The following is a 72,089-nucleotide window of genomic DNA, read 5'->3' on the forward strand; positions in this document are numbered from 1 at the left end:
GGGGTGGCCCAACCAAAATTTGAAGGTGGCTTTATGCGAAATTTGGGTGGGGGTCAACTTAGATTTGGGGGTGAGACAAATGAGACTGGGGGTGTGCTTAAGCATGCTTTCACAACTCTAGTGCAGTTACTGCATGTTTTTTTTTAAAGCGAAAGCTTTACTTGCCGCGAACTTGGGATTTCACCGTGGCGGTGCTCTGAGGATGCACATGACGTCACAACGCGCGCTTCGCCGCGGACGTTTCTCTCTCTCTCTCACTCGGTCCCTAATCACTAGTGCGCATGCGCCGCTAGTAGCACCGAGCCATAAGTGTTCCGCCGCTGCTCAGCGCCGCGCCTTTCGGGCGCCGACGTTTGGGATGACGTCACACCGCATTCCTCGTCGTTGCGCTCGCCTCCGCTCGCTTCGCCAGCTGCGTCGCATGTCTGATAACATTTCGGAGGATTGAAAAGGAGAGCTCGCGTGCGCCGCAACCACAATTTAGGCGGCAGTATGGACGGCGACAATTCTGATACGCAAGAGGAGGCCTGGAATCGACATCAGAAGGACATGAAGAGGAAACGAATCGCCCAGGAAACAGACGAACAACACGCCAAATGACTGGCTAAACGAAGCAACATAGCTAGAATACCATAGTAACCTGGACCTGCAATCAAGGTTAACCAAGGCTAACCATGCTATATGCCTTAGCTTTCGCTACGTATATCCTGGCATAGCCCAGCTAAGCCACTGCCAATTTTTGCTGGTCCTACTGTGCCATTTAGTAGCACTGCCGAGAAGACCGTGCGTGGCCTCCGACACGAGATGCGTAGCTCCCTGGTGCGTGCGAACGAAGAATCGATCCCTTACTTGCCACACACTGTGGCACAGACTCAGTGACCCAAGTTGACAACAGGCTCATTAAAGAGCGGCACACGTCCAGCGCATCCATGGCGCAGCTGGCAAGGACGCCAGCGTGAAAGTCGTGTTCATCAAGAAAGCGGTACACACACCGCACAGCGTGCAAAAGCCTCGGGTTACTGTTAATGGGAACCTTTGTGTCCTGGTTTCCGTAGCGCTCAGCATCGCAGAAATTTAGGAGAAATTTTCCAGTGGCACTTACCTAGTTACCCTAGTTGGCGTCAAATGCTTTCGTTGAAGAACAGCACACACGTACTGGCTAATACCCAATGACCCTTGTTCGCATCAAAGAGGTTCGTTGGAGACCAGCACAGACCGAGTGGCACATAACCAGTACTCCAAGTCGGCGCCAGAGTGTTTTGTTGAACAAAGGTAACCATCAAGTCCTGCGCCTACAGTGATCCACATCGCCGTGAAAGGTGTTCGTTGAAGAGCGGCACGTATGTGCAAACGTTACATACTCAGGAACCCATGTTGGTCTGATGAGAGGTTTAAATGCCTGAATTTTCAGCGAAGCAGTCCTACGCACCTTCCCATTCGACGCAGGTAAGCGGGAAAATGGTACATACAAGCATACACAGATACATAGATACACATATACATCGATAAATACAAACGTACATGCATAGATAGACAGACAGCCCACGAGAAAGTACTTGAAGTTCTCTAATAACGCCGAAGCATTAGTATAAACATACATATATATGTATATATATTGTGAGGCGAGGTTTAGGCTGCGAGTCCCTTCTTTATTATCTCTCTCTCGAGAGCCCCACCACCAGGCCCCAAAACGGTGATGATGAGTATGTACAGGTGAGAATATGAAGCCTATGAATAATGCACACACTAATTTCCCCGCACGCGCAAGCGGCCAGCCAGGCCGCGACTTAGCCAGGAGGAGAACGCCGAACGAATCGTTTTAGGCGCGAAACGTGAACGATCTCCGAACCACGACAACGATGGTCGGAAGAAACGTCTACGGGAGTATCGCGATAGTTCACGGGGGATGTTTGTTCGTTAATAATATAGGGTCAAAGAAAGCGGGATTGAAACTTCTCGCACAAACCGGATGTACGAATGGGCGTCCAAAGGAGCACTTCCTCTCCAAGACGAAAGGAGACGTCGCGACGAGAGATGTCGTAACGTTGCTTGCGATCGAGCTGACTGACTTCTGTGTTGAAGCGAGCACGTTGACGGCATTCCTGAAGTCTCGAGACGAACTGTTCGGATATACTGGCCGAGGTGTTAGTTGGGGCATTGAAGAAAGTGGCGTCGATGGTGAATGTCGGTGAACGGCCGTAAACTAGGCAGAAAGGTGAGTATCCCGTAGTTCGTTGGATAGCGGTGTTGTGAGCAAAAGTCACGAAAGGTAAAAGTTTGTCCCAATTGTCGTGGTTTGACCCGATATACATTGATATCATATCTATTAGTGTGCGATGAATTCGCTCGGTTAAGCCATTTGTTTGTGAGTGATATGCGGATGTTGTCTTATGAACTGTGCCGCAAGCTCCGAGTACTTCTGCTAGCATTGTTGACATGAAATTCTTGCCGCGGTCGCTTAACAGTACACGAGGTGCACCATGGCGCAGCACAATGGCATCTAGAAAGAAGGTGGCAACGTCGGAGGCCGAACTAGAGCGTAGAGGAGCGGTCTCTGCGTAACGTGTGAGCTGGTCAGCAGCTGTCACGACCCATCGATGACCCGCTGGCGTTATGGGCAGAGGGCCGACTAGGTCTATCCCAACGATGGCAAACGGTGTCTCGGGACATGGAATGGGCTGTAAAAGCTCAGCAGGAGGCGAAGTTGGTCGTTTCTGCCGTTGACACTGCACGCAAGAAGCGACGTACTTGGCCACAAAGGTAGACATGCCTGGCCAAAAAAAAAAAAAACGGCTCCTAACGCGGTGGTATGTTTTGTGGAATCCCAAATGGCCAGCAGATGGGTCGTAGTGCAAGGCTTCAAGGGCTTGTGTGCGCATCGAACATGGAAGAATAGGTACCCAGCGGTGTCCGTCGGAGTTGTATATGTAGCGGTACAGCACATCGTTGTCAAGCTTAAATAGTCGCAGTTGTCGACGTAATCTGGCATTTGGTGCAGATGTAGTTCCGTACACGCGTTGGATGATGCTGTCGCAGTAGGGGTGAGAACGTTGACACGAGCCGAGGTGAGTGACGCGATTGGAAGGTAACGTGTCAGTAACTCATAGAGGTAATAACGGTAATAACGGGAGTGACGACTTAGTCTCATCATCAAGTGGCGAGCAATGGGGAGGTGTACTCGAAGCTAATAGTGGCAGCGGACAGCGAGAGAGAGCGTCGGCATTTTGATGCTTTTTCCCAGACTTGTAGACAATGTCAAAATCATACTCTTGTAAGCGTACCACCCAACGACCAAGTCGTTCGGACAAATTTTTGATTGACGACAACCAGCATAAGGCGTGGTGGCCGGTTATGACCGTGAAATGGCGTCCGTAAAGATATGGTCGAAATTTTTGGATCACCCAAACTACTGCGAGACATTCCTGTTCTGTGATCTAGTAATTCTTTTCGGCAGGTGTTAGTGCGCGACTGGCATAGGCAACAACTCTCTCTCGTGAGGTGGTATCACGCTGTAAAAGTACAGCACCGATCCCATGGCCACTAGCGTCGGTGTGCAAGCAAGTTGGTGCGTTCTCATCGAAGTGACAGAGGACAGGGTCGGTGGTTAATGCCTGCTTGAGGGCTTGAATAGAAAGTTCGCATTCATCTGTCCAAGGGAAAGCAGTGCCCGACGTGAGCAACTTGTGTAGCAGCGACGCCACGGCCGCAAAATGACTGATGAAGCGGCGGAGGTAGGATGCCAGGCCCAAGAAACTTCTTAATTGCTTTTGATTTTCAGGGCGAGTGAAACGAAGCACGGCAGCAACCTTTCCGGGATCTGGTCGAACGCCATCTTTGCTGATAAGATGGCCCAACACTTTGATGTTATTTGTGGCAAAATGGCATTTCTTTGTGTTGAGTTGGAGTCCAGCGTTGGAAATGCATGTGAAAACTTCGTCCAAGCGCTCAAGGTGCTGAGGAAAAGTTGTAGAAAAAATAACGATGTCATCTAAATAGCACAGATAGGTCTTTCACTTAAGGCCACGTAACACTGTGTCGATCATGCGTTCAATTGTTGCAGGGGCATTACATAAACCGAATGGCATGACGTTGAACTCGTAAAGTTCGTCTGGTGTTGCAAAGGCTGTCTTGTCCTTGTCCGCTTCGTGCATGGGGATTTTCCAGTATACGGATCGGAGGTCTAGACTAGAGAAATATTCTGCACCCTGGAGGGAGTCAATGGCATCGTCAATTCTTGGCATCGGATATACGTCTTTGCGCGTGATCTTATTAAGGGCTCGATAATCGACGCAGAATCGTACAGAGCCGCCTTTCTTGCGAATCAGCACGACAGGACACGACCAAGAACTGGAGGATGGCCGAATGATGTCTCTTTTGAGCGTGTCATCAACGTTATCCGCTATGATTTTCCGTTCTGCGGAAGACACGCGATACGGGCGGCGGCGTACAACCGAACTGCCTTCGGTTTCGATGCGATGTACTGTGACGGAAGTGCGCCCCAGAAGCTTGGAGTGGACGTCAAATAAGGCTCTGTGTTTGTGCAGGAGTGCCAGAAGGTTTTCTTTCTGCGCAGCGGTCAAATAGGGATTTATCGCGGCCGTTAAAGCAGCAGCAGCAGTGTGATAATCAGTTGTGGTAGACAAAGGCGGTGATTCGGTGTGAAGCGGTACCAGCGAAAGAGGTTCGGTGTCAGTAAAGCATGTCACAGTAGAGCCCTGAAAGAGCACAACTGGCGAAGAAGTAGGGTTATGAACAGCGACTAACGCTCTACCGTCCTGAAACCGTACTAGGCTAGGAGTAGGGCTATAAGCCCACCAGAAATGCAGTACAGTGAAACCTCGTTATAACGAACAGTTAAAAAATCGGAAATTAGTTCGCTATATCCATAATTCGTAATATAAAATTTAGTAAAAAATACATGCAAGAGGAGCAAAATTCAGTCAGAGAAGGCACAGCAACTCGAACGATGCTTACTTGGGTCGCGTTAATTTATTTACGCACAAAGAACTGCGTTATCGCGGCCTGCTTCTTGGTGTTGATCGCATTCCGTATCACGCCCTGTTACACAGTTTGCAAACACTCAGCAAGGGCAAACCTACTGCCCTCAATAGCACTGCAGTGGGGGCGCAGTAAAACCAACGCAGCAAGTGCTTCTTGTGAAGTCGGAATGTTCTCATCGTCTACAGGGTCAGCCTGAGCTTCGTCTGCGGGATGTTCAGAGACTTCCGCAGCGATTTCGGCGTCCGTCAGTACAGCCGTGGTCGCTGAGATGTCGTCGCCACCTACGAAGTCTTCTACAGTCATTGTTGCGGGCATGTCAGCAACAAAACGCGAAAAATCGTTCCAGGCCTCAACACTAAAACGCAAAAGCAACATTCCATCACGCCGCTGCCGCCGCTGCTGAAGCGGCGCTGTCAGCGGTTGTGAGATGCGGACGATTTCTTTGGCTGTCAACTCTCGATGACGACGTGGCATCTCTGGTGCTGTCAGCGCCTGCGAGGTAGTCCTGAACGTTTGCTGCGCCGCACAACACACTTGCAGTGCAACGAAGCCTGCCGCCTGCTATTAAAGTGAGGTAGGGCTTGGCGTCGCGAAATTCGTTATATCCGTTTTATGCCAAACCGCGTTCGCTATAGGAAGCTAAAAATACATGTGTTTGACAAAAATATTTCGGAAGAGTTCGATATATTCAATAATTCGTTATATGCGTGTTCGTTATATCGAGGTTTGACTGTAACCGCTCGGTGCAAGGAACACATCACCATTAATAATAGTGTCGGAAGTCAGCGTCAGAATACGCTCATTGCCCGCGGGAATGAAACAGTCGGTAGACGTGACAAAACGCAGGCTATGAGCATTGACAGGGGACGAAGATTCAGTGTCCGTCATATGAATAGTTCGCTGACAGCAAGAGATGAAAGCTGAGGCGGAGGACAGGAAGTCCCATCCCAAAATCATCGCGTAAGTGCAAGAAGATAGCACGACGAACTGAATGTGGTGGAGGATGCCATCAATGAAAACGCGTGCAGTGCAAGCACTGGAGGGCTGAACAAGAACTGCATTAGCACAACGAAGGGGAGGGCCATTATACGGTGTCTTCACTTTTCGCAATCGAGAACACAAGTCAGCACTAATAACGGAAAGCAATGCACCTGTGTCAACCAAGGCTTCGATTCGGACACCTTCAACACACACCAAAAGTACATTTGACGGGCGCTCCGGAGGAGTTTCACGTTGTCCAAAAGATGCAGCTTTCCCTCCTGAAGCTGCACCATTTAGTTTTCCGGGCGGTGATCGGAAGACGAAGTAGCCGGTCGTAGAGGGGAAGAAGAGCGCCGCATCGGTGATGGAGAGCGACGACGCGGGAAACGCAATGAACCGGCAGTGTTGAAGTCCTGTGGAGATGAGGAATGTCGTGGATAATAATGGTAGTCAGAACGCCGACGTCGTGGTACAGGGCCAGAAAACTGATCCCTTTCAAAGCCGTCATAGCAACGTCTTTCATCTTGCTGACGGCGTCGGCAAAACCTGGAAATGTGGCCACGGATGCCGCAGTAGTAACAAACCGGTCGAGGTGGGCTCCATGCGTTATAAGACGGAACAGGCGATGGTCTTGCAGTGATAGGATTCAGGGACATGTGCGGTGCAGTTGCCTGTTGTGGTGGCTGCTGGGAGGGTGGCGCTATAGAGGCAACCTGAGCGTACGTTGGCGTATGGATAGGGTGCGGGCTCGTGATTTGCTGTCAGGTCACGGCAGCTAACTCTGCCCTCACGATATGGCGTAGGCCGCCACCAGGGGGCGTCAGATGGACCTCAGGAGGGTTTGACGAAGCTTGGGTGTGCAGTTCCTCACGGATGATGGAGCGAATCAAAGCACGTAGCTCGCTGTCATTGGACGCCTTGAAATCAGATGTGTCAGGGTGTAAGCGGAGCATATGAAGGTCATCGAGGCGCTGACACGTACTGATGATGTCGGCGACGGTAGTGGGATTCAGCACTACAAGAGCATTGAATGCCGCAGTCCCAATACCCTTGAGCAGGTGGCGTACACGGTCACGCTCTGCCATCGAGGTGTTCACGCGGCGGCAGAGGGCGAGGACGTCCTCTATGTACGAAGTGTAGGACTCGCCTGAGTGCTGTACACGCTCAGCAAGCTTCTTCTTAGCGATATCGGAGCGGACAGACGAGTTCGCGAAAATCTGGCGTAGATGGTGTTTAAAGATGCTCCAGTTCACCAAATCGAGCTCATGATTGGAAAACCAAGTTTTCGCAACTCCGGTTAGGTAGAAGGCGACGTGAGCAAGTTTTGCTGATTCGTTCCAGTGGTTAAAGTCACTCACGCGCTCGTATAGCTCCAACCAGTCTTCAACGTCGTCGCCTGGAAGCCCAGCAAATACCGGTGGATCCTTCTGAGGGGTGGTGATTGGATCTGGGGTGACTGGGGTGGATCCTTCTGAGGGGTGGATGTCGTGGTACTGGTCTGCTGATCTTGCGAAATGGTTGAGTGCAGTTGGTATAGGCGGCGACCCGAGCGGAGCTCCAGGGATGTAGCGTAGGTGAAGCTGGAGAGAGACCGGGAGTGAGAGGGCGAAGGAACCGGACAGCACACTCCACCACTTGTGAGACGAGGTTTAGGCAGCGAGTCCCTGCTTTATTCTCTCTCTCGAGAGCCCCACCACCAGGCCCCAAAACGGTGATGATGAGTATGTACAGGTGAGAATATGAAGCGTATGAATAATGCTCACTATATATATATATATATATATATATATATATATATATATATATATATATATATATATATATATATATATATATATATATATATATATATATATATATATATATATATATATATATATATATATATATATATAGCCCCCGGAAAGTGCATGAAGTGCCCTAACAGCGCGAGCATATTAACAGAACTATCTACCACTTATATCCGAGCCACTCTAGAAGACGCGGCGTCCGAATATGACAACCTCATTGAATGTGTGTGATTTCCTATCAAGTTTAGTGACGCTCCGTGTCCGGTGAAATCTAGCAACAGATTCCTTTTGGTTGTTCCGTGCCACGTGAATGTGTAACTGTGACCTATGTACGATTGTTTTTCCGCATGCAAGCTACTGCTCTGCCGTGAAGATGAATAGAATCCCGGACCCGATGTTGAAAGCGCAATTCTACAGGGTATCGTTGAAAAAAATGCGCAGCTTGCTGTCTTGAGTACTGCACTAACGATCCTTACTACCTAAGTCATGCAGCTGGGTGACATCTTGCAGGCGACGAGGTTGTCAACAACGAAGATTGAAGGTCTCACCTCTAGTTTTATCAATCTTATATAATCTACTCATGAAAATTTCAAGAGGCCTGTTGATCTTGAAGACCGTAGCCACCGTTCGAACTGAATCGTTTACGGCCTGCTGGAAGGCAGCAATGAAAGTGACATTCAAGAAAACATGGAAGTGACATTGAAGAAAAGATAGGTAATGATTTGTTTTTGTTTTTGTAAATTTAACAAACTTAACCTGACACGTAGATCTGTTACTAGTATTCACCTGCTTGGCCGGAGCGGGGTAAACCGTCCGGTAATTTTGCATCTACAAGACTCTAGTCAAAAGCAACTTATAATCAAGAATGCCTAAAACTAAAAGGCTGGCGCGTTTTATTAGATAATAATTTTTAGCTATGCTCGCTCTGCAACATATACCTGTTGTGGGAGAATGTTAGAATGGAGAAAGCAAACGAGAAGCGTATCTCCCTTTTAAATCATAGGCTTCGTATTGACCATGATGCCTGTAAGTTTGACGACTATTAAAACACATGCAAGTGGTAATTGATTCAACACGTGCCTTTTCTAGTAGTGATTGACAAATGTATTGTTCTGTCCAAAAGTATCTGTGTATTCCGAATGCAAATGCAAGAATGATCGTCAACAAGGCATTAGAACTTGAACCCTTCTTTGTTGCATCATGCTGCGCATAGAGACATAAATAGACAACAAAATTTTCGAACCCTTTATAGTTCCCCCTTATCACATATACAGGAGAGACATACCTGCTCGAGGTAGCGGTGTCGTTGTAATTGTTAAATATTATTTATCTATTGCTGGTATAGATTAAGTACAAGACAACATGATCTATTGCCTTAAGATCAAACACTGTTGTTATCATACTTCATACACACATCACATTGTCATACTGATGTTTACTGCATACAGACGCACAGATTCGTCACCTGACTTCATGATTAAACGCCCTCGTTTGGGCGGCGTGTTGAACCCGGACAGCGTTGGCCCGCATGGGAAGAAAATAAAGACGGCACCTGGTGGTGGCATGCAAAACCACGACTCGTGGTTCTTTTCTGGCGTCGATTCGGGTCAGCTGTCTTTCTCCTTCGCTCCTGAAGCATAAGCCTACAAGTGGTGACCTAGGACAAACACCATGACTGATCCACCCGAACCCTCCCCGGAACTGGACTCACGTCTGAGGACGTCTGATCGCTACAGCTTCGCCTTCCACCCTTCTGGCCCGAGAACCGGCAAGTCTGGTTTCATTACATCGATTCACTTCAGAAACGACGCGCCCCTCTACCCCGTCGCGTCAGTCGTTCCTCCTGATGTTGCCAGCGAGCTCTCGGACGTTCTCTTCGCCCCTACGGGTGCTACACCATATCAGCACCTCAAGACCAAGGTGCTGGAAAGATTCATGCCGTCGGAATGCATCCACCTACAGCAGATCCTTATCGGGGAGGACCTTGGAGACTGGCGCCCTTTCCAGCTTCTCGGGGAGCACGATGTCCCCACCCAGTCAGCGTTGCTTCGAGCGTTTCCCCCAACGCCTTTCCCAGCATCTCCGCCTCGTCCTCGCGGTGGCCGGTGACACGTCCCTTTCGACCGCATGCGCAGTTCACCGATCAACTTCATGTGGTGACCTCCCCACCCGTCACTGCTATCTTGCAACTTACACACCCGGCCATTTCACGCCTTGAGGCCCACATCGATGAGCTCGCCGCCTCAATCACCGCACTCGAGAGCCCCTCACAGGAGAACCTTTCGCCTCGTCTCGGTCACCGCGCTCCTCCGCGCACACCTCAAGCTGGGAGCCCCAGGTCTCCGCCTTTCTGCTGGTACCACCGGCGTTTCCGACCCCGAGCCACGAAGGGCACACCTCCCTATTTGTGGCCGGGAAATGCCCGCCAAGATCACTGATAGGGGCGTGGGGTCTCGCTTGTCGTCCAAGCCGCCTTTTTATGGTAACCGGTAAGTCCTCCAGCGCCCTGTTTCTCATAGACACGGGCGCGGAAATCAGCGTGGTTCCCCCGACTAAGGCTGATCATTCGAGGTCATCAGGGCAATTTCTCGTCTATGGTGACGTAAGGAGTCCGATCTCTCACACTCGAGCTCGGCCTTCGCCGCACTGTTCGATTGGACTTCGTCATACCAGACGTGGTTCACCCGATCTTCAGCTCGGACTTCCTGTCATACTTCGACTTGGACGTCAGCGTGCGGTGTCGTCACCTCACAGACAGTCTGACTCCTCTCTCCATCTCTTGGGTTCTGTCCGGTCTTGCTCCCATGGGCATCCGCATGCTGATGCTTTCCTCTCCATTCGAAAAAATCTTGGCAGATTTTCCAGAGTTAACAAAGCCAACCAACCTCACTCAGCCGCCTAAACATACGGTGACACAACACATCGTCACACACCAGCAGCCGCTTGACCACACCGCCTGTTTGAGGACCGTCTAGCTATCGTCAAACGGGAATTCGACCACATGCTGCAGCTGGGCTTTATACGCCCATTGTGCAGCACGTGGGCTTCTCCGCTGCTGTACCCAAGCGTGATCCCAGGGACTGGCGACCATGTGGAGGCTATCGAGTGTTGAACGCCAAGAATGTCCATGACAGCGATCAGCTGCCTCTCATCCAAGACTTTACATCGCGCCTCGACGGTTGCGCCATGTTTAGCAAAGTGGACCTGGTTAAAGTGTACCACCAAATTCCCATCGAAACCACCGACATACCCAAGACCGCCATCACGACGCCCTTTCGTTTGTTTGAGCATGTGTGGATGCCTTGTGTACTCCGTAATGCTGATCAAACCTTCCAGAGGTTCATCGCTGAGGTTATGCGGGGCCTCCCTACTGTGTTCGTGTACCTTGATGATGTCCTCATCACCATCCCTATGCCTAAAGATCATTAGCACCATCTACTTGTTTGTTTCAATGTCTACAGCACTACGGCCTGATTGTGAACGCCTCCACGTGTGTTTTCATCTCATCTCGAGTTTTTGGGCCATCACATATCATCAGAGGGTATGCGCCCTCTCCCGTCCGACGTCAAAGTCATCTAGGATTACCCCCAGCCTAGAATGCCGCGCCAGTTATGCCAATTCCCGGGGCTTGTGAATTTTTCCAGGTGTTTTATATGGCACTGTGCAGATGTTCTTTTTCCACTGGCAGACCTGCTTCACTGAACCTCCGGCCCATCTTCTGCCATTTTTTGGTTATCAGAAGCCCAGGCTGCCCTTACTGCTGCCAAGCAAGCAGTGGCTATCGCCGCATTTCTTATCCATCCACGCAGCACCAACTCATTGAAGTACGTGTCACACGAGCTCCGCCATCTGGCTCATATTTCGTAACTTACAACCGACACCCGGCACGTGAAAGGTGCCGGCAACACCACCACTGATGCCCTTTCTCGTATAGCTGCACTTGACTCTCCGTCTCCAATCGTCGACTCGGCCTCATTCTCTTCTGCATAGCAGAATGACAGAGAGTGCGTCCTATTCGGGCTTGTCCCCTATCCATGTTCGCCTGAGCCCTTGTGGTGCGATGTCTCAGCAGACCTTCCCCCCTCATTTGTTCCGGCTTCACTGCGTGGCACCATTTTCCACTCTTACAAGACATACGTCACCCAGGTATTCGGGCTACTTGGCGCTTTCTCACCTAGCGATATGTCTGGCCAGGAATTAACGCTGATGTGCGTGTTTGCACGCGCACGTGTCTGCCCTGCCAGACGACAAAGGTCTCCCGTCATACCAAGAGGCCTCCCCAAGCCTTTCTTCCACCCGGCTGTCGTTTTGACCATGTTCATCTATATATCGTGGGCCCTCTACATGTGTCTCAATGTTATCGTTACCTACTCACCATGGTCTACCGTTTCACACGCTGGCCGGAGGCTGTTCCCATTCATGGCATCAACGCTGAGACTGTTTCCCGCGCTTTCATTTCTGCGTGAATATCTCGATTTCGTTCTTTTTGCACCGTGACAAGAGACCATGGACGCCAGATTGAATCCTCCCTGTTTTCTCTCTCTCTCTCTCTCTCTCTCTCTCCCTGTTAGCTTGCCTTAATCGTTTTCTCGGCACCAGACATCGCCGTACCATTGCGCATCACCCATGGGCCAACGACATGGTGGAACGCATTCACCGACAACTGAAGGCCGCCCTGACTACCCTCCTTAATTGCGCCACCTGAGTGCACGCCTTGCCCCTTGTGCTCCTGAATTCACGGGCCGTCCTCCAGGTAAACCTACAGTGCTCACCAGCAGAGCTAGTGTATGGTATTCCTCTGCGTCTCTCTGGTGACGTTTTTACATCAACGCAGCTGCCAGTCCAGCCACAAGCATTCCTACAACGCCTCCTGCACAATGTTAAAGATTTCAGGCCCACTCCACCCGGTCCTTCCCCCCATACCACGATCTTCGTGCACCCTGACCTGGCCACTTCAGCACAAGTTTTCGTGCCCGGTGACGCTGTCCAGTCACCGCTAACCTCGGCCTTCGACGGACCATTCCGCGTCCTCCACCGCACACTGAAAACAGTCACCCTAACTAAATAACGGCCGTGAACAGAGAGTCAGCTTAGACCGCCTTACACCGGCTTGCGTGGAGGTGACGATAGCAAGCCTCGCACCGCCGCCTGACCTCGTGCTAGAGTGCGATTGCCAGCTCTTAGTCCGGTTTCGACTTCCACTATCGGGGGGGGGGGGGGGCGGGTGGAGTGGCATAGCGCCCTCTCTTGGGGGGCGCCTAGAACTCGAGTAGTGCACGCCCGCATGAAAAGAAATTGAAGACTGCACCTGGTCGTGCCAAGCGAAGTCACGGCTCGCGGTACTTTGCCGGCGTCGACTCGGCAGCTGTCTTTCTTCTTCGTCCCCGAGGCATAAGCCTACAGACCATATAACACTGGCAGGCGAATTTAACGGCACCTATGTCAACTGACCACGCTTATTGCCACCTTCTCCTTCAGAAACCAATTTCTTTGACATAATGGCGGCTTGTGATCACCCACAGACAATTAAGACCCCTATGTTAGTTCAGGGAACATCATCGTCCGTTATTGATCTAGTTTTCCGCAGTGATCAGTCTTCAACATGCGCATTACAAAAGAAAATGATTTGTCAGACCATAAGGTTGCTCTTTTTATATGTCTCCTTGGCTGTTTAGGTGCTACAGTAAACAAGAAAGGAATAACAATCAAAACCTTATTGAAGAATAACGATGATTTTATCCTTGATTTCCCTGAACCATCTCTGCGAAATTTGAAATTTGAAATGCGAAATTTGAACGCTGCTCTATGCGTGTTTTCCTCGCGCGATATGTTCAGGCATCGCACCGATCGCCGCACCGACTGGCAGAACCGCGACGCGCGGCGACATATATAGAACTGCCACACAGTTGCCGCTTCCCGGCAACTGAAGCTTAAGCAACCATAATATTTACCGGGAAACGCTTGCGGTGATCGCTGTGCACGGAGGCGAGCTTTCTGGATGTTGTTCTTTTTGCCCCGCATGGCCCGTGCTGCCTCTGCCGCGGTGATGATGATCATGATTTGTTGACATCCCATTTGAAATAGGGCGAGGGCAAATCGTTACGTAGCCTGCTTGAGTTACTCAAGTATGCTATCCATGCTTTTTCTAAACATTCTTGTACACATATCTTTATTCTTCGCTATCTACATTGTACCGCTGCCTTTGCCTCAATGCATCTGACGAAAGCCTTAAGCGGCTCATGGGTAAAAAAGCGCTTGTCCCGCGTTATTCAAAAGTTGACTGTCCGGCGTCATTCCACCAAAATTCAGTGGCACCAAATTTGATGGTTCCACCCATGACTATTGGCTGGGCTCGAATCTACGACCTATAGTGGGAGTCGAATCCATTACCACTGGTGGGAGACATTTCCTCGATCTTTGGTACGACCAAAATTCTGTGGCGCCATAAATAATGGTACCACCACTGATGGTCGAACCCACGACCTTTGGTGTCAATTAAGGCGAAACTAATTAGGCCATAATAATTAAGATATAGTTAAAAGACTTCAACCCACGACCATTGGTGTTAAGGCCCAGCAAATTTAGGTAAATAATTAAGACAATCGAACCCACGACCTTTAAAATTTGACCGATTTACCGCCTAGTGAGCCATATAATGTTTTCGCATTAAAACAAGAGAAAACAATACGTAGTAACAACGCGTTCGAATGAAATCTCAAGTAATTTAATAAATGTCTGGTGAGCGCGCAGGCTTTCGACTTCATCTTCTTTAGCAGAGGCTAAAGTGACTGTCAACCTTTTTTTTTCCACAAATACTCTAAACGCCTCTTGCTTATATCGATTGCTGACCGGTTGATACTTCCGTCTACTTTGAATCCATGCGCTTCTGGAAGTTGTACGTTACGTTCTGGTCTCGCTGGGCGAATCCTTTCTTATTCCATCAGGACGCGCTGAGTGGTCTCCAGATTTATGCCACAGCATACGCATGCCTCGTCGAGTTCTTAATATTTCCTCAGGTATGTTTCTGCCCTCAGGCAACCGAATCCAGCCTCAAACAGCAAGGAACTTCCCTGTATTTTGTAGTACAGGTCTGCCCTTCTAATTTCGTCTCATTTTTGTAAATCTCCCGGGTCCTTTTTGTTTCCATTCTTTGCATCCAATTTGCTGTGTCTGTTTCTCTCACTTTCTTTTTGATATTTGTCAATAGCCAGTTTCAGTTAGCCTGAACTTGGTTGCCAACTTTCTTGGCCTCTTCCTGCATTTTTCGTACACGCTTTTCAAGTACAGATACTTGTGCACTCTAGCTGCCCATCTATTTTCATCCATGTTCCTGAGTCTTTCTTAAGAATAATTTCGCTCTCTAGTACACAACGGCCTGCGCTGTGCAATGGCGGGCGGTAGTTTCCGACTGCCAAAAAAGGATCAATTCATGTCACCCTACACTGCGTCATTTGTGGCTTTATTTGGGGCTCCCAAAGCCAACCGGCCTACCAACGTTTGGTTAACTTCAAACCCTGATAACACATCCGACTTTGAGCATAGGATGGCATTTGCGAGCGTTGGCGCTGGCACCAGTACTCTTTTCGAGATTCTACGCAGCCCCTCATATTTATTATGGCCCCAAAGTGCCCTATCTTTCATTATTGCTGCGTTCCGTTTCCTTTTTTTTCGGTTATCTTGGTGGGTTCTTGAGCAAGTCCTTACTTATTTTATGTATATGCCGAGGTAGTATATTGCTCGAATATGTGTATGACGGGCTGTTAAATCGACACCACGTAGTTACTTGTTTCCTCATTAAAGATCGTAATTCCCGATTTCTCTACGCTAAATTTAAGGCATAGATTTGTCGTTGCGTTGCCACACGCATTAACCAATGTCGGTAAATCTCTTGTATTGTGTGCTAGTAGCACTGTGTCTTCCGCATACATAAGCGTGTGGTCCATATATTGCACCATTACTTCCTTACGCTTGTATGATAAATGAAATCCTAATTGAGTATTCTCCAGATGTCTCTCTATGCCATTAACATAAGGCGTGAACAACATTGGAGACAGAAGGCATCCTTGCTTCAGCCCTTGTTGAATTTCCGCCACTTCATTACAATTTCCGCCTTCCCATACAATGTTTACTCGGTTGTCTCTCATCAGCAGCTTCACGAAATCAGGAGTTTCATCAGCAGCTCTACGAAATCATCATCTATGCCTTCGCACTTGATAATATCGCATAACAACTCCCTGTCTATTTTGTTGTAGGCTCCCTTAATATCAAGAAATGCTATGCACAAAGGTAAACTCTGAGCTACCGGTTTTTTTATGCGTTGAGGTAAAAGAAAATATTATCTTCTAAGCGTCTGCCTGGTCTGAAACCATTCTGTAGTTTGCCCAGTACATCATTTCCTTGCGCTCATGTCGCCAGTTATAATTTTATGAATTGCATTGCTGTTCTGTATAGTACCGACGTTACTGTAAAAGTACTGTACGAGGTCGTCCGCTCCTTACCGCGTTTGTCTTTTTAGATGAGGTTCGTCTTGCATTAAAGCCGTCCAACTGTAGTTTTCTTCGCTTTAATCACTTCCTGAATGGAATGAATCAGCAGTGCCTTGCTCTTTGGACTGAGGTTCTTGATTAGCAGACATTTGATTTCATGAGGTCCTTTGGCGGTGTTATTAAGGGCATTCTCTTCAGCACTTTCCAGTAAAATGTCCTTCCGTAAATTTTTATTTCCGGGGCTCCTCTGTTGATGCTTCATCTGTTTGGGTCTAGGCTATGCCTTACTTTCTGCTAGGCATGGCTAAGCTAGCCCTAACAGTATCTGTGATGCACCGCAGCACATCGTCTCATTCAAAGATGGTGCCGTCTTCATACCATTTAGGGGCCCGCAAATTTTAATTGAAGCTCGGGGTGCTCTCACATGGCTCCAAAATCTTTTTGGGGCGTCTTTGTCTCTTCCGCAAATTTTATGCACCCAACGTTCACTTGTGCATTTATTTATATTTTCTCTAGCACGAGCTTATTCTCCATTCTTTTCTTTCCTGGGTATTTGTTCCATCTAAGGAGCACCTCTTCTTCGTGTAATCCCAACTTTTTGACTTCTAGATGATCCCTGGTACGCCAGCTTACGCCCTTTTATAGCTCGCTTTATTTACTTCTTCCACCACGCACGCGATGTCATCTTTCAGAGTCAACAGTATTTTTCCCCTTGGCTGTATTATCTCCTTCTGCGTAACGTTTACCAGTTTCTTATGTTCCCAGAATGTAATAAGAAGCGTCTCCATTTCCTTCTCTATGTTTTTTTGCAAATATCAGTTATTTGCACGTAATCTATATTTTAGAAATTCAGGTGCTATTGGTACATCTTTTGCGTTAGTATCTCTCCGAAATTTTACGGTTAAACGTTTAAACATGATCGCTAACCAGGCTATGTTTTCCATGTTGATCTATCATCGTTTGCTCTAGTCCTTCGTAGACTGTGTCTGACAATAAGGCGTAATCGACACTTGACTGCCTATTTCCGCACTGCCACGTTGCCTGTTCATGAGACTCGTTCTCCCTGTTAACGACTGTACGGTTCTCTTCATCGCACTGATCCAGCACTAGAGAACCGTTGTAATCAGTATTTCCGCCTTAATGATCCATGTGCGCCTTCATATCTTCCACAAAGATCATTTGAGCAGATTTCATGAACCTAATAATATCGCTTGTAATGCCACTTCCATCCGTTCCTTATTTAATTTTAATCTCGGCTATCACCACCTGTTCATAGGCAAGCTACTCCCAGCCATGTCTTTTCGCCTTGCGGTGTGCTGCTAAATTTACCTTTTACTAATTAAGACCTCGCTTATAATTAGCATGCCTACGCTTCAGCCTTTCCTTGACCCAGTGAATATGCTTTCACCCTTCCCATAAAAAACTGTCAATCACAGTCGGGTGCTCCGAATATTGTAGGTGCGCTTCGGTCAAGTCGTGCAGGCTAATCGGTTCATCATTCAGCCACGGTTGAATTTCCAGCAATTTTACTTGCTTCCGACCACCCAATATGTTTATGTAATTAGTTTTACCTCCTCTATCCTCACTCTTTGTGCGTCTTTTCATGACTACTTGTGGTATAATTATGCCTTTTACTGGTGTGTCGCTACATTCAATACTTAATCTTTGTTTCCTGATTCCCTGAGGCCCATTTAAAGATATCTACAGCCCGCGCCACGAATTGACGTCCATCCAGTGTTGCTACACATTCGCTAAAACGTATCCTGTAAAGCAAAAAGCGCCTTCACGGCCTGCTTGGTCCACTTCTCGGTTGATGTCAATGACCATAAATTTCGTTGCCTTAGCTAGCATCTATGTTTACCGGTTTACTGCAAGCACTGCCCTTCCAATTGCATGCACCTGCCTTGCAACCTGTGGCACCATGCACACTGCTTTGTTTGCTTCCTTAGAAACATTGCGCAGGTGAGTGACCAGTTTTGCCTATTTGCGTCGCGATCGCTGCTCCTTGTGCTTGCAGTACATCATTAGCTCCGCCCTATATAAACACTAGGTGCCCCTTCTTCCTTGAATCCCACATGCGTTCCTTGGCTTTCGCTATCACCTACCTAATCGGTTTTCCAGGAAGCGCGCTAATCTGCACTCGCTCGCCTGCTCCTATTTTCTTGATTATCCCCGGATGCACAGACGTGAGCGCCATCTGGTAGTGCTTCAAGGTGGCTTTCTCCGCTGCCCTCCTCATGCATGCTTCCGCTGCACTCTCCTCCTCCGCTTTCCTCCTCACGCTCTCTTCGCTCTCGCCGTCTTCATCTGCCGTTGCTCTCCACGTTCGCCCTCATGTCTCGCTGTTCTCTTTCGCTCGGTTGCGCCGAGCTGCGATGCCGAGGGATGCCGAGGCTCAACGCAGGAACGGGTGCCTAACAGCTGAGCTCTAAAATAAAAAAAAAAATGTTTCAAGGCACAAGAAACTGGAGTAAACAGTTGCACATAAAAATAAAATCATTTGACATTATGTATTACTCTAATAAACATGCACAGTTTACACCATTGGGTAAAGTTGTGAAGCTATTTTAAATCAAATGACCGTAAAATGAACGACCACGTTAAAGTAGATCAAAAGTTCTCTTGGGATAGACAAGATTGAGCTCCCGCATTTAATTTGTACTTCCACTTCCTTTTTGCACCCTCAAAAAGCGGGGCTGATGTGAATCCTTAACTGATAGCTTCTAAAAGTGCTTTTCATATTCTACTTAGCCTTGAGCAAAAACGTCGTGTGATCTAGATAGTGTACGTACCGCATCTATTCGCCGCCATACGTAATCACTTCCCGGTTTATTCTTATATTTCCTTTGTCACTTTCAAAGGGAATTGTCTTTTCGGAGAGGAGGTCGGGCCGAGCTGTACGAGTTATTAAAAAAAAAAACAAGGTGCCGGTTCTCCTCCAAGAAACTGCAAACCAATTTCCCTCAGTTTCTTGTCATGCAACTTTTTAAACATCATCCTAAAAACACTGTGGAACACCATAAACAACGCGACATGGTTTGGACATTTCAACAAGGCTATAGAAAAGGGCTATGTACAAGTCAACTTATTTCTTCTTTACATTACTTTGCGGCTGTCATCAACAAAGATGGGCAAAGTTAAGTACTTTCTCCCGATTTCAAACCATTCGATTCAAACCGATTCAAAACACATTCAACGTAGTTTCTCATCCTTGTATAATAACTAACCTGAAAAAAATTGGCACTACAGGCCCTATACTTAATGGGATACGCTCTCATCTTGAAAGGAGGACATAGCTTGTTGATGTTGAAGGCCAATACTATGGTCATGCATCTGTGAGGTTTGACGTCCCGATAGGGAGTGCGATCAGACCACTTTTATTTTGAATTTACATAATCGATTTGACTAAATTTGTGCAAGAGAGTATAAGTGTCTGTTTGTTTACAGACTATTGTCTGTTGTTAAAACCTGTAGAAATGGTCAACTTGTTTGAAATAGAAGTGTTAACGCTGTGTCGAAATGGACACTGACTGCCGAAGAAAGTTGAATCAGGAAAAAAGACATGACAGAACACATTTCACGTTATATGTCGACGTCAGGGCGAATAGCAGACGAGCACTGTAGCGACAGACCATATTTCTGAAGTCACGTTTCTTTACCACATGCAATTAGGTTGCTTCGACTACATGCCGCATGCTGCATTCTGTTATGGCACTCACTTGTCAAGCTTACCGATCAGCGTGGAGGCATGACGACAGCTGTACGACGCCGTCGCAGTGATGGTGATGATTACCGAAATTCGTGCCCCTCGTTTTGCGTTCTTCTCTCGTGTATAAATCCATGTATATACACATTTGAAAACGAGAGGAAATGGGGTTAACTGAGGGGCCTGATTCTATTATTAATCATATCATGATAAGCCTACAAAGGACACCAATGAAAACATAAAGGAAATTACTTCCGCTGATGCATTGAATTAAAGAAATGATAAATTAATGGCACTGAACGGGGGTGAAAAACAACTTGCCGCAAGTGGGAAACGATCCCACGTTACTCCCAAGGTTAGGTGCAGTAGTGACACATAAATACACAAGAAAAGTGAATGGGGAAACGGCGCCGCGGTAGCTCAATCGGTTAGAGCATCGCACACGTAATGCGAAGACGCGGGATCGTTCCCCACCTGCGGCAACTTGTTTTTCATATCCTTTCATTGGCAATAATGTATCGTTTGTTTGGTTCTACTAATTATTAGAAATTATTTTTCTGATGTCTTCCTTGGTGTCATTGTTTGTTGGCTTTAATATATATATATATATATATATATATATATATATATATATATATATATATATATATATATATCTGTGTGTGTGTGTGTGTGTGTGTTTGTGTGCGTAGATATATGCGACCTGCGAGCGTCCGTATAATTGATATTGCACTAGAACATAAGAGAGTCCGAGAAGCCTCAAACATCGATGTAACGCTAACTACGCTTTGCAAACAAAATGCGCCTTTTTCCACCAATGTCGGAGGAACAAAACAGAGGCCCTTGAAATTCTGCTGCAGACAAGAAAAGCTTTCGTCACGTTTGCGTCTGACAATATAGCATCGATCTATAACGTTAGTACCATCACAATGGACAGCTCAACGAGACTCCGCTTTTACTGACTATCACCGTTAGAGATGAGGCAAAAATAGTAGGGAGAACAACAGCAATGACAGCAAGAATCGCAAGCTGTGAAGAATGTAGTATACCTGAAGTCAAGCAGCTTCGGTGCCGCACGCTTTGTATGTCAAGCCTTCGTCAGCGCTCGGGGAGATTTGACCATCGCTGCTTTGACAGAGACAGCAAGAAATGGCGTCGATGACGTGGCCACTCTATTCTACGTGGATTCTCTTAGCGGTTATCGTCGCCATGAGTACTGCTGATGAAGAAGGTACGTGGAAAAGGTACCAATACGAAATGCGCACGAAAATGTGCTGAGGGAAGGTTACTTTGTGGCTATTGCTTGCGCTGTCAGGAGAGGACCTCAATTTAGGGCCTGGATCAGCGAAGATTGGACGTTCAGGGGGGGGGAGGGGGTGGCATTGTCTGTTCTTGGGACTGCAATTATGCACACAGTGGAGGCGCATTTACGCCGTCGGCGCCACCGTGCAGCGTTCCCGGCATCGACGGCGCATGCGCAGAGCGTTAAAGTGCCCCCCGAGACGCGGTTGCTGGAAAAATGACTTTGTGAAGTGGAGGCAGGAGAGCGTTCTTCCGCTGCTGGCATGAGCGTTGAGCACGTGCACACTATAAGCACACTTGCGATCCCGCTGAGCTGCTGCGCGAGCGGAATGGAGCGTAAACGCCAAGCAAAGCTTGTGGCATCACGGCGAGCACTAGCTCGCCGTGATGCCATGGATTTTGATGGCGTCGGCTCTTGCCTAGTCAATTTTTCTGTCGGTAAAGATGGACTAAATGTTAACATGAAATAGTTACCGACTAAACTTAGCAAACTTCATGAACTTTCACTGTGCCTCAGCTCCCCCAATTACCAAACCGCTTTTGGGGGTTCGGCACGAAATTAAAAAATAAGTACACGCTGAATCTCATGTGGGAGTTATCTGAATTTTGCGTAAGCGTTTGCTACTAATCACCTGCTATTTTGTCGTCGTATGTTGCTGTGTTTGGTATAGTTACGTGAAACAACAGGAAAAGTGGTGAGATTGAGAAGCGTGGTTACAATAACGAAATGTTAACTGAGAGCAGCATGAGACGACGAAGCGGCGAGTAGTAGCAACGTGCACTCATGTCGTACAATGGCGTATTTGGATGGTGCCGCTGCTCCGTGGAAGATGAGCACTGGCCGATGTGTGCTGTAGCATGTGACGTAACTGAACAGTGTCACTTTGGTTGACCTCGTGAGTAGACGTGATCGATGACGCTGCCTCATCTCGGTGTGAACCATTATCAACCGTTATCAACTGTTCTCTGACGGTGGCTGCGTATGACGCGGCCGCGCGGCCCTATCTTAAAAGGGATCTTCGATGGGGACGCTCTTCACGGAGTGCTGATAGCTTCGTGTGCGCTGTGTTCATGCCGCTTAGTTCATGTTGAAGCGAGAGGCAGCAGGAAGGTCAATTCATTCGCTGCTGCGGGTCCTGTCTTGAAAAATATCGTCTTACGTGACGGTCAAACACGTTTCCTTGTTGGCTTGGCGTAGGAATACTTGCACATTAAAAAATGCGGCATTGAAAATTTTTTGCTCTAATAAGCGTCCTAAGTGGCGAAAATAACGGAAGGAAAATTTTGAAAGTCTGTTTTTTCAGTCTACATTCGTTTAGTGTTTCTCTTTAGTGGCCTTGAAGGATAGAAGTAGCGCTTAGGACTGTTGAAGTTGTGATGGTTGACAAGGAAGAATTTGAGGTACGGTGTTGAGATGATCCCAGGCCGCAGGAAGTGCTGTTTCGATCAAGAAGGGCGCCTCGATTATTCCGTACGTAGTAGGAGGAACTATAAGCAGCCGTTGTTTTTAGGTGGCCTCCCAGGCCAGCGTATTGACCAAGCCGTACGTCTGTAGCTCCATGTTAAGCATGGCATCGTCGATGGTTCCCAGGACACCGAGAAATTTACGACTCTAAACATATCTACTTTAATGAGTAAAAAGCAAGGCGCAATAGACCAGGACTGAAGAAGAACACAAACGACAGGACCGACACCACTCACAACTAAGTTTATTTCCGCAACAAGCCTGCCTTATGTAGGTCAATCAAGCCGAGTCACACACGAAACATTAGAAGTAAAATACTGCAATTCATCCACCACCTAGGAATCGTATCTGACAGAAAAAATCAAATTAGCAAACAAGAACCACACGTGGAGGAGCTCGGGAAGCAGTTCATCGATCACAGGCATTACCAGGATAACGGGAAGAAAAAACGAGTCCTAACGAGTACCGTCTACGCTTCACTGTCAAACCATCCAACACTTAACATCATTCATACGCCTAAGGACCAGTCAGTGACAAAACCCACCTGACTATGGGAATAATGACCAAACAATACCACGGAAAAAACATCAAGAAAGGGCGTCTAAGAACAGCGTCTGCGTTAAAACAAAAATGTAATATTAACTCACCGAAAAAAATTGATAAAACCTCTGACCGTGCGAAAAATGAACCATATGACAAACAATGATCTAGACAGAACAGTGGAACGATAAAGGGTCTAATATCAAATCGTCAATAAAATAAAAACTAAATAAATAAAAGGAAGAAAGACGGAAAAAACCTAAATGAAATCACTCTAACATGAGGCCTAAATGGAGCCTTCTAAAGAAGGAGTCTCCTTGTCATTAAGCACAATGGACGGCCCGCTGATGCATTTGTTTCCCTCTTTCTTGCCGAAATAAGCTTCCACAATCTCCCGCTCGAACCTGCCTTTTCCAAACTTCAAAAAGTAAAAAAAAAACATTATGGGGTTTTACGTGCCAAAGCCACTTTCTGATTATGACGCACGCCGTAGCGGAGGACTCCGGAAATTTCTACCACCTGGGGTTCTTTGACGTGGACCTAAATCTAAGCATGCGGGTGTTTTCGCATTTCGCCCCTATCGAAATGCGGCCGCCGTGGCCGGCATTCGGTCCCGCGACCTCGTGCTCAGCAGCCCGACACCATAGCCACTGAGCAAGCATCCACGGCGGGTACTTCAAAAATTAAGTTTCTTTGAACTGAGAGCGGTAATTAGTGCAGTCTCTGCAATGCTCTGCAAGGAAGCTCCCTTCCTTGTTGCCCAGATTAGGACAATGTTCAATTACACGCTCATTGAAACATCGGCCTGTTTGTCCGATATAGGTGCGTCCACAGCTTAGAGGGATTTGGTACACGACACGTGTCCTGCATTCAGTGAACTTCTGATGCTGAATTTAGCAAGCCGGACGTTTATCTCGGTTCATGGCACAAAGCTTAGACAACTTGCAAGGCGCCGAGAAGACAACCTAAGCATTATGCCTGCTCGCCACTTTCCTAATGCTGTGCCATACCTTATGAAGGTACGGAATTACCGCACCAGAATTGCGTGAAACTGGCTCCCTCATAAGAGGCGGGTGCTTGAGGTTTTAGACCATCGCTACGCAGACAGCTGAACTCACACATGGCGGAAAGCCTGCCCGTTTTAGTCATTGCACGTGACACTAAATGGAAACAAGACTTAGTTAAAGCAGTTTACAGATAATTTGTAGCAATTGTACGCTTTGCAATCTTCGAATCGGTACTCTCAAACGGTAGCAGGCCTTTCAAAGAACGCGGATTGTACATCCAACAGATGCCTTTCTTTGAAAACACTAGCCTGATAACCATAAACTGCAGTTGATCACGTTTCGGAATTTCCTTGGTAAACCTGAGACCCTGGTTGAGGTTCGAGAAGACAGTCATGATTGTCTCAACGGTAGAATATAATGCGTGCTCAGGGACATCCTTCAAAATAACCAAGAAATCATCAACATATCTGTAAATGGACACTACATTAGGATCACGAAGTTTAATACTGCAACAGAAAGAAAGATATCGCAAAGGGCCGGAGCTACAGAAGATCCAATGCATATCCCTTTCTTCCGCACATAATGATTTCCATCAAACGAAATGGCGGTTGAGTTCAGGTAGAACTCTAATAAGGAAATGAAATTGGCAGCCCTTACAGCTGCAGCATTCTGGAAGTGGATTTCGCCAGTTGATTGGATCTTGTCCCTGATCGCCGCTAAGAGACCTTTTTGAGGAATCGAAACAGATCTTCAATGTCAATGGAGAATGCGTTGTATTCGTGAGATGGCAATGTGTCCAGATGCTTCAGCACATCCAGAGAACTTCGCACCAGAATAGGATCTTCGCACACCACGTTTCCCAGATGTTTGAAGGTATCGGCTTAGAAGACGTTGCCATGTTCCTCTTTCTGAAACGATGGTGTGCAGCGGACATCCAGGCTTGTGTGTCTTCATAGTGAAGAAGATCGCAAGAAACCTCCCTTTTTCATCCTTTGCCATCTTGTGCAAGCTTGCTAAATAGATTTCTCCCAAAAGTTGTAGAGCTAGTCATATTTGTTTGAAGTTTATAGAAACCAAGGCCTTTTCACGAAACGCACCATTCGGTATAACAGTGAACACGCCCTCACTACAAGGTCGTTATCCTTCAGGATCTGCGAAATCCTCCTGAGGTGAGGCTTTTTCGGTGGAATGGATGCAACACTCGCCATCAGGCAGGAACTCCGTCACTTACAATTCTTTCTTTTTCTTCTTGGTTCTTTCCGCGGCTAGCCACACTTCTCACGATGGCGAGCAACTCTTTTCGCAGGGATCCTTGTGTCAGGCACAACTACGGTCCTTTTTCCAAAAAGCATCGTACTTGTCTAGGCAGAGCTGCGTCTCCTAGCACGGTGACCTGGCCGGTGCGTGCATCGTGAGGCTTCTTGAACGGCATATCAGGCTCGCCAGGACACGATGCCAAAGAAACTCAGTGGACGTTGCTGCCAGCCACTTCATCTGCTGTAAACTGCTGTTTTCCCTTTCAGTTCTTTCCCGAGAACAAGCACACACAGCCGATCTTGCAACGATCTAACTTGCCTCCAATACTCGGACTTGAGTATTTTTCATACGCGCCTGACGTGCCCAGAAGATGGTTCCAAGGGGCCGAAGATAAACTGTACTTCCAAAGGCACCAGTTTTGTTCTCAAGCAATACGACACTACTCGAGACTGACAAGCTTAGACGGCGGTCAAGTTGACGCACAAAATGGCAGAATCGGTTCGAAAGCTTCGTTAAAAGAAGGCCCAATGTAGAAGAAATATGTGCAAGTAAAGCTTTTGCTTGGGCTAGTTGGTTCATGCATGAATGAGTATATCTACTTTGTGCTTCGTATGCTTACGTCATCTGAACCTAAAGCTTCGAATTTTCAGTGATGGCAATCTGTGCAATAGAGATTTTTCGTGAGTTCTCGAATTACAGAGAAAACATGAAGATGATCTTTAGTGGTACATATCTTCGTTGTGGCCCCTACAAAGCATAGTAATATCCTGTCAAGATTTTTGCGAATAAATTTCGTGAATTGCAGCATCGTCTATCTTTCACATGACACTAATTTGCCGTTGTACGGTAGCGGCGAAACACTACTTTTATGGATCGGAAAGCTGTCTCAACCGGTTTTGTAATGACTTGCTTTCTTGGGAAAAATATCGCACTCAGTAAGTAAGCTACGTAACAATTTCGGGCCAGCATGTCTGGGCGCCGAGTTATACCATTACGCTGCGATATTACCTGGTTAGTTCGGTTCGTTATTTATTCGATAAATATCTAGAGGGTCGCAGATAGAAGTGGCTCGGCTGGAAAAGTAACTACCCAGTTAGGGTATCTGCGAAGGAGGTGGCAGCCAGTATGCTCCCCGGACATGGATGAATGTTTGCGCAACTGCAATGAAGCTTTCATCCTGAGGAACCAGTATAGTTCTTGGGTGAGCCGATTCTGCAGCTTCGAAACATTGCCACCAATTATTTATAGCACTTCTTTATTTACGCTTTTCTTTCTTTTTCAGAGTGGGAGATTGCTATTCCAAAATGTAAACAGGGAGAACATTCAGGATGTGTGAAACCTCCCGGGAATCCGTGCAGCGAGGACACATGCAACGTAGAAAAGCGCGGTGATATTTGCACTTATGAGTGTGCATGGGGCTGCGTTTGTAACAAAGGCCTGTATCGTCGCCTGTCGGACCAGAAGTGCGTTCCAAAAAGTGAATGCAATTCCAGCGCCATAATCTTGAAGAAGTCACATGGAAGGGACAGTTTGGCTCTCATCTGACCGTTCTAAAACACGGGCAAAAAAACCCTAATAAAACGATCTCTTCATTTTTTTCTCTGCTGAAAAAAAAAGATCAAGTAGGAGTTACAATGGCAAAATGTACTGATTGAACTCTTCTACGGAGATGAGCACTACTGTGCTCCAACCATCGAGCAAGTCTTCGAGAAAATGTGAAACAAGCTTCTTCTGAGGCACATGTCGCAGGGTGAGAAATAAGATCACGGAGCGAGCGCGACGTCACGTATAAACATTGCCGCGTGATGTGCTTGCTTTACTTTGTTGTCTCCGCGGATCTAACTTCTTCTTCCTTCATAATTGCAAGCGCGAGCTGTGGCATTAACTGCGCCCACAGGTGGGACTGGTGTTTTATTGAAGCTGCCTATTAATTCGTGCGAAAGCTTTATATTGACACGTGTACTTATCTTTATCGGGTGACCAGGTTTGGCCGCCTAACAAATGTTATCGTGCAGTGCAGGACGCGCCTGCATGTAAAATAAGTTTATGGAATGTTATCGATGGTTCCCTCCACTGTCTTTCACCGCAACTTGCGTAATCTGATTGCATGTATGCGCGACGCGAATAGTGTAGAACTTTGTGGAAGGCACGCGGGTCCCATCGGTTAATCTGGAACATTCCACGACTGATCTATAAAAGTCGACGCGCTTGACCCACTGATCAGATTTTCGACGATCGCCGAGCGTGTTCGACGCTATCGTTGTGCTATAAGTGTAGCCTGTTTTGGGGGCACAGGTTCGCCCAATAAAAGTTAGTTTTGTCGTTCACAGTAATGCTACTGTGTTCCTTGATGTCATGACCACGTGACAATAGGTCCCATTACGTGAAAATCCATCGGCGTAGTCGCGTTGGCCGAAAAATGGTACCAAAAATTATCGATGGTGGGAATAGTACGAACACGTAAAAAATGCTCGGATTGACGTCCAATCTCTCAGGGAGGTTCCTGTAAACAAAGTGAATGAACGAAGAAAAATTCGGAAAGTTTCAGTTTTGGTGCGAGACGAGCCCGCTTCTCGGGCGCCACGGCGGTTTCACGCTTCCGGTTGACTAAACGTGTGGCGTAGCGCTTGCCTCCTTGGACACGTGACAGCGCAGCCAATAAGGAGGAGGGGGCGCCCCGTCATGTGTGCGTAAAATGAGATTAATATAAAACATCGCCCGCTGTTCCACTACTGTGGAGGGGGCTGTAGGCGAAGCTCGGTATCCACAGCTCTTCGTGGTCGTAACACCTCGGTTTCGCACTCTCTCACGGCGAAAGCGGCACGTCGGCGACGAGCCCTTTCTCGAGCGAGTTTCTCGCGGCGTCTGTTCTTCGGCCGAACGCCCGCCGCGAGGCCCGCTCGCGCTGTCGTTCCTTCTATAGGGTGGGAACCCTATAGTAGGGGTGAGCCAATTGAAATTTCGGGGTGTGCCAATTTAAATCTCGGTGTCGGCCAACTTAAAGTTCGGTGTGGGCGAACACAAATTCGGTGGTTGGTCAACTTAAATTCGGGGTGTGTCAATTTGGAATTTAGGGGTTGATGAACTGAAGTTTGGGCTGGCCTAACATAAATATAGCGTGGGCCAACCTCAATTTGCGTGAACCAACTTGAATTGTGGGCATAGGTAAACTTAAATTTGGGGGTGGATCAACATAAATTTGGAATTGCCCAACCAATATTTGGTGCTAGACCAAGCGAAATTTGAGGGTGGGCACACCTGAAATTTAAAATAGGTCAAACCAAAATTTGAAGGTGGCTTTACTTAAAATTTGGGTGGTGGTCTACTTAAATTTGGGGTTGAAACATATGAAACTGAGGGGTATGCGTACGGATGCTTTGGTAACTCTAGTGGAGTTACTGCAAGTTTTTATTATTAGTCCAGCCTGTTCATCAGCATTTTAGCTGCGACAGTTTGTACGTTTCATAAAAATAAGGTTCTCCTCAGTATGCTGAATATTCCGCTGGGACTTTATTACCTCGTACGTCGTCTACTGTTATTCATTCGGAAATCTAGCCCTATACGTTCTGCTCTCCGCTGTGAACAATTTTGCGCGAAGATACAGCCTTGTTAGGACGCGTTGCCTGTTTTACATAAAACGATACAGCGGCTTGTAAAGGAGGTCCCTTTCCAGTATACTTCAATGTGTGCGTCAGTTACTTATATATAGCGAAAGCTGGCCCTGAAAAAAAAATTAATGACAAGTATGCCCAAGGTATTGCGGGCGATAAGCGCTAGCTAGCCCACATAGCGTTTTATCAGTTCTTGAATTTGCTTTGAACTGGGTTGCCACGCTTGCAAGAGTGGCTGACATATAATATTTGGTTTCTTCAAGGATACAGGCAATATGCAAGGTGCGTTCACGTGATCGCGCACGCTTGCTCGCACTAAAATTGCGAAACCATCCTATTTAGTTTAGAGACCTCAGCGCAAAAGCTACTTTCACATTAAGAAGACAAACACATGGATGCACGATGCATTCTCGAGGTATTCATTATAAGTAGGCAGGTGTAATATAATACCTGCGGTCAAAACGCGCGCACAAGCAAGAAAAAGTAAACGCCAAAGACAGAGGGATGTGCTACAACTAAGCAATACAAGATCAGATGCACAAAGTAAGGAATCTTATAGCAGGCCAGAATATGTTAGCTCAAGATGACATCTCTGCCTTTCTAGTAAATTATATCTCTCTCCTATAGTATGGAAGAAAAAATAGTATGGAAGAAAAAAGAACTCGCCACAAAGCTGCTTTTACATCAGTATGCCCAATTCACACGCTAATACGAAGAAACCAACCTCCGCATAAACGCTGCCTTCAGCATCCTCGACGCTGTTATCACCACTATTCAAAACTTTCTACACCACCGGGGCGTGCAACTGGCCCAAAACCATGCGCTTCCATCGAGTGCTGCGGCCCGTCCGCGGCAGCCAAGGAGAAAAAGCCTGCCGTGCACAGCGCGTGCAGTCGCTGAGCGAGGAGAATCGAGGTGAAAAGCGCCGCGTTGAGGAGAGTATCGCTATTGTCAAACTATCAAGGTGTATTATTCCCATTGACCATGATGCACCATCTGGTGGCGCTGCCGCGAAGCCTGCGCGCGGAGCAAGAATTTCTCGGTATACTTGTACATGACGCGGCTTCGATTCCCCCCAGAGTTAAACAAATTTCTTATTTTCATGATATATATCATTACAATATTATCGGGAGATACCCAAGAGACGAGCCGCCGCGAGAACGACGACGAAATGGGTCTGTGCCCTTGGCGCGAGTGAATGTCGGCCTGGCGCTCTGGCTCCAGTCCAGTCTCTTCCCTTCTTTTCGCCTCTTCCGTCTGTGTCTTTCTACACGTAACATTCCAGTGGAGGTCAGCGATCCCCGTCGTCACCACGGAACTCCGGAGTGGTCGGTACACCCAGCTTGTCACCACGCCTCCCGGTGACGAGACCGCCTCTGCAACGGCTTCGGCTTGTCCGACTGCTCCTATCGTCACGGTTGCCCAACATCGCGATCATGGTGTGTTCTCTGGCCTGGAGGGACAGGACGTTGACGAATGGATCAAGCTATATGAACATGCCAGCGCTAATAACAGGTGGGACCAAACCATTATGCTCGCCAATGTCATCTTTTATCTCGGCGGCACCCCACGCGTGTGGCACCAGACGCATGACGACGAAATAACCAGTTGGGACAATTTCAAAAAAAAGCTACGGGAACCGTTCGGTTACCCGATTGGCCACAAGGTCGCCGCGAGAAAGGCTCTTGCGTCTCGTGTTCAGACATCTACAGAGCCATACGTTTCATACATCCTCGACGTCTTGGCTCTATGCTGCAAAACTGACGATGCTATGTCTGAAGCCGATAAAGTGTCACATGTTCTAAAAGGCATCGCCGACGACGCTTTCAATTTGCATGCTTTCGGCAACGTATCGACTATAGACGCCATCATTAAAGAATGCCGTCGCATTGAACAAGCTAAGAGCCGCCGTATCACACACCACATCACGCGGCCACCCAACACTGCTGCTACGTCGATATGTGAGGGTCGACCACGTCAGGCTACCACCTGTGACGACGTCACCCGTATTGTTCGCCGCGAGCTCGAAGCCGCGTGTTCGCCAGCTTTCGCCTCGACGCCTCCCGATCCGCCAGCAACCACGATTGCGATTATTCAGGCCGTAGTCAGACAGGAATTTGAGAACATGGGCTTGAACTCCGTGTGTACAATGTCTCAACCCAGCGTTCCCCAGTTTTCTACCAGCCCTCCTCTTCCACGGCAGTCCTTTTCTGCCATATCTCGCCGCAACCCGTCCGAATGGCGTAGCCCTGATGACAGGTCGATCTGCTTCCATTGCTGTCGTATCGGCCACAGCGCTCGTCACTGCCGCAACCAATGGCCACCACCTCCTCGGACATACGCCGCCACCTATTCCCGCACCTTTGGGCCTTCGGTTTCACATGCCACACGCCATGAACCCACCGCCCCTGACGCCCCTGCTTCGAACCTATGGTACAGCCGCTCGCCCTCACCTCGAAGCCATCAGTCTCGTTCGCCCCAACCCCTCCGCTTCTCTTCGCGGCCTATCGCCTCCCGGACCCAGCCGGAAAACTAGGCGCTGCAGCTTCTAGAGGTGAAGCTGCGTTGTCGACCCTGCCCTCAAATCCTCTGCTCACGGTACCAACGAACCAAAACATTCTTGACGTTGACGTTGACGGCTATCTTGTCACTGCACTCATCGATACAGGCGCACATCTTTCTATTATGAGTGCTGCCTTACGACGACGACTCAAAAAGCTCCTCACCCCAAAGTCGGCACGCGTAGTCCGCGTTGCGTATGGCGGTACTGTGCCTATCATCGGTATGTGTACGGCACGAGTCAGCATCGCCGGCCGCCGCACTCCTGTCCTCTTCACCATGATTGATCATTGCCCCCACGACGTAATTTTCGGCCTCGACTTTCTCTCCGCGCATTCTGCCTTTATTGACTGCTCTTCCAGTACCCTTCGCCTTGAGTTGCTGGTTCTCGCAGAACCTTCTGACGCACTCCAGTGCCGCTTACGCCCGACAGGCTTTCTTCGCCTAACGCCATAGTCAATAGCCTTTATTGACCTGTTGTCTTCCCCACCAGTTCGTGATGGCGAGTACCTCGTCACTCCTCTGCCCGACATTCCACTGCATTATGACGCTACCGTGCCTCACAGTATACTTACTATTACTGCGAACCGCACTCGCGTACCTATATTTAACTTTGGATTGGCAAAACAAATTCTACCGCAAGGTATTTGCCTTGCCAACGTTGATTGTCTCGACGACCATCATGTGGCAGCGTTATCAACCGATGGTTCTTGCGAGCTGCGCAGGCCACTCGCGCCAGCCTCGGACGCCGATACCAACATAAAGAAAATGGTTGCGACGGACCTCTCCTCTGCGCAGGCAGAACACCTTTGCAAAGTATTTTCGTCCTACCGAGATATTTTCGACTTCGAGGATCGCCCTTTAGGCCAGACGCTCGCGGTCAAGTATCGGATTATTACTGGCGATGTTACGCCTATTTACCCGCCGTGGTTGCTCAGTGGCTATGGTATTGGGCTGCTGAGCACGAGGTCGCGGGATCGAATCCCGGCCACGGCGGCCGCATTTCGATGGGGGCGAAATGCGAAAACACCCGTGTGCTTAGATTTTGGTGCACGTTAAAGAACCCCAGGTGGTCAAAATTTCCGGAGTCCCCCACTACGGCGTGCCTCATAATCAGAAAGTGGTTTTGGCACGTAAAACCCCAAATATTATTATTATTACGCCTATTCACCGACGACTGTATCGAGTGTCTGCGTTGGAACGCCGAGCAGTTCAAGATGAAGTGAACAAAATGCTCAATAAAAACATCATTCAGCATTCATCGATTCCCTAGGCGTCACCTGTGGTGTTGGTTATGAAGGACGGCACGTGGCGCTTCTGTGTTCACTACCGTTATCTGAACAACTTTACCAAGAAGGATGTCTACCCGCTTCCACGTATACACGATGCCCTTGACTGCCTCCACGGTTCCAGCTATTTCTCTTCTATTGATCCTCGTTCTGGATGGGCACGTTGCAAGTTCTAGGCGGCGCCCTGTCTTTCCGACCCCTAGCTCCATCTGACGAATAGTTGCGCGAATGTGGTAGGATTACTCACGGCGTCTGCAGCCCGCGCTGCGTCTTTGGCGTCCTGTCAAATGGTAGCGATGGCGCGAAACAGCATGCCGATATTAATTTTAACCGGGCTTCGGGAATTACAAGATCTTCATAGCTTTTTTTGTGAAAAGAATTTAGAGAAAGGAAGTCGTCTATTTGAGGTGGGGCAAGTCTACGACGTGAGGGAAGTGTTGAACTCGCTGTGATCGGAAGGGACTGCTAGGTTTATTCCGCAAACGAAAAGTAATGCACCAGCGAGATGCGTGAAGCTCAGCGTAAGTTACTTCGTTATCTATGGTGTGGACGCATGAAATTGTAGTCGAAATTGATTCTTGAAGATCGGCGACAGCAGACAAATCCTAGCGGGGAGCTGCGATTGCCGTGCTGGCATCGCAGGGAAGTGCAAGGACGCCGCGGTAGTTTCCCGGTACATACAGGACGGCAAATACGAATCCAAAACATTTCATCCAAGAACGTGAGGCGTACGAACGACTCGTAAGACCTACCAGAGGTATTCTAACGTAGCTCTCCCCAAACACAAAAAAGGGGATGAACTTACCAGTTGTGTTAGACTACGCAGGGAAAATATTTTCGCCCAAGTTAATGAAAGTGCGATACTCTTATGTCGCGATTTTTCAGTGCGTGCAAAGGAGGTTCCAATCAACCACGTTGTAAAAAATTTTGGTGATCTCATCTGCCCCTTCGTTGATATGCTGGGCGCAGAAGGGTGTATGCTAGCTCAGCCGGCTGCAACCCCTCCTCAAACCTCTCAGCAAGCCCTAGCGCTGTTTGAATGGGAGAGGATTGGGAAAGAGTTGCACAGCTTTACGGCAGTACAGTGTAGGAACAAACTACTTTGTTTGATGCATATCCTGGTACGCACGGCAGGCAGTGGCGTAGCAAGGAAGGGGGGGGGGGGGCGTGGGCTCCGGGTGCAAGGGGCGAGAGGGGAGGGGGTGTCATATACGTATGGAGACACACGGAAATTGTTGATATCCTCGCCTTCCTCCAATAAACCCGGGGAAGGGGGGGGGGGACAGAAGACCTATGGGCCCCGGGTGCCAGACAACCTAGCTACGCCACTGACTGTAGGTGTCCCGCTGCCATCATTGCTGTAAAAGCAAAGAATTCAGCGTTATAACGCACTTGGCATAACGCCAGCACATAAAACAGCTTATGCTGTCGGACGAGCGCTATCCAGTGTTGACGCCGTTCTGCTTCATACGGTCGGCTTGGAAACCTGTAAAACTTTGGGCCTCATGAGTTGGTGTACCTGCTGTTGCAGCCCACTGCTCAACAGCTCGGGTTGCACTTCGACACTGCTCAGAAAAGGCAACAGCTACGCGCGAAACATTGGACATACAGGCTTTCCGAACGCAAGCGGGCTGGTTGTATCCTGCCGGTTCTGCGCTCGTCGTCGCGAGGGGCGCCCTAGTAGGCGCGGGAACTACGTTCGCAACCTGCCTATACTGGCAGATTGCTGTTGACAATATGGACAGAGAAAAAACCGAGTTCGTCACACCTGATGGCCTATACCAATTTAAAGTAGCGCCGTTTGGGTTATTCAACGCCCCTGCCACCTTTGAGCGTATGATGGACTCTTTGCTTCAAGGTTTCAAATGGTCCACATGCCTGGGGTACCTCGACGACGTCATCGTCTTCTCGCCAACGTTCTACACTCACCTTGAGCGTCTAACAACTATACTTGATGTATTTCGAAAGGTGAAGCTGCAACTTAACTCGTCCAAATGTCGTTTTGGTCACCGTCAACTTAATCTACTGGGCCACCTCGCTGACGCTTCCGGAGTACAGCCTGATCCCGCCAAATCGCGTTGACCGATATTTTCCGGTTCCGAAGACAGCCGCAGACGTCCGAAGTTTTGTAGGACTATACTCGAGCTTTCGTAGTTTGTTCCACATTTCGCGACCATTGCTAGACCCCTCACTAACCTTTTGAAGAAAGGCGTACAATTCTCGTGGGGCACTTCAGAAGCCTCCGCCTTCTCTCGTTTCGTCACTCTTCTAACCTCACCACCCATTCTCGCCCACTTAGACCCTGATGCCCCTACTTAACTGCGTACAGATGCCAGCGGTCATGGCGTAGGTGCCGTCTTAGCACAGCGTCAGCGTGTCAAGGATCGCGTTATTGCTTATGCGAGCCGCCTCCTAGCACCATCGGAGCGCAACTATTCCATTAAGGAACGAGAGTGCCCTGCTGTTGTCTGGGCTGTTGCAAAGTTCCGTTTTTACCTTTACGGTCGCCCTTTTTCCGTAGTCACTGACCATCATGCTCTTTGCTGGCTCTCATCGCTAAAGGATCCTACAGGCCGGCTTGGTCGATGGGCTTTGAGGCTACAGGAATTTTCATATACCGTGGTGTAGAAGTCTGGCCGCCTGCACCAAGACGCTGACAGTTTGTCGTGTTACCCTGTTGACGACTCTGACACCTCCAATATTGCCAGTGCTTCTTGCGTATTCTCTGTACCCCAGCTGCTTCATTTCGCCGATGAGGAACGCCGTGACGCCTACATCAGAACACTCGTCGACCGTTTTGAACACTCTCCGGCCGAAGCTACTCTACGCCTGTTCGTCCTCCGCGACGGTACTCTGTACCGTCGTAACCTTCATCCAGACGGCTCTGAGTTTCTGCTTGTAGTACCTAAACACCTCCGCTCCACCGTTCTAGAAGAGCTTCACGACGCACCAACGGCAGGACACTTCGGCGTATCTTGAACCTATGACCGTGTACGTCGCCGGTTTTTCTGGCCGGGCCTTGCCCATTCCGAACGACTTTACGTCGCCGCTTGTGAACTTAGCCAACGACGCAAGAAGCCTTCCTAGCTCCCCGCTGGTTACCTGCAGCCACTCGACATCGCTGGTGAGCCTTTCCATCGTGTCGGCCTGGACCTTCTAGGCCCATTTTCGGAATCTATATCAGGAAACAAGTGGGTTGCAGTCGCAGTGGACTACGCGACCCGCTACGCCGTAACCCGTGCTCTTGCGACCAGTTGTGCAACTGATGGTGCGGACTTCCTGTTACATGATATCATTGTGATGCATGGTGCTCCGCATCAATTGCTTACAGACCGCGGCCGCACCTTTTCGGCCAAAGTCGATGTTGCGGACTTCTTGTTACATGATATCATTGTGATGCATGGTGCTCCGCGTCAATTGCTTACAGACCGCGGCCGCACCTTTTCGGCCAAAGTCATTGACGACATCAGGCGTGCTTGCTCAAAACAGCATAAATTTACCACCTGCTACCACCCCCAAACGAACGGCCTCACTGAGCGTTTGAACCGCACCCTTACAGACATGCTATCCAAATACGTTTCAGACGTCCACTGTGACTGGGACCTGCCTCTACCTTACATCACCTTTGCATTTAACTCTTCCCGTCTCGACACGGCTGGCTTTTCCCCGTTTTACCTCTTGTATGGCCGCGAACCGGCGCTACCATTGGACACTGTGCTTCCGTCCGCCACAGCTTCAACTAGCGATTATGCCCGTGATGCAATCGCCCATGCTGACCATGCTCGCCAACTTGCGCGCGCTCGTCTACAAGTGCCTCAAGACAAGCAGAAACAACGCTACGACCTCCGTCACCGTGATGCCCATTTTGTGCCCGGCGCCCTCGTGTTGCTTTGGTCACCATCGCGTAAAATCGGCCTCTGTGAAAAATTGCTTTCCTGTTACACAGGCCCATATCGCGTGATACGCAAAGTGACCGATGTCACCTATGAAATCGTTCTAGACACGCCCACGACGTCCTCCGCTGTGACAACCAGTGACATTGTCCACGATGCCCGACTCAAGCCCTACAACTCTCCATGTACCTCGGATATTTAACAGCACCGTGACGGTGCTTTTGCCGCCGGGGGGTAATATTACGATATGATTGAGCGATGCTCAAGAGACGAGCCGCGATAACGACGAAGAAGTTGGTCGGTGCCCTTGGCACGAGCGAGTGTCAGCCTAGCTGCATGGCTCCAGTGTAAATAGCGTGTAAATAGCATCTCTCGTGTGTGTCTTTCCACACGTAACAATATATTGAGACCGGGGGTCAGAGGCAGCCAGGCCAATAGCTACTTCTGCATGTGTTGAGCCCGAGCCTTTGAAAGTCAGCCCATCTACTTGCTTTTCCTCGTGAATGACCGCTGCCGTATACCATCTCCGCGGCATGGACCGGCCACATCCACGTAAAAGACTCTGTGTTTGTATCCGTAGTGGTGTTGCAAGGCGTCCGCCCTCGCCTGGCGACGACCACTGTGGTCTTGGCTATCCATTTTTGCGGGGAGGGCTCGAACTCTGATGGCGCGGCTCCAGAGCTCGGGCACTCGGATCCGCTCCTGAATGTGAAAGGTGTGTTTCAAGTGGAGCCGGTCCAACAAATGCCGTCCCGAGTTTGTCTGAGCTAGACGTGTGTACTGGCTGGTAAGGTGGGCTTCCTTGAGCTCCTGAAAGATGTTCACTACTCCCAAAGCGAGAAGTCTCGCGTTTGAAGTTGTGACAGGGAGGTCAAGGGCCCTCTTCATCACTTTGCGGAGGATAACTTCGAGTTTGGCTTCATCATGTTTCCGCAGATAGAGATACGGACCGAATATAGAATTTGGCTTGTTACGAAAGCATGAGTTAGCCGCAGAGCATCGCTGCTTCGTAATCCCCCTCTCTTGTTGGACACACGCTGGACCATTCGACCCACTTGGTCCCCAACCTTGCGTAGCTTTTCTAGTGTTATGTCGACTCTTCTTTGATTGTGGATAAAGAGTCCGAGAATTCGGAGCTCCTTGGCCTCGTGGAAAGAGATGTATTTGTGTAGTGTCCTTAGGTTGTTGGTCTAAGGTGCGCAAATTCTGATTTGTTTGGTGCACACTGAAGTCCACAGCGCACTGCGTAGCGATCCACTACGTGGGCGGCTGCTTGCAGGTTTTCCTCTATATGCCCTATGTTTCCCTCCGCGGCCCAGATGGTGATATCGTCGGCGTACAGCGCATACCGCACGCCACCAATACCGTTTAGCTGGGCCGGGAGATGCACCATCACAAGGTTAAATAGCAGTGGGGAAAGCACAGCGCCTTGTGGCGTCCCCCTAATACCCATTTCGTAGGGTCCATATTCAGTGTCTTGGATTTTGAGGAGTGCGGCTCAATCCGTCAAGAAATCCTTGATATAATTAAATGTGTTTTTGCCACAGTGGGTTTCAAGGAGGTGTGCTTAGATAGGGCTGTGTTCAGTGGCGTAGCAACAGGGGGGGCCGGGGGGCCGTGGGCCCCGGGTGCACGGGGCCAGGAGGGGGGGGGGGGGTCTCTTATACGTCTGAAGACACCCGAAAATTGTCGATATCCTCGCCTTCGTCGACTACACCCGGGGGGGGGGGGTGACAGAAGGGCTAAGGGCCCCGGGTGCCAGACGACGTAGCTACGCCACTGGCTGTGTTTAACGTTGTCGGATGCTCCCTTTAGATCTAAGGCCAGGACAACTTTTTCCTTGTGAGGGTGCTCCGTTGGCTGTAATATGTTGTGATTGAGTTGCAATAATATGTCTTGTGCCGACTTGAGTGGGCGGAAGCCGAAGATGGTGTCTGAAAAAGTGTTACGCTTTTCCAAATATTCTGAGAGCCTATCTCGCACCATCGTCTCCATTAGTTTGCCCACACACGATGTGAGCGAGATAGGTCTCAGGTTGTCCGTATTAATTTCCTTTCCTGCTTTAGGAATGAAGGTGACAAGGGATGTTTTCCAATCGAGGGGTATGGGAGTCTCCTGTTTCCATATGGCATTAATGTAGGCAAGAAGGGCTACATACGCGCGATCCGGGAGGTTGGCCAGCAGCTTCACTGTAACCTTGTCCCGACCGGGCGCAGTGCCTTTCTTCATTTTGGCTAAGGCTGCCTTGAGGTCGTAGAGTTAGAACGACTGATCCATCTCTGGATTACTTCGGCCTGCATAGAGATATTCCTGACCTGGAGGGTCCTGTTTGGTGCAGAGATACGTGTCCCTTAAGGTTTCTGTCAGTTGTGTTGTTGTGCCCTGGAAATTGTGTAAAGCACGTTGTAAGTGTTTGTGTGTTTCTCCTCGAGATTGAGCGGGATCAATCAAGCTGCTGAAGAGCTTCCATGTTTTCTTCCCTGACATCTGTCGCGCTGCCGTGTTGCAGCGATCAATCCAGTTGGTATCAGCTAATTGAGAGGCATACTCGGCAGACCGCTGGGTCAGGTCTGTTATACGTCTTTTGAGTCTTTTGTTGTGTTTTTGTCGTTTCCGTCTTTTCGTGTGAATGCGGCGAGCTTCCCAGAGATGGAGTAAATGATTATCTGCCGCTGGACAGTCCTCCGCAATTTGTATGCTTTTTCACATGTTTCTTGAGTGTTGTCATAAGATTTTGAGCCCACGAGCTGTACCCTTCCTCGTGAAGACTGGCCTGCGGCAGGGAATTACGGAACGCAGTCCAGTGCGGCAATTTCGCTTGAGTTATTTGCCTTTTTAGGGGCCGGGTATGAATTAAAGTGTTAATGATGCAGTGATCGCTTCCTAGTGTGTCTTTGGTGTTGTACCACTCAACGTCTTGTATATGTTTGGAAAGCGTGAGATCGGGACAAGTGTCCCGAGTCACGAAGTTTCCAACACGTGTTGGTTGTGCTGGGTCGGTCTGAAGGGTTATGCCTTGCGTGGAAATGAGCTCCGCTAGTTTCCTACCGCGCACTTTCTCCTTCTTGTAACCCCACACCTTACTGGGAGCATTGAAGTCGCCTAAAATAAGTAAGGGGTACCGACCAGCTATCTTCAGTGCCCGGGTGAAGATGTCTGCAAAAGTGATACGTTTTAGCTTGGGCGGACAATATATGTTATGGATGTGTTCTTGTGGGTCAGAGCGTCGCAGAGGTAACACTGTGACCATGGTGTACGAATAAGTTGTCTGTAGGTCGAGGTGTACGCTTTGTATACAAGGATGCAAGTAGATGGATCTCGCTGAAATGCATTGTACCCTGAAATTTTAGCTGAGGCCCCTGGTTCCTGTAGAGCCACGATGGCTGTTAGAGGTTGCAATGTTTCTATGTAGAGACGAAAATGAGCGCGCTTAGTCCGATTCTTGAAGCCCCTACAATTCCACTGTACAATTGACAGTGGTTCCTGTCTTGATTTAGCTTGCCTTTTTCTAGATCCCGGCGCCATGATTAGCATTAGTCAACTGGCTGGCTATGAATAACTGTGCCGGCACTCTGTATGGTATCCAGTGAATCAGCAAATTCTTCATGTTCCTCATCCTCCGTTACGCGGAGGAATTTGCTCGGACGCCCGGCCTCACTAATGAGACCGGTGCGGCGGAAGAGTCTTGGGTTAGTTTGGATCCATGTTGTGATGGTTTGAGTCACCTGTTGCGTGACTATAGTGGCTATTTGCTGTGTTTGCAGTTGAATGGAAGACTGGACTGGCTCACTGATTAGATTTGGGAGTTGAGCCACTTGCCCCGTTAAGGCCTTCACCCGCACCTCCAGGGTGGTAACCCGGACTTCTAGGTTGTTAGTAGGCGACGCGCTTGCCCACTTTACGGTGCTGCCCGAGCACACAGGTGCCGAACCCCCCTCGTCATCCATGGGTCCTCCCGGAATCGAACTGTTCATCCTTGCATTTTCCAGTGCATGAATTTTGCGAACTAGCTGCGCGTTTTGTCTTCTGAGAGCTTCTAGCTCTTTCCGCAGCTCGAGTTCCGTTGGGGAAGATTGGGAGGGGGGAGAGGAGGAATGAGAGGCGACTCCCGCCCAGTTGCTCCCCTGTTTTGAAGGTTACCAAGAGGGGGAAAATCCCCTGCTTTGAAGGAAGGCGGCTTCGGTCCGGTCTCGGATTGTACAGCATTTTGCGTCTTCTGCTCCTTCTGTCCCAGTGGTGCTTGTCCGGACTTGTCTGTCTTCTTTTATTGTGGTGGTTCTTGTAATCCTCCCCGTTGGTGCAGCGTTGATGGCGTTGCCGCTCCTCTTGCTGGGGTCGTTGATACCGCTAGCTTAAGGTTCCGGAATTTTTCTACACACCCTGCGGATCCAGTGAGGTGGGCTCCTCCGCAGATCATGCAGGATGGTGCGCACTCGTGTTCTGCAAGTCCGTCCGTTGTGGAGCCGGCTTGTTTGCCACAGAAGCCGCATCTTCCTTCCTCTGGGTGGGGGCAGTTATGCACCCAGTGTCCCACCGTGCCGCATCTGTAGCACGCGGGTATGTTCTTCTTATACTCCCTTACCGGAACGCATTCATAATTATACTGTATGTAACGGGGGAGTCTTCGGCCTTCAAAGGTTACCACCGCCACGTTAGTAGTTCCCAATTTTCGGACAAAGGCGATCTCGCCCTCCCTCCAGTAGAGCTTGGGCTTGAGAGAGGCGGATGTTTCATCCTCGCGGACGTTGATCACCCCCTTGCGTACCTCTCCATTCAGCTTGAGATGACCGCGAAAGGAATAGGAGCATTCCCCTACCTGCAGGTCGAAATATTTGATCAGCTTGTCAGCTATTGGTCTGGGTTCTTCATCTTGTCTGGGTTCCGCACACGATAACGTAATTTAATAAATGTCGCGTGAGCGCGCAGGCTTTCGACTTCATCTTCTTTAGGATAGGCTAAAGTGACTGTCAACTTTTTGAATAGAACAGCTTCATTGCGCTAGTCAACACCGCGCTTCGCGCGAGCCGGCGTATGTCGGAACTGGCTCCGTAAGCGTGTTCGGAGTCAGCGCAGGTCGCCGCAGCCGGCTTCGTCGCCTGACCTTTCACCGCTCCCGCGCGTGACGTCACGCGAGGCGCAGCTGGCCGCTGCCGCGCGCTATGCGTCATCGTTTGACGTTCGCCACAAGCGCCTGTTTATCGCGGAGGCCGACTATATAAACGCTTGCCAGAGAATAGGCGTGCGCATTCGACATGGAAGGAGAAGAGAGTGATACTACCGATACAGAGAGCTGTGTTTATGGCTGTACAGAAATCGCAAGACAATGGGTCCAACAATGATGAGAAAAGAAGTTTATTAATCCTGCATAACTTATGGTATGTATAATTGATAAGCAATTTGCGTAACTACGCAAGGCACACGTACAGCACAACCATAGGCTAACCAAAGCATATTCATAAGTTAAACCACAAGCATAACCATAGGATAAATCATAAAGCATCGTCATAAGCTAAACTGTAAGCATATCCATAACTTAAACCATAAGCATATCCATAAGTTAAACCGTAAGCACATCCATAGGCTAAACCATAAAGAATAACCATGAGCTAAACCATAAGCATCATGGAACCTTCTCGCTTCGAGATATCCAGGCTTAACCTTAGCTAAGCCCTAGCCAATTTTTTTCCATCAATACTACAAACACCTCTTGCTTATGTCGATTGCTAACCGGTTCATACTTCCGTCTACTTTGAATCCATGCTCTTCTGGAAGTTGTACGTTATGTACTGGTCTCGCTGGGTGAATCCTTTCTCATTCCATTAGGACGCGCTGGGTTGACTCTGGATTCATGCCACTGTGTACGCATGCCTCATCGAGTTCCTAATATTTCCTCAGGTATGTTTCTGCCCTCAGGCAACCGATTAAACCCTCAAACAGCAAGGAACTGCCCTGTATGTTATAGTACAGATCTGCTCTTCAAATTTCTTCCTTCTCACTTTTGTAAATCTCCATGGTCCTTCTTGTTTCCATTCTTTGCATCCAATTCGCTGTCTCTGTTTGACTCACTTTCTTTTTGATGACTCTATTAGTCTACAGACAGCTTCAGTTAGCCTGTACTTGGTTGCCAACATTCTTAGCCTCTTCCTCCAATTTTCGTTCAGGCTTTTCAAGTAGAGATGTTTGTGCACTTTAGCTGCCTATCTATTTTCATCCATGTTCCTGAGTCTTTCTTAGGAATAATTTTGCTCTGCGCGTTTCCGACTGCCAAAAAAGGATCAATCCATGCCACCCTGTACAGCGTCAATTGTGGCTTTATATGGGGCTGCCAAAGCCAACCGGCCTACCAACGCTTGGTTAACTTTAAACCCCGATAAGACATCCAATTTTAAGCATAGCATGGCATTTGCGAACGTTAACGCTGGCACCAGTGCTCTTTTCCAGATTCTACGCAGCCCCCCAGATATACTATGGCCCCAAAGTTCCCTATCTTTCATTATTGCTACATTCCGTTTCCTTTTTCTTTTCAGGTTATCTTGGTGGGTTCTTGAGCAAGTCTTTGCTTCCTTTATGTATACGCTGAGGTAGTATATTGGCTGAATATGGGTATGAGTGGCTGTTAAATCGAAACCACGTAGTTACTTCTATTTTCATTAAAGATCGTAATTCCCTATTTATCTACGCTAAACTTAAGACATAGGTTTGTCGTTGCATTGTCACACGTATTGACCAATGTCGGCAATTCTCTCGCATTGTGTCCTAGCAGCACTATGTCTTCCGCATACGTAAGCGTGGGGTCCATATTTGTACCCATTTTTTCCTTACGCATGTATGATAAATGAAATCCTAATTGAGTATTTTCCAGTCTCTCTATGCTATTCACATAAAGCGTAAACAACAATGAAGACAGAGGGCATCGTTGATTCAGCCCTTGGTGAATTTCCGCCACTTCATTACAATATCGGCCATACTACTATACAATGTTCACTATGTTGTCTCTCATCAGCAGCTTCACGAAATCGTCATCTATACCTTCGTGCTTGAGAATATCCCATAAGAACTCCCTGTCTACTTTGTTGTAGGCTCCCTTAATATCTAGAAATGCTATCCATAAAGGTAAACTCTGAGCTACCGGTTTTTTTATGCATTAGTTAAAAGAAAAATATTATATTCTAAGCGTCTGCCTGGTCTGAACCTATTCTGTATTTCCCCAAGTACATCATTTCCTTCCGCCCATTTGGTCAGTTCTAAATTTATGAATTGCATTGCCATTCTATAGAGTACCGACGTTACTGTAACAGTACTGTACGAAGTCGTCCGCTCCTTACCGCGTTTGTCTTTGTAGATGAGGTTGATCTTGCATTAACGCCGTACAACTGTAGTTTTCATCGCTTTAATCACTTCCTCAATGGAATGAATCAGCAGTGCCTTGCTCTTTGGACTGAGGTTCTTGATTAGCAGACATTGGATTTCATGAGGTCCTGTGGCGGTGTTATTAAGGGCATTCTCTTCAGTACTTTCCAGTAATATTTCCTTCCGTAAATTTTTATTTCCGGGGCTTCTCTGTTGATGCTTCATCTGTTTGGGTCTGAACCAGAGTCCTTCCATGTTTTTTCTGGTCACGAAACTGCCGCCTCAGTTTCATATAGCGCCAGCGCCCGCCGCTAGAGGCACAACCGTGCATGAGAGGGCATGCGAACGCCGCTACCACTGTGGTTGTGGGGCAGCCTCGGTATTCTAGCTTTCTCAACTTCCTCAACGATCGCTTTACTCTCACGTAACTATTTTTGACATTGAATATAAATAAATTACTGCCTGAGCGTGTCTTTTGCGATGATATGAGCGCACGGGACGAAAAAAAAAAAGCCGCTCATAACATGGAGCTTGCGGCGGTCTCAGACCGAAAGAAATAAAGATCTGGAATTTTAAGAGCCAGAACGACGATACGATTATGAGGCACGCCGTAGTGGGGGACTCGGGATTAGTTTTGGTCACCTAGGATCCTTTAAAATGCACCTAAATTTAAATAAACGGGTGTTTTGCATTTCGCCCCCGTCGAAATACGTCCGCTGTACGCGGCCGGGCGGTCTCGGTCCGGATTGCTTCGTCATCACCGTTCGCCTCAACGCTTCGGTGGGCTCCGCTTTTTGATATTGGCCTTAAATTAAACACCGCGCATTCGCAACAAAACGCCAGTGGTCCCACTTATCACCAGATGAGTAAGCGCCAATTCTCCGTTGCGCATAGCGCCAGACTGTTCGCCGAGCACAGCTCTTCAGTTTCTGTTAAACTGTGGCAGAGAAGGACTCTGTGGGCAGAATCTTATAACGAGATCAAAAGAATGAAATTGCTATTGCAAAGGGCTGCTACCGTAGAATACTTAATGACAAAGAAAAGGGAACTGAGCTGCTCCATGCGCTGAAGATTTCTTGCGAAGCGATGCCATTTCTGAATAAGATTTAGGTAGAATTTATGCAAGACGAACTTCGCTACTAAATGTCTTCGGTGCGGCTTTTAACAACGGATTAAGGCGAACCTGAAGTGTTAGGACCTGCACAGTTGAAACTAGCTGTAATTAGGCAATTGCCTTAGCAAGCAGTCGTTTAGAAGCGTCAGTAAGCCCAGCACTTATTCATGCTGCTCAACGAACACAAGTAGCCACATCACAAATACAGCAATTTTTTTTTAATGGCTTGTTAGAGATACCACCTTTCTACATCTTCAGCTGTTACTTAAACATGCAAACAAAACTTGCTCAGCAAATCACAATACAAATGTAGCTAACAGTGTGCTAATAACCTTCTTGCTCATAGCAGCTTATAGATTTAAAAGTACATGCAATTGAAGAATTGTAGCCCACCAATAGCCAAGACTAAAGGACAATGGAAAATAAAACAATGCATAATATTCTGTTTTAACACTTGCATTTAAAGGAATTCTAATGCTATACCTTTCATTGATGGTCGGGGTAAGGGCACTATTGCTGTGAACTACTCTATCCTGGTATAACACAAATTGAGGTTGCAACAAAGCATAAAGCAAATGTGTTTTGTCATCAATGCCCTGATCAGATCTCACAACACCCTTATTCTCCTTCATCATCAGCATCGCAATTTTTTGTAAGTGGTCACCTTTACACGATAATCGTGATACCTACTGCGTCCCTTTAACTGGTACCGCTTCAACTGGTTGGTTTCCTACCACCCCCTGCTGGACATGAAGCTCGTCCCTTTGCTGTGACGATGGCCGAGGCGTCAAAGTGTTTCGCGCACACACGTGTATACTTCGATTCGAAATTAAAACCGCCACTTCCCTGCCGTGGTATGGCCCGCTTCCATTTCTCGCGCTGATCCTTGTTATTTGGTAAACAGAACAACGACACGTTTTCAGTCGTGCCCTTGTTGCCGGAACGGCACCCAGGCACGCAACACCTGTGCGACATCGTTGTCCCACCCCACCACTTCAACCAAACATCCCAACACTCGAAAAATAGCACAGCACACGCACAGAACGCACCCGATCAGTCAGCTCGCCTCGCACTGCGCACGCATTTCGCTACGCGAACGATGCCCTCTGTGGCACAGTGGCGCCGCATCGCGGCACCTTTGGGCAGTATATGAACCTCTCCCATAGAGTGACGGCGGAGTTTCGTGACCAGAAAAACATGGAAGGACTCTGGTCTGAACTATGCCTTACTTAACTTTAGGGCTAACTGCCGAAGTTAGCCCTAACAGTATCTGTGATGCACCGCAGCACATCGTCTCCTTCAAAGATAGTGCCGTCTTCATATCGTTTAGGGGCCCGCAAATTTTAATTGAAGCTCGGGGTGCTCTTACATGACTCCAAAATTTTTTGGGGGCGTCTTAGTCTCTTCCGATAATTTTATGCACACAACGTTCCCGTTGCATTTAGTTTTTCTCTAGCACGAGCTCATTCGCCTTACTTTTCTTTGCTCGGTATTTGTTCCATCTAAGGAGTGTATCGTAATCTGTATCTAATCTGCTCAGCATGCAGCGCGCTCTGTGTTCATGGCACGATACGCCCCCATGTGATAAGGGCGTTACCCGCCTGTTCACAACGTGTATAAAACCAGTGCTGAATAAACGCTGGGGCCCACTTTTGCCCAGCAAGTGACACACGACGTGTCGTCGTCTGCTCCACTCGATGCATGGTGTCAGAAGTGGTTAGCATGGCAATGCACTTCCTGCACGACGCGTGAAGACCAGCGATCCTGTGGCGGAAAATGGATTTCCTCAAAGCACCGGAGCCGCTCCTTACAACAGGCGACCTGCGCAAGAACTGGCAGCTCTTCAAACAAAGGTTTGAAATTTTCCTCACGGCGTCAGAGGTCGCAGAAAAGCCTCGGACTGAGTCCAAGAAGACAGCGTTGCTTTTGAGCGTCGCGGGCGCAGAGGCCATTGAAGTCTTTAACACCTTCACATTTGTAGCAGGCGAGAAGAACGACGACTATGCCACAGTGGTGAAAAAATTTGATGAGTATTGCATTGCACAGACCAATGAGGTTCACGAGCGGTATATGTTCAGGAGAAGAATCCAAGCTGCTGGCGAACCAGTGGAGCATTTCTTACGAGACCTGAAGAATCAAGCACGTGCTTGCAACTTTGGAGCTTTGGCGGAATCGATGGTCAGGGACCAAATTGTGTTCGGGATAAATGACGACACGGTACGTGAAAAGCTCCTCAGGGACAACAACTTGACCCTGCAGAAAGCAGAACAAGCCTGTAAAGCAGCTGAAGCATCAGCAACTCACAAGGAAATGTGGAACCAGGAACACCAAGTGCATCCTATCAGCAGGACTAGCACGAGCCGCGAAAACCGAGAACAGACACGTTATGACTGCCGAAACTGCGGCGGAAAACACTCCCCAAGAAGGTGCCCTGCTTTTGGAAAAACGTGCCGGAGATGTCAGCGGAAAAACCACTTTGCCAGATGTTGTAAAGCGACGGCAGTTGTTGGCGAGTTGCAAAGCGGCGAAGACGATTTCGAGATTCTCGACGTATCCGCAAAGAATGTGTCCAGCAAGCATGACTGGACGGTGGAAGTCCAAATCAAGAACGTGGCAGTTCAGTTAAAGGTTGACACGGTATCGCAGGCAAATTTGTTGCCTTATGGATTATACGCCAAAATGAACCCACAGCCGCCCCTGTACCCCAGCAGCGCGATTTTACGCTCCTACGGCGGAGATGTAATCAAACACATTGGCGTCATGCGGGCCGAAGTCTCTTTAAATGGTTGCATTGCCATGCTGAGCTTTTTCGTGGCACGACAGGGGCGCCAAGCAATCCTAGGACTTGAGGCGAGTGAACGCCTGGGACTGATTTCACGCGTGAACAGCGTGTCGCAAAACAGCTCTGAAGAAGTGGTTGCCAGCTTTCGTCACCTTTTCACTGGCACCGGCTGCGTCAAACGTGTATACCACATGGTGCTTCGCAAGGACGCCACGCCAGTGGTTCAGAGACCTCGTCGAGTGCCACTGGCTTTAGAGGAGCCACTTCGGGAGGAGTTGTCACGTATGGAACAAGCCGGAATAATTGCAAAAGTCACTGAGCCAACAGACTGGGTGAGTCCCCTTGTTATCGTACGAAAGAAAGACGGGAAGCTGCGAGTCTGCATGGACCCCAGGAAAATAAATGAGTGCCTCAAGCGCGAGCACTACGCGATGCCGAGGCGGGAAGACATAGAGGCCGAGCTGGCCGGCGCAAGAGTATTCACTCGCCTAGATGCAAACGCAGGGTTTCACCAAATTCCCTTAGATGACGAGACGTCTAGGATATGCACTTTTGCGACACCCTTCGGCCGCTATCGATTTTTGCGACTGCCTTTCGGAATATCATCAGCGTCTGAAGTATTTCAGCAAACCCTAAGTGAAATTTTTGACGCGCTTCCTGGCGTTAGAGTGTATGTCGATGACATACTCGTGTGGGGCAATTCCCAACAAGAGCACGACCAACGTCTAAGATCAGCGCTAGAAGCGGCAGAACGTGCGGGCCTTACGTTCAATCCAGCAAAGTGCGAGTTTGGCGTTCAACAAATTGAATTCCTGGGCGACGTGATAAACGAAGAAGGAATCCGTCCAAATGCATCCCATGTTGAGTGCATGTTGCAGATGGCACCCCCTAGTGATAAACTAGCAGTTCAACGCATGCTGGGTGTCGTGAACTATTTTGGAAAGTTTTTGCCAACACTAGCAGAAAGGACAACGCTTCTCAGAAGCTTGCTAAAAAAAGACACTGTTTTCGAATGGTCGGCAAATCACGAAAAAGAGTGGAGAGCGCTGTGCGGCAGCCTTAGCAAGCAGCCCTTGCTATCAGTTTTTGACCCTGAAAAAGAAACCAGGTTATCATGCGATGCGTCACAAAACGGAATCGGTGCTGCCTTGCTGCAGTATCACAACGGTGCATGGAAACCGGTTGCGTACGCCTCCAGAGTGCTTACTGATACGCAGCAACGCTATTCACAAATTGAAAAGGAAGCAATGGCCATAGTTTTCGGCTGCGAGAAATTTCACCATTTCATGTATGGGCGGAAGGTTGTCGTTGAGACTGACCATCGTCCGTTGATCTCCATATCGCAGAAGGCGATCGGTGACATGCCGCCAAGACTGCAGCGATTTTTTTTGCGTCTGCTACGCTATGACATTTTAATGCATTATGTTCCAGGAAAACAGCTTCTGCTGGCGGACATGCTGTCCAGGGCTTCCGTTAAGGGCGCAGCAGATAACGCAGACAACAACAACGACGACGTCGAAGTGCACGCAGTAAGTGTGGTTGATTCTCTTGTCAGCGAAACCACGTGGAAAGAACTGGCTTCCGAGACACGAAAGGACACGCAGCTCGCCGCTTTGCTAAAGCACCTGGAGAACGGGCAACCAATTGAAGGACCGTTCAAGCCTTTTGCCGCTGAGCTATCGGAAGTAAAAGGGGTTCTCTTGAAAGGCTGTAAGATTGTCATTCCGGCCAGTATGAGGCGCGATATGTTGGCAAGAATTCATCAAGGCCACATGGGAATTAACAAGTGCAAAGAAAGGGCACGGCGCCTGGTGTTCTGGCCAGGAATGAACACTGATATCGAGACGTTTGCACAGGCATGTTCTGTATGTAAAACGTACGCTTACAAGTTGCCGCAAGAGCCTTTGATAATGCGTCCGGTTCCAGACCAACCATGGTACCGCGTCGGCATGGACATTTTTAGCCACGCAGGTCGGTCCTACTTGTGTGTTTATGATGCCCTATCGAATTTTCCCGAAGTCCAACAGCTCGTAGACACTTCAGCAAAAACTACTGTAGATGCAGCAAGTGCCATATTTTCCAGATATGGCATACCTGTAGAGGTATGCACTGATAACGGGCCTCAGTTTTCCAGTAGAGAATTTGCCATGTTCTCAAAAGTGTACGATTTCAAACACGTGACCTCAAGCCCGTATTTTCCCCGCTCCAACGGACTCGCCGAAAAGGGGGTACAAGTAGTCAAGAGAATCTTGAAGAAAACAACTGAAGCTAAACAAGACTTTTGGCTTGGTCTTCTCGCTTACAGGTCAACTCCACTGGAATGCGGCTGGTCACCAGCCGAAATATTACAGGGACGCTCGCTGCGAACAACTCTACCAGCCGTTCAGGTCGGACAAAGCCGGCGGGTTGACAAACGCCAGCAAAAAGACTACTCAAGAGGGCCACTCGCACCGCTCAACAACGGCGAAACGGTCAGAATAAAAGACAGCTCATCATGGAGAAGAAAGGCTCGGGTTCTTCAGTCGTCTGGTCAACCAAGGTCATACGTTGTCATGACTGAAGACGGGCAACTCTTGCGACGCAACCGCGAGCATCTGCTGCCAACCAGAGAATCTTTTCACCTTAGCGGTCCTCCTCACGACGACGAAGGTGTTTTTCAAGAATACGCTGCCCCTGCCAGCACACAACACGACCCAGAGGCGGCGCAAAACCCAAACAGCACAGCGAGCATTGTGCCGACAGCTCCGCAACAAGCAGCTGCTCCAAGGACTACAAGACAACGCAGACCACCTCGGCGCTTAATGTATGACGCGAACTTTCAACAAGTGCCGTGACTGTATTCAGTGCTCTGATCTTTGCTGTAGTTTTGGATGTGCAGTGATTCTTTAACTTTCTTTTTGTTCTCCCGAGCTAAAAGCGCTCCTTGTCCTTAGTTTTTTTTTTCGTTACAAAGGGGGATGTATCGTAATCTGTATCTAATCTGCTCAGCATGCAGCGCGCTCTGTGTTCATGGCACGATACGCCCCCATGTGATAAGGGCGTTACCCGCCTGTTCACAACGTGTATAAAACCAGTGCTGAATATACGCTGGGGCCCACTTTTGCCCAGCAAGTGACACACGACGTGTCGTCGTCTGCTCCACTCGATGCAAGGAGCACCTCCTCTTCGTGTAATCCCAACTTTTTGACTTCTCAATGATCCCTTGACTCCAGCTTACGCACTTTTATAGCTCGCTTTATTTAGTTCTTCCACCACTTACGTGATTTCCTCATTGCAATTCAACAGTATTTCCCCCCTTGGCTGTCTTAGCTCCTTCTACATAGAGTTTACCAATTTCTTATGTTCCCAGACTGTTGTAGGGAAACGTCTCCATTTTCTTCTCTGTTTTCTGCAAATCTCTGTTATTTGCATGTAATATATTTTTAGAAATTCTGGTGCTATTGGTTCCTCTTGTGCGTTTGTATCTCTCTAAAATTTTATGGTAAAACGTTTGTGATCTCTACCCAGGCTATGTTTTCCATGTTGATCTATCATCATTTGGTCTAGTACTTCGTAGACCGTGTCTGACACCAAGGCGCAATACTTGGCTGCCTATTTCCGCACTGCCACGTTGCCTGTTCATGAGACTCGTTCTCCCTGTTAACGACTGTACGGTTCTCTTCATCGCACTGATCCAGCACTAGAGAACCGTTGTAATCAGTATTTCCGCCTTAATGATCCATGTGCGCCTTCATATCTTCCACTAGGATCATTTGAGCAGATTTCATGAACCTAATAATATCGCTTGTAATGCCACTTCCATCCGTTCCTTACTTAATTTTTATCTCGGCTATCACCACCTGTTCATAGGCAAGCTACTCCCAGCCATGTCTTTTCGCCTTGCGGTGTGCTGCTTTTTCCCGATTTCAAACCCATTCGATTCAAACCGATTCAAAACCCATTCACCGTAGTTTCTCATGCTTGTATAATAACTAAGCTGGAAATAATTGGCATTACAGGACCTTTAGTTAAATGGATACGCTCTCATCTTGAAAGGAGGACATAGCTTGTTGATGTTGAAGGCCAATACTATGGTCATGCATCTTTGAGTTTTGACGTGCTGATAGGGAGTGCGATCAGACCACTTTTATTTTGAATTTACATAATCGATTTGACTAAAGTTGTGCAAGAGAGTATAAGTGTCTGTTTGTTTACAGACTATTGTCTGTTGTTAAAACCTGTAGAAATGATCAACTTGTTTGAAATAGAAGTGTTAAAGCTGTGTCGAAATGGACACTGACTGCCAAAGAAACTTGAATCAGGAAAAAAGACATGACAAAGCCCATTTCACGATATATGTCGACGTGAGGGCGAATAGCAGTCGAGCAGTGTAGCGACAGACCATATTTCTGAAGTCACGTTTCTTCAACACATGCAGTTAGGTTGCTTGGACTGTATGCCACTTGCTCGATATCCTCTCACTTTTTATGGTACTCACTTGTCAAGCTTGCCGATCACCGTGGAGGCATGACGACAGCTGTACGACGCCGTCACACTGATGGTGATGATTACTGAAATTCGTGCCCCTGATTCTGCGTTCTTCTCTCGTGTATAAAAAATGTACATATATACGCATATGAAAACGAGAGGAAATGGGGTTAACTGAGGGGCCCGATTCTATTATTAATCATATCATGATAAGCCTACAAAGGACACCAATGAAAACATAAAGGAAATTACTTCCGCTGATGGATTGAATTAAAGAAATGATAAATTAATGGCACTGAACGGGGGTGAAAAACAAGTTGCCGCAGGTGGGAAACGATCGCACGTTACTCCCAAGGTTAGGTGCAGTAGTGACACATAAATACACAAGAAAAGTGAATGGGGAAACGGCGCCGCGGTAGCTCAATCGGTTAGAGCATCGCACGCATACTGCGAAGACGCGGGATGGTTCCACACCTGCGGCAACCTATTTTCATCCGCTTTCATTGGCAATATTTTATCGCTTGTCTGGTTCTGCTAATTAGTAGAATTTAGTTTCCTGATGTCTGCCTTGGTTTGTTGGCTTATATATATATATATATATATATATATATATATATATATATATATATGCGCGACCTGCGACGGTCCGTATAATTGATATAGCACAGGAACATATAAGAGAGTCTGAGAAGCCTCAAACATCGATGTAACGCTAGCTATGCTTTGCAAACACAATGCGCCTTTTTTCCAGCAATGTCGGAGCAGGAAAACAGAGGCCCTTGAAATTCTGCAGCAGACAACAAAAACTTACGTCACGTTGGCGTCTGACAATATAGCATGGATCTCTAGGGCTTACGTACCTTAGTATCATCACAATGGACAGCTCAACGAGACTCCGCATTTACTGATTAACGCCGTTGGAGATGGGACAACAATGCTAGTGAGAACAACAGCAAGGACAGCAAGAATCGCAAGCTGTGAACAGTGTAGTATGCCTGAAAACAAGGTGCGTTGATGCCGCACGCTTTGTATATCAAGCCTTCCTCAGCGCTCGGGCAGATTTCTCCACCGCAGCTTTGACAGGGAGAGCAAAAAATGGCGTCGAAGACGTGGTCACTCTATTATGCGTGGATATTGTTAGCGGTCATCGTCGCCATGAGCACTGTTGGTGCTAAAGGTACGTGGAGAAGGTACCAATACGAAGTGCGCACGAAAATGTGCTAAGAGAAGGTTACTTTATGGCTATTACATGCGCGGTCAGAAGAGGACCTTAATTTAGGGTTCGGATCAGCGAAGATTGGACGTTCAGGGGGGGGGGGGGGTGGGGAGGGGATGGCATTGTCTGTTATTGGGACTACAATTATGCGCGCACTGCTGGCGCATTTACAGCGTTGGCGCCACCGTTGAGCGTTCCCGGTATCGACGGTGTATGCGCAGAGCGTTGGAGTGTCGCCAGAGACGCGGAGGCTGCAAAAATGACTGGAGTGGACAAAAATGGAGTGGAGGCACCGGGCAACGTTGAGCAACGTTGAGCGTTGAGCACGTGCAGACTATAAGCACACTTGCGATCCCGCTGAGCCGCTCTGTGTGAGCGGAACGGAGTGCAAACGCCAAGCTAATCTTTTATAATTTTCACTTGGCGCTGACTAACGACGGCGGTTTGCCGTAAGGCGCCTCACGTGCACGAATGAGATGCGAGTCTCGTCACTCCAGCCTTGTGAGACGCCTGGTAGCTCTCAGGCCGCTGTTCTTTTTGGTCAGCCGGATATGTCTCGCGAGCTGCATCGCGCCAACGAGTCGCGACAGCGTATGGTTAGAACCATGGCGCAAGAATATTTTGAGAGGCGCGTGAACGCCACCCGTTCAGGCATACTGGTCAATAAGAAAAATCTTTTACTGTGTTGCGTGCGCTTCACGCAGTTTCCGTAAGATGGCGCGTATCGTGCGGGGACCATAAGCGAGCGAAGCCAGAGAAAGATGAAAGAGCGAACGCGGCGCGTGAGATGGAAGGACGCGAGCGATGATAGACGGAGACCAATGAGAGCGGCCCCTTCAGTGACGTGCGCGAGAAACTGGTGTTATTCGACCTCCAGGACCGCTAGTTTCGTACTATCATCTGCTCGCGCTTCTTGCGCTTGTTTGGTTGGTTTGGTTCGCGCTTGTTTCTGTTGTCACGGTGAGGAGTAAATGGGTGAACAGGTTCACAAAAGAATTCGCACCGCAAGAAACCGTGCAAAAGCAACACACGTATACCATCGCAAGGCATAGAAGTGCTCGCAACTGCGTGCGATGAACGCGAACGATGATGTGATATTGATGAGGTGTCGCCCTTAAGAACGGGCTGGCGGCCCCGGAACATCCCGCGGAAGTTGGCAGAAGCGCACGCAAGTTGTCGACGCGCCCTCAGCACGGCAAGGCGACGCCGTTCGCGCAGCCCTCATAATGTTCTTACACCGTGGTTAGAACACAGTCCGAGGAGTTCAATCTCAACGCTAAACATTGCTATCGCTGTCAATGCTGCGCCTTTCTGGCGAAACTCACCAATTCTTCGAAAGGTGGATGCGGTTGGGTGGACATAACAGCGCCCGAGGGAGAGCACTGTGTTGAAGCAACGTCTATCTTTAGAAGGTGAACGACGCCACACATGTGCGAGTATATAAAGAGGAAGCTTTAGTTCGAGATCAACTGCGATTTCCTGATTAAGATACATGTAAAACGCAGAAATTATTTTAGAAGACAATCGTTGTGCCGATTTGAATGAAATTTTTGCGTGTGAGATAGAGAGTTCAATTTTAGTGATTTTATAATTTGCTTTCGGGCCCTAAACATTTTACGAGAGTTCCGGAAAACTGTTGAGAAAGATTTGAAGCACCATGTTTACAAATCCATAACTCGTCACCGAAAGTGATATCGCAGTTCTGCAAACTGTATTTGCAATTCACAGCGCCATAAGGGGCCAAATTTTGTATGCAACTTCAGAGATTACAAGGAACTGTTATAACGTATGAAAGGATTGTGCGAAGTCCTACTAAGAAATTAATAGTACACTTCATAGTTGTTTATAATACTGCAATTTTGTGCCCCACAGCTTTAGCAGAGTACACATTTCACGCGCACCAGTGGCTGCATAGAGTGCATTGATTTCACTTATCTAACACTCGCGTCTCCAAGAGACCCCAGTGACGTGCTCTCAGCTTGGCTGTCAAATGACTGAGAAAGCAAGTAGGCGCACCATGACGCTCCGCTCAATCGGGTGCCTAGCGGAACTTGGTGAGCGTTCCACGTTTCGCTGCCGCTATGTGCGTTGTGCGCATCAGCGCATCAGTGTTCACGGTAGCTTTCTGCTGAGCGGCTGCGTGCAAATTGGTGTGATACCCCGGTCTGAGCCGAGCGGGCCGTAAACGCTCAGCTATCTTATAACTGGAAGAAGCCCTCAGCGGCGTTCAGTTGTACTTGTCGGTCGTGTCGAAGATCACCGGATAAATATATTTCGTGATTAAAAAAGAAAAGCACGAAAGTGCTCGCCGCTCACGAGTATGGAAAAATAATGTGGAGGCATCCATATCGAAGCCGTGCAGATAAGCAGGGCAATAACTGAGTTTTTCGGGGATATCATCTTCTTTAGGGAAGAAAGGGCAATAGGGCTTAAGTACTGTTCGCGCCGTCGGCCATTTTCGGTACCATCTTTCGATCACGCCGACTACGACAAATTTTTCGTAATGGGGCATTTAATGCTTTCAAATTCATAATAATTTGATCTGTATTTGTAAACCAACCTTATGCAATACCACGTAGGCGACTTGCACCTTGGAGAGAGGCATGGGAAGCCAGACAAGACCCAACAGCGAAAGAACGGTGGCGACGCCGCCTTGATGTTCACGCACTAGCTCACCGTGATGCCATGGATGTTGATCGCGTCTGTGCTGGCATAGGTAATTTATTGTCGGTAACGATGGACTAACTCGTAATATAAGATAGTTACGGACCGACGTTTGCAAGCTGAGAGATTCTCAGGTGATCCTAGGTAAATACGTGTAAAACAAGAATTTGTGTTTTTTTTTCGGCAACCAGTGCACAAAATTTAACGAGTGTTGGCTTCGAATTTTTGATTCTGGTTGTGTATTTATTTAATAAAAATTGGCAATATCGAAAATTTTCAACAAAACGAAACTATCAAGTTTACAACTCTGTATCTCAGCAACGAAAAAGGATAATACAATTCTGTGAATTCAGCCTATTAGTTCATCTAAAGCGGACAGAAGTGATACGTTACACGTGAATCTTAATAAATTTAGTAGTATGAAAATACAGCCTTTGCAGAACCCTTGTAAACAACGTAACAAATGCATGTAAGATGTTAAATGACATATAGAATTCGCCCGCGTTCAATGATCTAATGGATTCCGTTTACAGAACCGCGATATCTGTTCTTGATGCAGAGGTATGAATTTGTAAACTTCGTGCTTGTACTTTTTTCAAACTTTCGAATTATTGAAAATTCTTGTAATAAAATTCAGGACGTAAATAGAAATTTTGTTTCCAACAGTCACTAGAATTAAACTTTCTCTCTCAAATCCAACAAACGCGATTAAAATTGGTCGAGTGGTTATCTCAGAAAAACGTCTTTGCCTTTTACATGTATTTGAATAGGCCGCGCCGGAGTTGCGCCCGAGCTAAAGCTTCCTCTTAAGTACTAATCACGAAGGAAACAAGCAGCGCTCAACTTAAAGCTATTCTTGCCATAGATCTCAAGAAAGCTTCTGACTATGTTAACCATGTTAACCACGATGCTATGCTGCAAGAGCTCGAAGCTACTCGCTGCGGAACCAAGCTTTAAAACAATATTAGGGACGTCTTACGGAGTCGCACATACACGCTACGAGTAGTCGACATCAGCTCACAACAGTATCCCCATCCGCAGAGAGGTATCCCGCAGGGTTCCGTGATCTCGCCCACTCTCTTTAAGCTTGCCATGTGCGTAGTCCATAAAGTGCTACGAGACATCCCCGACATCAAATATGCGATCTACGCAGATGATATCACCCTCTGGATCAACACGGGTTCGCCAGGGCATATCCAAGAAACTCTCCAACAGGCTATGAACAGGGTGCATGAGGCTGCTCAAACTATTGGCCTTAGATGTGCGCCGGAAAAATCTGAGTTGCTACTGGTCCATCACAAAAGATGGAGACCGCCCACCATACAAATTGTAAACGAAGGCGTGCCTATTTCCCAACCAGATCTAGTACAAGGTATTGTACTAGATCTGGTTGCGAATCTGCAATGCAGCTTTCATCCTCAGGAACAAGTGTAGTTCTTAGGTCAGCCGAATCTCCAGCTTCGAAACTTTGCCATAAATTGTTTATAGAACGTTTTGATTTACTCTTTTTTTTTTCAGAGTCCAAGTTACGTATTCCGTCATTCTGGCCAAAATGTAAACAGGGAGAACACTCAGGATGTGTGCATGCTCCCGGTAATTCGTGCAGCGAGGACACATGCAACGTGAAAAAGCAGCTCGATATTCCTTGCCTTTTGAGCTGTATGACGGGCTGCGTGTGTAACAAAGGCCTATATCGTCGCTTGTCGGACCGGAAGTGCGTTCCCCAAAGTGAATGCAATGCCTAATCTCGACGACAATGACGTCATGTGGATACGGCGCTCCAATAAACGACAGCAGCTGCATACTCCAAATTTCTCCCGGTGCCACATAATTCCAGATCCACCATCTTGAAGAAGTCACGTCGGAGGGACAGTTTGACTATCTTCTGAGCGTTCTAAAACACGGGCAAAAAAGAAACTAATAAAACATTCTGTTCATTATTTGCCTGCTTGAAAAAAAACATCCAGTAAGAGTTTCAATGCGACAAAATGTACCGATTGAACTCTTCTGCGCTGATGTGCACTACCGCGCTCCAACCCTCGAACAAGTCTTCGAGAAAATGGTAATTAAGAGCTTCTTCTGAGGCACATGTGACAAGGAGAGAAATAAAAGCACGGAGCGAGCACGACGCCACGCGTAAACATTGGCACGTGATGTGCTTGCTTTACTTTGTTGTCGCCGCGGACGCAACGTCTTCTCGCTTCATACTTGCAAGCGCGAGATGTTGCGTTACCTGCGCACATAGATGCGACCGCTATTTTGTTTAGGCTGCCTATTCATTCGTGCGAAGAGAGAGAGAGAGACAAAGAGGAGGAAAGACAGGGAGGTTAGCCAGTGTAAGTACTGGCTGGCTACCCTTTGCTGGGGAAAGGGGTAAAGGGAACAAAAGGAGAAAGAAGAAGAAGAGGAGAAAAAAAATTAAGGAAAGTCACGCAGTACCGCGATACTACGCGATACAACACTCAAAGGCGATCGCACAATTTGCAAGTCCTTAGATACTTCAGCAAAGCCCTTAAGGCCTTGAGTGCCGAAGCTCGTCTGGAACAGTGTCCTAGAGCCTTCTCCTCTGTAAAGGGGCGATTGTCCAGTTTTTCGAGCGCGGTTACGAGCACTGTTCTTGGCACTTTGTAGCTGGGACAGTCACAAAGGAGGTGCTGAATCGTCTCCTCGCAGTCGCAGGTGGCGCAAGTAGGGCTGTCGGCCATTCCAATGCGGAATGAATAGGAGTTCGCGAAAGCCGCGCCGAGCCACAGGCGGCACAGAAGTGTTGCTTCCGCTCGTGGTAACCCTGGTGGTAGGTGGAGTTGCAGACATGGATCCAATCTGTGGAGACGTTCGTTCGTGAACTCATTGGTGTTCCACAGATTCTGCGTAAGCTCGCGGGCGAGGGAGCGAAGACTTGTGGCTGCGTCTGTTCGTGACAGTGGTAGTGGTACAACGCAGGCACCGTCGTGGGCCGATCGGGCGGCATCATCCGCATGATGATTGCCCGCAATTCCGCAATGACCCGGTATCCACTGGTAGATGACGTTGTGCCCTTTGTTGATTGCTTGATGGTGGAGTAGTCGGATGTCTGCCACTAGTTGCATATTTGGTCCGTGGTTGAAAGGGGACATCAGACACTGGAGAGCTGCCTTCGAGTCACATCAGAGGGACCATGACTGTGACGATTTGTGACAAATAAACTCTAAAGCAGCACGGATAGCTGCGAGTTCTGCAGCCGTCGATTATGTTACGTGAGACGTCTTGAACTTGAGGGTGACAGACTCTGCGGGAATAACCACTGCTCCAGCTGAGCTATTAGAGCAGACAGAACCATCCGTGTAAACGTGGATGCGTTCTTTGTGTTTGTCATGAAGGAATGAAAGCACGGTTTTTTTGAGGGCAAAAGATGGCATCTCCGTTTTCTTTTTGATACCGGGAATATCAAGAAGAGCCTGGAGTGGATGAAGGCACCACAGCGGTAGAGACGGTCGTGCTGCAGGCGTGAAGTTTGATGGTAAAGTTCCGTGGTTGGCGGCAATAATCGTGCTAAACGCTGAACGAGGTCGAGTGGCAGGAAGGGAGGCGAGATGATGCGATGGAAGTCGCGCGAAGTGTCTGATATGCATACTTAAAGCGTCGACTTGAAGATACGTATCGATGGGGTGGTCGTGCGCGATGGCTATTGTTGCTGCAGTGGATGCACATCTGGGAAGTCCAAGGCAAATTCGCAGAGCTTGAGCTTGTACAGACTGGAGGGCACGGAGGTTGGTCTTACTGGTCCCAACCAGTACAGGTAAGCTATAGCGCAGGAAACCGAGGAACAGTGCATTATAGAGTTGGAGCATCGCACTCACAGACGCACCCCACGACTTTCCTGCAAGAAATCTGAGCACGTGAGTCATCGTGAGTAGTTTCCTTTTTAGGTACGAGACATGATAACTCCAGGAGAGGTCTCGATCTATGATCACTCCTAGAAAGCGGTGCGTATTCTCGTAGGCAATCGGATGTCCATTAATTTTGACAACGTACGGTTTCATTGCTTTGCGCGTGAAAGCGACCATAGAGCACTTCTCGGAGGAAACCTCCAGGCCTCGCGCTCGAAGATAGCCTGATGTTAGTGTGGCCGCTTTTCGAAGTCTGGCGCGCGCTTGGGGACGCGTCGCTCCTGATGACCTAATGCATATATCGTCTGCATAGATCAACACATGGACGGACTGCGGAAGGATGTGAACCAGGTCGATGAGCACGAGGTTAAATAGAGTGGGGCTCAAGACTCCACCTTGTGGTACGCCACGGCAGGTGTTGTGTTGTGATGACGCACCATCCTCTGTTTGCACAAAGAATGACCTGTCCTTCAAGAAGCTGAGTATCCACCGAAAAACAAGGCCGCCTAGGCCGACATTGCCTAGAGCGTCTAGGATGGCTCGATGGGTTACGTTATCATAAGCGCCTTTAACATCCAGGAACGTTGCCGCTGACAGCCTCCTTAGGCTTTTTTCGTGCTGAACAGACGTGACAAGGTCGATGACGTTGTCTATAGAAGAACGTCCGCGTCGAAAGCCTGCCATAGTGTCAGGGTATAACCGGTAGTGTTCTAGATACCACTCTAGCCGCGTCAGCACCATCCTCTCCATCACCTTTCCGAGACAACTGGCCAGAGCAATGGGACGATAAGACGCCACGTCTAGGGGTGATTTACCTGGTTTGAGCAGAGGCACAAGGCGGCTGGACTTCCATGCAGCAGGAACCACTCCTTCACGCTATGAATTATTGTAGACGCCTAGAAGAGCATGCCGGGCTGTTTGACCGAGGTGTCCGATAGCTGCGTATGTCACCCCGTCAGGCCCAGGCGATGAGGAACGTCTGCACGCTGCCAACACCGCCTGCAATTCCTCGATGGAAAACGGATTGTCCATACGTGAATCCCGCGTGATTGGAACATCACCGGGATCACGTGTAGCGAACGATGGTGGCAGACCAGCAACGTTGACACAGAAATCCTCTGCTACGTCGATCTCTCTGCGACCTTGGTAGAGAGCCAGACATTTGAAGGGGTGGCGTTGTTGCGGTGACGTTCGAAGACCACGCACCGTTCTCCAGATATGTGACAGGGGTTTATGCGGATCAAGGGAATCGCAGAAGGTTTTCCATCTGAGAGATTCGTACGAAAGCTTTATATGTCCCATTACGTGAAAATCCATCGCCGTAGTCGCGTTGGCCGAAAGATGGTAACAAAAATTATCGATGGTGGGAATAGTACGAACACGTAAAAAATGCTCGGATTGACGTCCAATCTCTCAGGAAGGTTCCTGTAAACAAGGTGAATGAATGAAGAAAAATTCGGAAAGTTTCAGTTTTGGTACGAGACGAGCCCGCTTCTCGGGCGCCACGGCGGTTTCACGCTTCCGGTCGACTAAACGTGTGACGTAGCGCTTGCCTACTTGGACACGTGACAGCGCAGCCAATAAGGAAGAGGGGGCGCCCCGTTGGGTGTGCGCAAAATGAGAATACAATAAAACGTTGCCCCCTCTTCCACTACTGTGGAGGGGGCTGTCGGCGAAGCTCGGGATCCGCGGCTCTTCGTTGTCGTAACGCCTCGGTTTCGCACTCTCTCACGGCGAAGGCAGCACGACATCGACGGCGAGCCCTTTCTCGAGCGAGTTTCTCGCGGCGTCTGTACTTCGGCCGAACGCCCGCCGCGAGGCCCGCTCGCGCTGTCGTTCCTTCAACGCAGCCTGCTCTTCGGCGGAACGAAGCAAACGCGGCTGCCCCATGTGAGGGCCGGCTCTGAACAGGCGTGTGTGTACATACCCGTGTATGTAGCCCTGTTACTCTCTCGGGCTTCCCACTTAATGTCTCTTGATAATTTGAAAGTACCCCCACTCTTTGAACTCTGCCGCCGCCGGGCAACCTCCCCCCCCCTCCTCCTCGCACCTTGCTCGTCCCCTCCGCGGGAACCGGTTTTGCGGCAGTTTTTCTGCACGACGACTCTCTGCCGTTGCCCTTGGAAACACGTGGGTGTGGCGTTTTTGCTTGTATTTTTCTTTTTTCGTTGGCGCCATCTTTCTCCTTAGCGCCGCCGGTTCGGCACCGCGAACGTTGCAAGCTGTGTTTCCCGCTTTGTTGTGCTAGCGCTATGCGGTGTTTTAGCGCATGTAACTGCTGCACGAAGCCTAAAGATGGCTATGCAGTTTTTATGACACCGCAAGGAGAGCCTGAGAGCTTCAGAAGAACTTCACTTTGGACTAGTTGGTATGTACTGCATATCATATTGACCGCAAATAAGACGGGAACAAAGGGAGAGAGCACATAAACAGCACGGGCGGCCGTGCCGCCCGTGCTGTTTATGTGCTCTCTTCCTTTGTTCCCGTCTTATTTGCGGTCAATATGATTTCCTGAGAGCTTGCGCAGGAGCAGTGGCTGCGCAACATTGGTCGAAGCAAATTCGCTCCGTCAAAGAAGAGTGTTGTTTGCAAGGTAAGAAGCCTTTCTCATTGCTCGTGTTAGATAAAGCCTTCTCTAATGCTGCATTTTTAATGCATGATAATTCTTTGACGAATACCCCAGCCCGTCACGCGAAAAGTGTAAGGCGTTGTATTTGCAAAAGAATGCTTAATTTGCGAAGTTACGACAATTTCTCGTGATAATATTGTGAATGCAGATTATTGGAAACTTGATAGGCGATACAGAACAATGGAAACGGAATAAAAAATAAGACTGTTCAAAGAGGATTCCCATAGGGATACATCAAAATGTATTGGGAACCCTATAGTAGGGGTGTGCGGAATGAAATTTCGGGGTGGGCCAATTTAAATCTCGGTGTCAGCCAACTTAAAGTTCGGTGTCGGCAAACACAAATTTGATGGTTGGTCAACTTAAATGTGGGGGTGTGTCAATTCGGAATTTAGGGGTTGGTGAAGTGAAATTTGGGCTGGCCCAACTTAAATATAGTGTGGGCCAACCTAAATTTGGGAGGGAACCAACTTGAAACGTGGGCATAGGCAAACCTAAATTTGGGGGAGGGCCAACCTAAATTTGTAATTGCCCAACCAATATTTGGTGCTGGACCAAGCGAAATTTGAGGGTGGCTCTACCTGAAATTTAGGGTAGGCCCAACCGAAATTCGAAGGTGGCTTTACTCAAAATTTGGGTGGGGTCAACTTAAATTTGGGGTTGAAACAAATGAAACTGAGGGGTATGCGTACGGATGCTTTGGCAACTATAGTGGAGTTACTGCAAGTTTTTGTTATTGTTCCAGGATGTTCATCAGCATTTTAGCTGCGACAGTTTGTACGTTTCATAAAAATAAGGTTCTCCTCAGTATGCTGAATATTCCGCTGGGACTTTATTACCTCGTACGTCGTCTACTGTTATTCATTCGGAAATCTAGCCCTATACGTTCTGCTCTCCGCTGTGAACAATTTTGCGCGAAGATGCAGGCTTGTTAGGACGCGTTGCCTGTTTTACTGTAAAACGAAACAGTGGCTTGTAAAGGAGGTCACTTTCCAGTTTACTTCAATGTGTGCGTCAGTCACTTATATACAGCGAATGCTGGCCCTGAAAAAAAAAATTAATGACAAGTATGCCCGCGGTATTGCGTGTGATGGGTGCTAGCTAGACCACATAGCGTTTTCTTTTTTCAATTCTTAAATTTGCTTTGATATGGGCTGGCACGCATGCATGAGTGGCTGACGATTAATATTTGGTTTCCTCAAGGATACAGGCAATATGCAAGGTGCGTTCACATGATCGGCAACCTTGCTCGCACTACAATTGCGTAACCACCCTAGTCAGTTTAGAGACCACAGCGCAAAAGCTACTTTCGCATTAAGAAGACGAACACATGGACGCACGATGCATCCTCGAGTTATTCATTATAAGTAGGCAGGCCTTATATAATACGTGTGATGCACATGCGCGCACAGGCAAGAAAAAGTAAGCGCCAAAGACAGAGGGATGTGCTACAACTAAGCAATACAAGATCAGATGCACAAAGTAAGGAATCTTATAGCAGGCCAGAATATGTTAGCTCAAGATGACATCTCTGCCTTTGTAGTAAACTAGATCTCCCTCTTATAGTATGGAAGAAAGAATGCTTGGTGTATTGAACAAGCCACAAAGCTCCTTTTACATCAGTATGCCCAATTCACACGTTCTTACGAAGAAAGCAACCTCCGAATAACCTGCCGTGGTTGCTCAGTGGCTATGGTGTTGGGCTGCTGAGCACGAGGTCGCGGGATCGAATCCCGGCCACGGCGGCCGCATTTCCATGGGGGCGAAATGCGAAAACACCCGTGTGCTTAGATTTAGGTGCACGTTAAAGAACCCCAGGTGGTCAAAATTTCCGGAGTCCTCCACTACGGCGTGCCTCATAATCAGAAAGTGGTTTTGGCACGTAAAACCCTAAATATTATTATTAACTTCCGAATAAATGCTGCCTTCAGGATCCTCGTCGCTGTTATGGCCTTCATTCAAAATTTTCTACACCACCGGGTCGTGCAACTGCCCCAAAACCATGCGCTTCCATCGAGTGCTGCGGCCCGTCCACGATAGCGAAGGAGAAAACGCGTGCTGTGCACAGCGCGCGCAGTCGCTGAGCGAGGAGAATCGAGGAGGAAAGCGCGGTGAGGAGGAGAGTATCGTTATTGTCAAACTATCAAGGTGTTTTATTCCCATTGACCACGATGCAGCATCTGGTGGCGCTGCCGCGAAGCCTGCGCGCGGAGCAAGAATTTCTCGGTATACTTGTACATGACGCGGCTTCGATTCCCCCCAGAGTTAAACAAATTTCTTATTTTCATGATATATATCATTACAATATTATCGGGAGATACCCAAGAGACGAGCCGCCGCGAGAACGACGACGAAATGGGTCTGTGCCCTTGGCGCGAGTGAATGTCGGCCTGGCGCTCTGGCTCCAGTCCAGTCTCTTCCCTTCTTTTCGCCTCTTCCGTCTGTGTCTTTCTACACGTAACATTCCAGTGGAGGTCAGCGATCCCCGTCGTCACCACGGAACTCCGGAGTGGTCGGTACACCCAGCTTGTCTCCACGCCTCCCGGTGACGAGACCGCCTCTGCTACGGATTCGGCTTGTGCGACTGCTCCTATCGTCACGGTTGCCCAACATCGCGACCCTGGTGTGTTCTCTGGCTTGGAGGGACAGGACATTGACGAATGGACCAAGCTATATGAACATGCCAGCGCTAATAACAGGTGGGACCCAACCATTATGCTCGCCAATGTCCTCTTTTATCTCGGCGGCACCCCACGCGTGTGGCACCAGACGCATGACGACGAAATAACCAGTTGGGACAATTTCAAAGAAAAGGTACGGGAACTGTTCGGCGACCCCATTGGCCGCAAGGTTGCCGCGAGAAAGGCTCTTGCGTCTCGTGTTCAGAAATCTACAGAGCCATACGTTTCATACATCCTCGACGTCTTGACTCTATGCCGCAAAGCTGACGATGCTATGTCTGAAGCCGATAAAGTGTCACATGTTCTAAAAGGCATCGCCGACGACGCTTTCAATTTGCTTGTTTTCGGCAACGTCTGGACTATCGACGCCATCATTAAAGAATGCCGTCGCCTTGAACACGCTAAGAGTCGCCGTATCACACACCACATCACGCAGCTACCCAACACTGCTGCTACGTCGACATGTGATGGTCGATGACGTCAGGCTACCACCTGCGACGACGTCACCCGTATTGTTCGCCTCGAGCTCGAGGCCGCGTGTTCGCCAGCTTTCGCCGCGATGCCTCCCTATCCACCAGCAACCACGATTCTGATGATTCAGGCCGTAGTCAGACAGGAATTTGAGAGCATGGGTTTGAACTCCGTGTGTACAACGTCTCAACACAGGGTTCCCCAGTTCTCTACCGGCCGCCCTCTTCCACGGCAGTCCTTTTCTGCCATATCTCGCCGCAACCCGTCCGAATGGCGTACCCCTGATGACAGGCCGATCTGCTTCCATTGCTGTCGCATCGGCCACATCGCTCGTCACTGCCGCAACCGACGGCCACCACCTCCTCGGACATACGCCGCCGCTTATTCCCGCTCCTTTGGGCCTTCTGTTCCGTATGCCACGCGCCATGAACCCACTGCCGCTGATGCCCCTGCTCCGAACCTTCGATACAGCCGCTCGCCCTCACCTCGAAGCCATCAGTCTCGTTAGCCCGAACCCCGCCGCTTCTCTCCGCCGCCTAACGCCTCCCGGACCAAGCCGGAAAACTAGGCGCTGCAGCTTCTAGAGGTGAAGCTGCATTGTCGACCCTGCCCTCAAATCCGCTGCTCACGTTACCACGGAACCGAAACATTCTTGACGTTGACGTTGGCGGCTATCCTGTCACTGCACTCATCGATACAGGCGCACATCTTTCTATTATGAGTGCTGCCTTACGACGACTCAAAAAGCTCCTCACCCCAAAGTCGGCAGGCGTCGTCCGCGTTGCGGATGGTGGTACTGTGCCTATCATCGGCATGTGTACGGCACGAGTCAGCATTGCCGGCCGCCACAACCCTGTCCTCTTCACCGTGATTGCTCATTGCCCCGCGACCTCATTCTCGTCCTCGACTTTCTCTCCGCGCATTTTGCCCTTATGGATTGGTCTGCCAGTACCCTTCGCCTACAGTTGCTGGTTCTTCCAGAACCTTCTGACGCACCCCAGTGCCGCTTACGCTCCACCGGATTTCTTCGCCTGCCGCCAAAGTCAATAGCCTTTATTGAACTGTTGTCTTCCCCACCAGTTCCTTATGGCGAGTGCCTCGTCACTCCTCTGCCCGACATTCCACTGCATTATGACGTTACCATGCCTCACACTATACTTACTATTACTGCGAACCGTACTCGCGTACATATCTTTAACTTTGGATCGGCAAAGCAAACTCTACCGGAAGGTATTTGCCTTGCCAACGTTGACTGTCTGGACGACCACCATGTGGCAGCGCTATCAACCGATGGTTCTTGCGAGCTGCGCAGGCCACTCGCGCCAGCCTCGGACGCCGATACCAACATAAAGAAAATGGTTGCGACGGACCTCTCCTCTGCGCAGGCAGAACACCTTTGCAAAGTATTATCGTCCTACCGAGATATTTTCGACTTGGACGATCGCACTTTAGGCCAGACGCTCGCGGTCAAGCATCGGATGCTTACTGGTGATGCTACGCCTATTCCCCGAAGGCCGTATTGAGTGTCTGCGTCAGAACGCCGAGCAATTCAAGATGAAGTGACCAAAATGTTCAATAAAAACATCATTCAGCCTTCATCGAGGCCTTGGGCGTCACCTGTGGTGTTGGTTAAGAAGAAGGACGGCACGTGGCGCTTCTGTGTAGACTACCGTCATCTGAACAACATTACTAAGAAGGATATGTCTACCTGCTCCCACGTATAGACGATGCCCTTGACTGCCTCCACGGTTCCAGCTATTTCTCTCCTATTGATCTTCGTTCTGGATACTGGCAGATCGCTTTTGACGATATGGACAGAGAAAAAACCGCATTCGTCGCACCTGATGGCCTATACAAATTTAAAGTACCGCCGTTTAGATTATGCAACGCCCCTGCAACCTTTGAGCGTAAGATGGACTCCTTGCTTCAAGGTTTCAAATGGTCCACATGCCTCTGCTACCTCGACGACGTCATCGTCTCCTCGCCAACGTTCTACACTCACCTTGAGCGTCTAACAACTATACTTGATGTATTTCGAAAGGCGAAGCTGCAACTTAACTCGTCCAAATGTCGTTTTGGTCACCGTCAACTTACTCTTCTGGGTCATATCGTTGACGCTTCCAGAGTACAGCCCGATCTCTATAAAACTCGCGCTGTCCGAGATTTTACGGTTCCGAAGACAGCCGCAGACGTCCGAAGTTTTTTTAGGACTATGCTCGTACTTTCGTCGTTTTGTTCCAGATTTCGCGACAATTGCTAGACCCCTCACTAATCTTTTGAAGAAAGGCGTACAATTCTCGTGGCGCACTTCAGAAGCCACCACCTTCTCGCGTCTCCTCACTCTTCTAACCTCACCACCCATTCTCGCCCACTTCGACCCTGATGCCCCTACAGAACTGCGTGCAGATGCCAGCGGTCATGGCGTAGATGCCGTCTTAGCCCAGCGTCAGCGTGGACAGGATCGCGTTATTGCTTATGCGAGCTGCCTCCTCACACCATCAGAGCGCAACTATTCCATCACGGAACGAGAATACCTTGCTGTTTCTGGGCGGTTGCGACGTTCCGTCCTTACGTTTACGGTCGCCCTTTTTCCGTAGTCACTGACCATCAGGCGCATCATCTCTACCGCATCACCCCAGAAACGACGCGCTACTACCACGTCGCCTCAGTCGTTGCTCCTGATGTTGCCAGTGAGCTCTCGGACTTTCTCTCGACCCCTATGGGCGCTATACCATATTAGCACTTCAAGACCGATGCGCTGGAGAGATTCATGCCGTTGGAATGCACCCACCTACATCAGCTCCTTACCGGGGAGGAGTTTGGAGGCCAGCCCCCCTCCCAACTGGTGCGCCGGATGCGACAGCTTCTCGGGGATCGCGATGTCCCTACCCAGTCAGCGTTGCTTTGAGCTTTTACCCCAACGCCTTTCCCAGCTCATCCGCCTCGTCATCGTGTCGGCCGGCGACACATCACCCTCGACCGCCTGTCACAGTCCGCCGATCAACTTTATGTGGTGAACTCCCTGCCCATCACTGGTATCTTGCTACCTACACACCCGGCGATTTCACGCCTTGAGTCCCGCATCGATGAGCTCGCGGCATAAACGGAGCATTCGAGAGACCCCCACAGGGGAACCTTTCGCCTCGTCTCGGTCGCCGCGCTCTTCCGCGCACACGTCAAGCTCGTACACCCAGATATCCGCCTTTCTGCTGGTACCACCGGCGTTTCCGACACCGAGCCACGAAAGGTCACACCTCCCTTTTCGTGGCCGGTAAATGCCCGCCGAAGTGACTGACGGTGGGGTGTGGTCTCACTTGTCGTCCCAGCCGCCTTTTTATGGTTCCTCATAGGCACAGGCGCGGAAATCAGCGTGCTTCCCCGACTAAGGCTGATCGTTCTAGGTCATCAGGGCAGTTGGTCGTCTATAGCTACGTAAGGACTCCGATCTCTCACCCTCGAGTTCGGCCTTCACTGAACATTTCGATGGGACTTCGTAATCTCAAAGGTGGTTCACCCGATCTTGAGCTCGGACTTCCTCTCATATGTCGACTTGGACCTGAGTGTGCGGTGTCGTCACCTCACAGACGATCTGACTCCTCTGTCCATCTCTGGAGTCCTTTCTGGTCTCTATTTATTTATTTAACAATACTATAGGCCTTCGCACAGGCCCAAGCAGGAAGTGGATTGTAAAAATACACGTGAGCATAGAAAAAGCAGGAAAAAAAAGAAAGAAAACATATAGAACACAAAAGAAAACTGCCATATAAGAACAGTGGCATTCAACACAAGACTCTTTGTTTCTCATGAATCAATGAATAACAAAAGGTGCTCAAAACAATTGCAATATTAGTCGTATAACATTCTTGTAGTTATCGGGGATCAATAAAACAGCACTATACAGCACATTGCAATATTTGCATTTGAAATCTTAAGGCAGTATACAATCACACGTGCACTAGTGTCCAATCATTCAACCAACTCATTATCTTTAAACTACGCGCTCAAATACTTTAACGAGCAACCAAAATATGGCTCCAATTTTGCGACAAAGCCATCCACAGAATCTGATTCTACAATTTCCTTTGGGAACGCATTCCAGATTTCGATTGCCCATGGGAAATATGAATATCTAAACGTGTCGCACTGTGTCGGATACTGCCTGATTTGTTTATTATGACAGGTTCTATAGGAGTGTCGTGTTGTGGCTGCACGTAATGTCGTTTATTTATATTATTATTGTCATTACATAGCATAAAAGAAATTTCATGACAGCCACACGACGCCGACAAACAAGGGTAGGCAGTGTTGCTTGGTTTCTAAGAGCACTTACGCTTTCGTGCCGAGAATACTTATGGTAAGCAAATCGCAACGATTTATTTCCAATACTTTCTAATACCTGATAGTGACGTTTCTGGTGCGGGTTCCACACTATGCTACCGCACTCAAGAATTGGCCTTACTAAAGTTTTATATGCTGTCGGTTTCACATAGGACGGTGCTGCAGTAATTTTCTTCGCTAGAAACCGAGTGTCCGGAAGGCCTTCGTACATGTATTATCGATATGGGTACTCCATTTTAATGTGCTTGTATAGGTTATGTCTAAATATTGTACTCTGTCAGATTTTAATTAATCGTTACCCATTAATGTATAACTGAACCTAAAGATCGACTTTCTTTGAGTTATGGTCATATTCTGTGTTTCCTTAAGATTAATTTCCATTCCTCACATGTCACACCAGCGGGCTATATTGCTTAGTGCAGTATTTAGCCTAAGCTGGTTACCGATTCCTTGCACGCATGTATAAATTACCAAGTCATCGGCGAAGAGCCGCAATTTTACTTCATTTTCTGCACAACCAGCGATGTCGTTAACGACTACGAGAAATAATAATTACCCCAATACGGACTCCTGTAATACTCCTAAATAAGATTACAGTTGGTCTGGGCCATAATTATTTATGGTAATATATTGAGTTCGATTTATCCATTATACTACAATGTGTCCAATTCCGATAGACTTTATTTTCTCGATTAGTTTACAGTGCGCGACGCGATCATAAGCCTTCGAAAATCAATAAAAATAGCATCAGCTTGAAATTTGGAGTTAATTATTGATGTGAAGTCATGTGTTATCTCTAATAATTGTGTTATAGTTGCCAAGAACCGTGTTGCTTAGGATATAATACGTTATTTTCTTCTAGGTATGTCACGACGGCTTTACTTACTATGTGTTCCATTAATTTACAGCAGCAACTTGTTAGTGATATCGGTCTGTATGTTTCGACGTGTAATTTATTGCATTCTTCATGAATGGGGATTACTTTGGCACATATCCAATTATTGTGGAGGGAGGCTGTACTCGTCAATTCGGGTTGGCTGGTTGGTTGGTTGGTTGGAAACTCGAGGTTGGCCAGCACGTGAAAATGGATTGGAAATTGGCATGAAGTGTATTTGCTACAACGCGCATGTCTTCTGTGACCAAACTTCCACTTCTATTTTACTGCTCACACCTTCTGGCTTCGACAAGTAGCGCCAGAACATTTGCGGTTCATTCCTTATGAAATTTGTTAACTTATTTGAAGAGAAATCGCCTTTTGCAGCTTCTATTTCTAATTTCAATTTGCATATGAGCTCTCTTAACTCCGCAGAATTTTTCCATTTTCTTCGACGTTTTTTAGTTTTTGTTTTAGAGGAATTATGCTCCACGTGATCCGCGGTGTTTTCCGCTCAGTTCCTTTGAATTTTGTAGGTGTGAAATTATTTTCGCAATGCATTAAAGCCTCTTTTAGTTTTATCCAAAGGCCATTAACGCCTCCGCTGGATTTAGCTGAGAAACTGTGCAAGATTTCCTCTAAGTAGTCGATAACACTCTCATTATTAGCTCGGCTATAGTCGTTGAAAGCTATTCGTGATGGTTTGGCCTTACACCCTGCGCTTATACGAAGAGTAAAAAATGTTAG

The 72,089-nt window shown here is 48.3% G+C and overlaps 1 long non-coding RNA gene and 1 other non-coding gene across 2 annotated transcripts; both read left to right on the plus strand.

The window, feature by feature from the left end:
• Window positions 1-20,373: 20,373 nt before the first annotated feature.
• On the plus strand, window positions 20,374-20,446 carry TRNAT-CGU (transfer RNA threonine (anticodon CGU)). Its single transcript has one exon. It is a non-coding gene; the product is annotated as a tRNA-Thr (tRNA).
• Window positions 20,447-21,008: 562 nt separating this feature from the next.
• Window positions 21,009-27,130, plus strand: LOC135899184 (uncharacterized). Its single transcript, XR_010563554.2, has 2 exons — window positions 21,009-21,195; window positions 26,818-27,130. It is a non-coding gene; the product is annotated as an uncharacterized lncRNA (long non-coding RNA).
• The last annotated feature ends 44,959 nt before the right edge of the window (window positions 27,131-72,089 follow it).

Source organism: Dermacentor albipictus, chromosome 5, assembly GCF_038994185.2.
Source record: "Dermacentor albipictus isolate Rhodes 1998 colony chromosome 5, USDA_Dalb.pri_finalv2, whole genome shotgun sequence".
Lineage (NCBI taxonomy): Eukaryota > Metazoa > Arthropoda > Arachnida > Ixodida > Ixodidae > Dermacentor > Dermacentor albipictus.